At 41.2% G+C, this 72,089-nt stretch overlaps 2 long non-coding RNA genes across 2 annotated transcripts; both read right to left on the bottom strand.

The window, feature by feature from the left end:
• Positions 1–18,920: 18,920 nt before the first annotated feature.
• Positions 18,921–24,603, bottom strand: LOC147650777 (uncharacterized). The gene is made up of 2 exons (XR_015275262.1): positions 24,470–24,603; positions 18,921–22,141 (listed from the first exon to the last, which is right to left on the bottom strand). It is a non-coding gene; the product is annotated as an uncharacterized LOC147650777 (long non-coding RNA).
• Positions 24,604–28,024: 3,421 nt separating this feature from the next.
• Positions 28,025–47,388, bottom strand: LOC147650776 (uncharacterized). The gene is made up of 2 exons (XR_015275325.1): positions 30,976–47,388; positions 28,025–28,218 (listed from the first exon to the last, which is right to left on the bottom strand). It is a non-coding gene; the product is annotated as an uncharacterized LOC147650776 (long non-coding RNA).
• Between the last annotated feature and the right edge of the window lie 24,701 nt (positions 47,389–72,089).

Genomic DNA, 72,089 nt, shown 5'->3' with positions numbered 1-72,089 from the left:
ACTTTGCTGTTCCGCTTCTTAGAAATCAACACATGTGCTCAAAGAATGAGCATTTTAAGATCAAAAAAAAATCTGTTCTCTTGGAAAAATCTCTAACCAGTCCTACTGAAAACAGTTTTAAGAGCAGAGCATAATTTCCCTGTACATCTGTCAGAAAACAGGTTTTACTCTAATGGTTCATCAGGTAATTGTCTTTTTCCGAGAGCTCAACTGACAAAAACATGGACTTGAGTTCATGTTTTGTGTGAGAAACCATGCTGTATGCATCTGATAGAAATTCTGTAAGTGCTGATCAGATGTTATCCTAAACATGATTATTATTGTTATAAATGCAACGGCAGATTAAAGATTAACAAAGATTAATTTATTATAAATTAATAAAGAAACAAACAGCGAGGAAAAAACCACAATAAATGGACAGCGCAGCGCTGGGTGGACAGGGTCTATACGCAAGGTATAGGTGTTCCCAAATCCACGTCTGAGGGTTCTCTGGCCTGGGTTTTTATAGGGATTTTATGTCCCCAGGCTAGAATTCCAACCAGTTTCCATTCACCAAATGTCCCTGATTGTCTGGTGAATGGATTTCCTGGCCTAGAACATTGAGTCAGTAAGTATCCGGGCAGAGTCTCCTCAAATGCAAAGTGAGTCTGTATGTATTTTAACATATTTCATCACAGCAGAATCGAGGGATCCGGGCTAGCGCCGATGGATATCTCGGAGGAGTAGTCTCTTCTTTGTCTTTCTTGATTGAGTTTCTGTAGTATGGGTTTGGCGGGTGTGGTGTTCGATTCTGGCAACGACCATCTTCCTGAGGCTCATCCCTTTTGTCTTGCTTGATGGTCTCCGGCCGAAATCGGCCGGGCGTTGCCTTTCTCTGGAGGTAGACTTTTAGGCTGGTTCTTTTGTTTCTATGATGGCCTGTGTCCTGTCCTTTCCTCCGAGTTGATGAGTCTGCTGAAACCTGTTATCTGGGGGGGGTTCTTTTGCAATTCGTGATTTTTGGAAAAGGAATTCTACCTTGACCTGGAGGAGAATTCCTTATTCCATACTTTCATTTAGTTATAATTATACATACTTTATTTAAACTTCTTATTCCGAATTTTTATTTACCCAATTTTTTATTACAGTCCCCCACCTAATAATTTGAACACATTAAAAATTCGTGTTTTCATACTTTTTCAGAGGAATATCAGGTTAAATAATGTCGTTTTCCTCTTGGTCTAACTCTTCTATATTTTCTGTGGACAACATATGTTTATTTTCAAATTCCCTCAATGCCTTAACCGCATTTCTATTCTCTTTTTCTTCTTCTAACTTCATGATTTTTGAAAGAAGGGTAGTGTTTCCTTGTGCCTTTTCTGGGTCTATTGGGAGAGAGGCAATCTGCATTCCTTAAACGACAGAATGTATCAGTCTGATCAGACAAGGAATTAGGCAGGGTAGGAAGATGACTCCGGCAATAGAACATCCTATAAAGAATACTAGCTTTTTCCACCATGCCCCTTGCCCAAAAATTTGATCCCACCAAGAGGCTTGTAAAATCGAATTCCATTTCTGGACGGGTACATGGGCTACTTTCTTTATTTCAGCGGCTAGACCCTTTATAGTTTCTCCGAAGTCATCTATCTCCATGCAACACTCTGACTCGTTATATCTGCCACACACTCCTCCCTCCTCAGCTAGCAAATAGTCGAGAGCGAGTCTGTTTTGGTAGACAAAGGCTCTCATCTGAGAATGTTGTTTTGCTAGGAGTTCCAGGGCTTCTGAAGTGTGGTTTGAAACAACTTCTACCACAGCCTGTAACCTAATGAGCCGATTGAGGAGGTAGATTGGGGTCCTGTAACCCCAACTGCCATCATTTGCCCATGTTGCCGGTCCATAATATTGTATGATTCTTTCGGCGGGCCATTCCTCCCCCTTCCACTGGTGGTTACCTCCGGCTATTGGTAGTTCCCGTTTCAATTCCCTCTTTTGTCGGGCTAGGGTTTCAAAGACGGGAGCACCTAAAGACCTGCTTTCATCTTTAGGTAATGTAAAGAAGAAAGGCCTAATTATTCCGAGTGTGCATGACCCTTTCCAATTTCTGGGCAATTCACTGTATGCTTTCTTTCCGCATATCCAGTAAATCCCATCCGGTGCCTTCCAATCTCTGTTAAGTTTTGCCGGGTCCTCCCAATATTCCCTCAGTCCGAGAAATGCATGGAAGGGATTCGCCCCGTCCTGTTTGTTCCAACATAAACCAATTAGGTCTATCCATTCGCAATTATTTTCCCGAGATTGGCTCCAATAGCCCTCGGGTGATTCCGGCTGCCAAATTTTTGTCTTTTTATCTGAATTTACCGAGAGAGTTTTTACACACGGGGTGTAACCAACTAGCTCGGTGAATTCCCTTCCTTCCCGACTGACACAAAAAGTTCCAATGATTCTTTTATCAATCACCCACCCCTCTGGTCGCCGGGTTGTTTTGGATAATTTTAATCCTGTCCACTTAAGTAATTGTTCTGGGGTTAATCCTTCTCCCTTCCATGGCCATCTTTCGGCTGATTTCAGGCCACCACATATCCAACAATTAGTCAATCCTAATTCGGTAGCTATTTCCTGCATCAGATCTATGAATAGATTCTGATTAGGGCTAGGTAGCTTCCAATTATCGTATTGTTTTTCTAATTGTTCGTATTGCTCACTGAGAGAGTTTAACCTCTCTTGTTCGAGTCTTTTTTTCTTATTTTCCATTTCCTGCCTTTTTAGTTCAAGGGTTAATTGTTTTATTTTATTTTCAGGGTCTGAACCATCCTCGTCTTTTGCGAAACAGATCACTTGATCAAACTGCAGACACACTCTATCATCGTCATTTTTCAGTAAATCCAAAACTATCGGTTCATTACTGAATGACACTTTTGTTTCGTGTTTCAGGTTCCTCCCTTCCCAGTACAACTTCCCCCCCATGGTACAATATTTTAAGTTTGCTTTATTGTAACACAAGGGGTTGACTCTGTGATACGCAATGAACGTCGACTGTTTCTTTCCTCCAATCCAGACAGTTTTATTACACTGCCCGCAGACCGAGATTGGGGAAACCCCTCCTATGTCTCTCTTATTTCGTAGATGGGTCGCTTGGACCTCTTTTTCCCCTGTGTTATGGGGTTGCCTTTTTCCAGTACCTATCCCCGGGATGGAGCACCAAATTTTTCCTTCCAGCTTACACAGGTCCATTTGGGTACCGTTTGCCCAACATTCTCCTGCGTGCAATTCCGGAGGGCAGGTGATCCATGGCTCGGTTCGCATGGCAGTCTGGCACTGCTCACACTTCCCCAGGGAGGTCGTCCCTGGAGGCGCCTCGGGGCCCATTCTCTCGGTCCAGCACATGGCTAGGTTCAGGATCGTCAGGATTCCCCACAATCGCATCCCTCTGCCATTCCCTCCGCCCGTACAAGAACATACGGCGGGGATAACCATCTTCTCGGCAGCAAGGACTGTCTTCAGGGGCCCTTGACGTTCTGATGGCAAACCTCCTTTTAAAGGTTGCCCACCGAGATGCCTTGATCGTGCCGCTCCTGCACGGTACCTTTACGTTTCGGCGGCACTCTATTATTAGAGGTTCCGCTTTACAATCCAAATGGCCTCGTAATCCTTTTTGAAAAAATCGGAACCACTCAGGAGAGTCGAGTTCCAAGATACCCACCCGGGTAGCAAGTGCTAGAAAAAGGTTGGTCTGTTCTAATTCCTCTTTGTAACACGCGGCACACAACCCTCCCGGTTTTTGCCCTCCCAAACAATGAGTCACCCACGTTTGTTTACAATATGCACACTTAAAATGTACAAAAGGAAAACAATAACATTCAAAATTGGTGCAACTTATCCTGTCTTCGTTGCTCATTTGTTGTTCCGCTGAAGCCTGATTTTCAATTCTCCCGGAGGGGTTACAATTTTCCACTCGGGGGAGTCGCGAACCGAAACTTTCTTCACTCAGGAAGAGTGTGTCCAGCCCTTTTCAGCCGTACGAACCGCGGTGTCTGTAGTCAGGAGGACGAGGAATGGTCCTTCCCAGTGAGGACTGAGGGGTTGCTCTTTCCACACTTTGATCAGTACCTTGTCCCCTGGTTGAATTTGGTGGATCGGAAATCCCAATGTGCTGCTTTGAGGAATCAATCCTCTTCTCCTTAACTCCTGTAAGTTTTTATTTATAGAAATGAGATAAGGTTGGAGTTGAACATCCTCTGTTTGAGGATGTTCAACCGGCATACCATGCATGTATGGCATTCCATACAACATTTCAAAGGGGGACAGCCCTGTTTCTGAGTTCGGCATGGTTCTTATATTCAATAATGCCAAGGGGAGACATTTGACCCAGGACATTTTTGTTTCAATCGTCAATTTGGATATTTGTGATTTTAATGTCTGATTCATCCTTTCCACTTGCCCCGAGCTCTGAGGGTGCCAAGGAGTATGATATTGCCATCTGATCCCTAATGCATCGGACAACTGTTTGATAATTTTTGAGGTGAAATGTGTACCCTGGTCCGAATCAATATGGTCTATAATACCATATCTAGGAATTATTTCCTCCAGTAGAATTTTAGACACTGTTTGAGCCGTGGCCTTAGCTCTGGGAAAAGCCTCTACCCAATGTGTCAATTTATCTACTATGACTAACAAATATTTATTTCTGCCAATTTTCGGTAATTCTGTGAAATCCACTTGGATTCTTTCAAATGGTCGGTATGAGATTGGCCGACCTCCCCAATTGGTTTGCCGAAAATTCGCTCTGTTTACCTTTTGGCATATCACACATCCCTGTACCTCTTGTTTTGCAAGCTCGAAGATTCCCTTACACCCGAAGAATTTTAAAAATTGTTCAGCTAATGCCCTGGTTCCCCAATGGGTTTGTGCATGTAGTCTTTTGAGTATTCCTTTTGCTATCCCCTTCGGGACCAACTCCCTCCCGTCGGGTAACCACCATTTACCCTCTTTGAAATGTCCCCCTACCTTTTTGAAGTCTTCCTGCTCCTTTTCTGAAGGAAGCACTGAAACCTCTGGGGGTTCCCTTGGGACTAGCTCAGAAATACTTACGGTCAACAATGCCGCTCTTTTCGCCTCTTTATCTGCTAAATTGTTTCCCCTTGTATGGAATTGTCGTCCGGTCTGGTGTCCTTTTACATGAACCACAGATATCTCCTGTGGCTCTCTGACCGCTTCTAAAATTTGTCTAATTATTTCCTCATGTACCAATCCTTTTCCTTTAGTGTTGATCAGACCCCTTTCTTCCCAAATTTTCCCGAAGGTATGCACTATCCCAAATGCATATCTTGAATCGGTATAGATGGTTCCCCTTTTTCCCTTCAAGCCTTTTAGGGCTTTTAGGAGAGCAAAGAGTTCACAAGCCTGTGCTGACCAATTTGCTTTTAGGGGACCCGATTCTACAGTCTGTCCTGTTATACCATTTATGATGGCATAACCCGATTTACGTTTTCCCTCCATCATTCTCGAGGAACCATCGATAAACCATTTTTCTCCTCCTTCCAATTCCTGATCCTCCAGATCGGGTCTTACTTTAGTCTGTAATTCCACTGCTTCAATACAATTATGTAGTAGCTTTCCCGTTGGTTCCCCGTACAAAAATTGCGCAGGGTTTTGTGCAGAGGTTGTCCTTAATTCCAATCCTGGCGAACTGATTAACATGGCTTCATATTTCAGAAGCCTTGAATCGGTCAACCATTTCTCTGCTTTTTGTTTTAAGATATTTCTTACATCATGTGGAGTATAAACTATCAGGGGAGCTCCAAACGTTACCTTTTTGGCTTCCCCAACCAACAGTGCTACTGCCACAATTGCTTGCAGACACGTAGGCCAGCCCTGACTGACTGGATCTAGGATTTTGGACAAAAACCCTATGGGTTTCTTCTTTTCTGCCCATTCCTGGGTCAAAACTCCCTGTGCTGTTTGTCCACTTATGTCGACAAACAGTTGAAACTCTTTTCTGATGTCTGGTACTGTTAGAACTGGAGCAGTGACAAGGGCATTCTTTAGTTCTTGAAATTTAATTTCGTCTTGCCCTGTCCATTTTAATCGATCTGTATTTAGCCTTTCATACAGAAATTTCACCTTTTCACTGTATCCCTCAATCCACTGTCTGCAATATCCCATGAGCCCTAAAAATTGCCTAATTTGTCTCTTGGTTTGTGGGGCAGGAAGTTCAAGGATTCCCACCACCCTCTCGGGATCTAATTTCTTTTTCCCTTGTGATATCCAATGTCCAAGATATTTTACTTCGGGCTCTGTGAATTGCAACTTGGATTTTGATACTTTCAACCCCTTTTGTCCCAGAAAATTCAGCAGGGAAATGGTACATTTCTTCACCTGCTCTTCCGTGATTCCGGCGATTAGCAAATCGTCTACATATTGTAATAGTTTTGTCCCCTCCTCTGGAGTGAATTGAGTGAGTAGCTGCTCTAAGGCTTGTCCGAACAAGTTCGGAGATTCAACGAATCCTTGTGGAAGGACCGTCCACCGCAATTGCTGATTTCGATTGGTATCTGGGTCCTCCCACTGGAAAGCGAAAAAATTCCTACTCCCTTCATCCAGAGGACATGTCCAGAAAGCATCTTTTAAATCTATACCATACACTATACCATACATCCTCTGGTGAGAGTCTGTTTAGTAAAGTGTAAGGATTTGCTACCACCGGAAACCTGGTTCGGGTTCTAGCATTTACAGCTCTCAAGTCCTGAACCAATCGGAAGTTCCCATCGGCTTTCTTTACTGCCAGGATGGGGGTGTTATGTGGGGACATGCAGGGCTCGAGCGTGCCTCCTTTAAGCAGCTCATCAATTATTAATTTCAAACCCTTCCTCCCTTCGGCTGGGATGGGGTATTGTCGGATCCTTATCGGATTCTCTGGATTTTCAATTTCAATTTTGATGGGAGCAATATCTAATTTTCCCACTTCCCCCTTTGAGTGCCATACTCGGGGGTCAATTTCCTTTTCATCTTTTGAAGTTAAATGCAACACCTTCACTACTAATTCTGAATTTTTCACAATGATATTTATTCCTAAAGCTATGATCATATCTCTTCCCAATAGATTGTAGTCTGCTTCTTCTACAAGCAACAAATTTCCTAAACATATCTTATTTTCTGACTCGATTTCCACCTCCTTGATTACCGAGACTTTAAATGGATCTCCTTTTGCGCCAATTACAATTACTTTTTCTTTACTCGTTTCACACCCTATAGGCAACTTCTGCAGGGTGCTTCTCTCAGCCCCGGTATCAACCAGGAAACTCATTTCCTGGCGGTGGGCACCTACCTTCAATTTTATCAAGGGCTCTTTTGCTGTTACTGTCCCCATTTGAAAGAGCCCAAGACTTCCCTAATCTTCTTTAAATATTTGTTCATCTTTTATTCGTTTCCTTCAATCCTTTTTCATGTGTCCTACTTTTTTACAGTAGAAACACTCAGGAAGATCCTTTCGAGGAGGAGTTTCCTCCTTTTGAGATCCTTTTTGTTTTTTAGGTATCTGTTTACCCTGTTTCTGTTCGTGTTTTTGAACTTCTTTTACTGCAGCCACTAATATTTTGGCTTGAAGTTTCTGTTTTTCGTCTTCTCTCCTCATATAAACCTTCTGAGCTTCCCTTAGAAGCTCTTGGAGACTCTTCTCCTGCCATCCATCAATTTTCTCAAGTTTCTTCCTAATGTCCTCCCATGATTTAGCCACAAACTGCGTTTTAAGCAGGACCTCCCCCACCGGAGAACTGGGATCAGTCCCGGAGTAAATCTGCAGACTTCTCCGCAACCTTTCTACCCATTCGGTAGGGGATTCCTCTTTTCCCTGACATTCCCCAAATACTTTGCTAATGTTCTGTCCTCTGGGGACCGCCTCTCTTATTCCTTGCACGATGATATTCCTCAAATCCATCATGCTTCTTCTCCCTTCTTCGGTCTGGGCGCTCCAACTCAGGCTCATACTCGGCCACTTTTGGTCACCGGGTGTTCCCTGCGGGTGCCGCCTTTCCCAATCCCTGATGCCCGCCTGTTTAATCATTTCTCTCTCCTCCTGGCTAAACAGGGATCTCAGGATGGCCATGAGATCTTCGTAGGTGTAAATACTACTTCCTAGAAAATCGTCTAATTTTTCGGCCACCCCAAATGGGTCATCTAGCAGTTGCCCCATTTCCTTTTTGAATGCTCGTACATCCCCTGAGTTAAGGGGCACGTTTACAAATCCAATTACTCCGGGGGTGGTTGGCACTTCCCTGAGAGGGAACATTCGATGCCCATTTTCTGTCTCTCCCCATTCTCCATTCCCTATTTTTGATTTCCACCGAGTCCTGCTTGCAGGAGGGGAACTGGAGTTTGCGGGAGGGTTTCCCCTCATTGCTGGCGGGATGTCTGCCGCAGCTAAGTGACTCAGAGGGTTCCCTTCTGATACTTTCGGTGGTCCCAGCTGTGGTGGCCGGACCGGGATTTGTGGAGGAGGTAAGCCCCATCCTTGCGCCAACACCGACTCCAAAGAGGGTGCGGTGACTGGGTTTTCTGCAGGTGGGGGGGTAGTGAGGGTTTCTGGCACTACTCCCGGTGGTTGAGGGGAGCATGCTTCTGCTAGTTGCCCCATGGAACCCTCGGGTGCTGATGGTACTACTTGGTCCATCACCGGAGGCTCTACTGGCCCGCGGTATGGAGGGGGTAAGTGATCCAGGGGTTCCCAGGTCTCTGTCTTATGTTCGTTTTTCTGTTTCACTGGAAACAGCCGCACTCTGGTATTTAACCAGAGTTTGGCATATTCTTTCTCCTCGGCGTCTGACGAGACCTTTTTCTCTACGTGTGCGAGTAATTCTCTGCACGTCCATTTATCAAATGTCCCCAATACTGGCCAAGTGAGACAGTTTCTCAATTCCTGTCCTCCCCAGATCTCGGCACAGTAATAAATCATTTTTGCCTTAGATTTTCCTCGTTTCTCTGGACAAATTTCCCAATTTCTCAACATCCACCCTAAAGGACTCTCTGGTGGGATGTCTAGCATTTGTTTTGATTCCTCTGATGGGCTTTTCTCGTTATCTAGTTTCTGCGTTCTACTTTTTCTCTGTCCCATTTTCTTACGATTCTTACCTGCTCTGCGTTGTGTTCGTCTTTCTTTTTCTTCGTCTGAAAGTCCTAGATCGCACCAATACTTACCTCTCGGTTAGCTGTACCGGGGTTTTCTCGATGTTCCGACTTTCTAAATCTTTTGGCTGAGAGAGTTTACCAGTTCCAGAGCTCGACTGGACGTCCCTTCCTCTCTCAGCCCCCTTTGATCGGTCCCCTGAGACTCCCTTTAGCCTCAGGCTTTACGAGTAAGGAAAGAGAGACCCTTTCACACAGAATCGCTTCCTTCGCGGCCGGCCAATTCCCTCGCGGGAGGATGGAAACGCGGCCTTGAAGTCCACACTCGCTTCGTGACCAGGTCACGTCTCTCACAAACTCGCCCGATCACCCGCTCAACCTCACAGTACTTACAGCAATTTTCCTGCGAGGGCGTCTTCGTGCACGTATGACTTTTTATGAGCTACCAAGCCGCGGCTTTCCCGAAGGCTCCCGCCTTCCCGAGCTCTCTGGATCCGTTTCCCTTTTTATTATGGTTTTTCCTCAGCCTAAATTTGGTTCGGCAATCGGAGCGAACTGCGGAGCGTCTCTGCTCCCCAGGCCGCTGAAATCAGCGGGGGTACCCCCCTGGACAGCGAGATTCTCCCACAGTTTCTTCCGATCCGAGTCACGGCACCAATCTGTTATAAATGCAACGGCAGATTAAAGATTAACAAAGATTAATTTATTATAAATTAATAAAGAAACAAACAGCGAGGAAAAAACCACAATAAATGGACAGCGCAGCGCTGGGTGGACAGGGTCTATACGCAAGGTATAGGTGTTCCCAAATCCACGTCTGAGGGTTCTCTGGCCTGGGTTTTTATAGGGATTTTATGTCCCCAGGCTAGAATTCCAACCAGTTTCCATTCACCAAATGTCCCTGATTGTCTGGTGAATGGATTTCCTGGCCTAGAACATTGAGTCAGTAAGTATCCGGGCAGAGTCTCCTCAAATGCAAAGTGAGTCTGTATGTATTTTAACATATTTCATCACAGCAGGATCGAGAGATCCGGGCTAGCGCCGATGGATATCTCGGAGGAGTAGTCTCTTCTTTGTCTTTCTTGATTGAGTTTCTGTAGTATGGGTTTGGCGGGTGTGGTGTTCGATTCTGGCAACGACCATCTTCCTGAGGCTCATCCCTTTTGTCTTGCTTGATGGTCTCCGGCCGAAATCGGCCGGGCATTGCCTTTCTCTGGAGGTAGACTTTTAGGCTGGTTCTTTTGTTTCTATGATGGCCTGTGTCCTGTCCTTTCCTCCGAGTTGATGAGTCTGCTGAAACCTGTTATCTGGGGGGGGTTCTTTTGCAATTCGTGATTTTTGGAAAAGGAATTCTACCTCGACCTGGAGGAGAATTCCTTATTCCATACTTTCATTTAGTTATAATTATACATACTTTATTTAAACTTCTTATTCCGAATTTTTATTTACCCAATTTTTTATTACAATTATGTTGAAATTTCAGAGTCGTAAAAATGTGTTCATCTTCCTGAGATTCCTCTGAAAATCTGAATTCTGCCTGAAGCTGAGAATGTTCAGCTTGGTTAGGGCAGCTGGGTGTTCCAGATCATATCCATAAGAAGGATAAAGTAAGATGCACAGTTTATGAAGACATTGTATTTAAAAATAATCTTATCTTAGAATTCCAACAGAATACACCAAACTTCAGAAGAATTTGTGAAAGCTCTGGAGAAAAATCATCACTGACCACTCATTTGAAGTTAGAATGCTGTTGCAGCATTGCTGTTACTTTTAGAAGCAATTTTAGTTTTGCAAGCATGAACCAATTTTATGCAAATACCTCACAAAATATAGCAAATTATAGCCAAAACACTACTAATACCAGATCAAGTAATTATCTGAGTTGCAACTAATGTGAATCATTATTCAGTGTTTGTTTATGCCTTTTACTATCAGTCTTTAGTAACTCACTCAAAAGGTTTAAAAGACTGTTCTCTTCACCATTTTCTTACATATTTAAAGAACAGTAACTCTAAATGTAATTCCTCCTACATTTAAAACATGAAGATAGAAACAGAAATTCAGACCAAAATACTTTAAATTCTGAAAATTAAATAAGGCCTCTATGACAGAGCAATACAGTAGTGAGCAGGGCAAGAAAAGAGGCGAGAGAATGAAGAGGAAAATAGGAATGAAATTTTCAGTGCTACCGGCCTGGAGATGATACAGGAGTTGTAAAATCACAGGGCTCCGTGCTGTTGGTATGAATCATTTACTCTGATCCATAGGTTACACCAAATAAAAATTTAATTGAATTACAGAATGTTCCTTCCATTTGGAGGGTCTGAGTAGTATTCAAGACACTCAAACTTTGCTTACTGGTTTATGAAATCACCAAATCCTTTTACTGGCATTATAGACTCATAGCTCACAGCTGCCTGCTATTTATTCTGAGTACAATCTCCCTATTTTCAGGAACTTATAAAGTGCCTATGAAAGGTTCTCTAGGGGACAAAACACAATATAAAAAAACCCTCAAGCCTTGAGTGATTTATTTCACAAAATTATTTATAAAATAAAAAAAAAATCACTGCTGCTAGTCTTGGCCTTGTTCAAACTGTAATAGAGCCAAAGCATGAATAGTTAATAGCAGTTCTCTAAATATTTGGATTATTGGAAATTGAACAAGAGTAAATACCCCACACATATATTGGTCATCCCAAAAGGATCCAAAAGTCCTTTCAGAAACTTAAGGTCTAAATTCTCCTCCTAAAGTGAGAGACATATCCTTTATGGAAACATGTGTGTTGGGGGTTAGGTGTCCTTTTTTTGTTGTTCTGGCTTGCCCGTGGAATTTTTACCCATTAGTTGCGGGGGGAGCGGGGGGGGGGACGACACACAACCTAACTGTGGGTACAAAGGAGGGTGGGGACAGTTTTTGGCTGGCTTTTCTTCGGCTTTGGGGGAAAGACATTTCGTTTTCTGGGTCGCGGAGCTGCTGCGGGAAAGAGGGGAATTTCACCATCACCCAGATGGAGCTGCTGCTTCTTCTCCTTCTTCCCTCTTTGTTGGTGGCCTCTCACCCCCTGTCCTGCCGGGACGTGTGGCAGTGCCAGGCACTGCCGCAGAGCTACTGATCCACCTCAGCCACCGGCCCAGGATCTCAGCTCATCCCTGCTGATCCACCTCAGCCACCGGCCCAGGATCTCAGCTCATCCCTGCTGATCCACCTCAGCCACCAGCCCAGGATCTCAGCTCATCCCTGCTGATCCACCTCAGCCACCGGCCCAGGATCTCAGCTCATCCCTGCTGTTCCAGATGAGTGTTCCTCAGAGCCCTGCAGGAGCACCAGGACTGCCCTCCCGAGGGGGTTTGTGAAGCAAAGCCTCTCCTCCATCCCTTCCCGTCTCAGCAGAGAAAGCTGTCACGGGGCCCCTGGTTCTGTTTTGTTGTTAACACTGTAGCTATTGTTGTTTGTTTGCCTGGTTATACTAGTAAAGAACTGTTACTCCTATTCCAAGATCTCTGCCTAAAGGCCCCTTGATTTCAAAATTATAATAATTTGGAGGGAGGGGGTCCCTTTTTCTCTCTGGGAGCGGCTTTTGATGAGTGTAAGAGAGAGGTTTGTCCACAGAGAGAGAATGGAAGAGCACTATCATAGAAGGGGCTGGAAAACCATTGAGGAAGGGATTCAACAGCTGAGAGAAGTGGCAATATTAGAGGTCCTTTTTGGGAGGGGTGGACAGCGTGATAATGACCCCGACAAAGTCAGGTGCACTGGGCAGATGTTGTGGAGTCTGGCAAATCTAGGGCCACGTGAATACACCACCTATATTGCAACGATTAATGCCGATAACAGCTGAGAGAAGGTGAGTTCTGTCGCCACCAGAGTTCATGGTTTGAACCATGGCTTAGACATTTCGACAGTACGGTCCATGGCCCGCAGCAGGCTCAGATTTCCACTGTGATTAAGGAACTCAAAGAGGAGATGAGGGAAATGAAGGAAGAGATGAGGAAAAGCAGTTCCCATATGGCACCAGTGCAGGTCACAAGCCCAAAACTCCAAGCCCCACGTACCGCAGCTAGAGAGAGAGGGTACACCTCACGAACTGAGCTGTGGTTCTTTCTACGTGACCATGGGGAAGACATGGGAAAGTGGAATGGGAAACCCGCTTCTGCCCTGGCAGCACGAGTGCGTCAACTCAGGCAGGGAACCATTAACCAGAAAGGTTCCACTAAAGTGAAGGTAGCCTCAACCTCCCGTGACCAAACTGCCAGAAATTACAGAAAAGAGGATGATCCCCTTGAAGGAACCTCTAGCATGTATGCCCAAGGAGGAGAGGAGGACCAGTGCTAGAGGAGCCCTGCCTCTAGCCAGGAAGAGGCACGGGAAAACCGTGTCTTTTGGATGGTGTGGATCCGATGGCCTGGCACATCAGAGCCACAAAAATACAAAGCTTTAGTTGATACTGGTGCACAGTGTACCCTAATGCCATCAGGACATGTGGGGGCAGAACCTATTTCCATTGCTGGGGTGATGGGGGGATCGCAGCAGTTGACTCTGTTGGAAGCCAAGGTGAGCCTGACTGGGAAAGACTGGCAGAAACATCCCATTGTGACTGGCCCAGAGGCCCCGTGTATTCTGGGCATGGACTTCCTTCGGAATGGCTATTACAAAGACCCAAAGGGACTCAGGTGGGCTTTTGGAATAGCTGCTGTGGAGGCAGAGGACATTGAGCAATTGAACACCTTGCCTAGACTATCAGAGAACCCATCTGCAGTAGGACTCCTGAAAGTGGAAGAACAGCGAGTACCAATCGCCACCTCGACGGTGCACCGCTGGCAGTATAGGACAAATTGAAATGCTGTGATCCCCATCCACAAGATGATCCGAGAACTGGAGAGCCAAGGGGTGGTCAGCAAAACCCACTCACCCTTCAACAGCCCCATCTGGCCTGTGCACAAGTCTGACAGAGAATGGAGATTGACTGCGGACTATCGTGCATTGAATGAAGTGACTCCACCGCTGAGCGCTGCTGTGCCAGATATGTTAGAGCTCCAGTACGAGCTGGAGTCCAAAGCAGCGAAGTGGTACGCCACTATTGACATTGCCAATGCATTTTTCTCCATCCCCCTGGCAGCAGAATGCAGGCCTCAGTTTGCCTTCACGTGGAGGGGAGTGCAGTACACCTGGAACCGACTGCCCCAGGGGTGGAAGCACAGCCCCACCATCTGACATGGACTGATCCAGGCTGCCCTGGAAAAGGGTGAGGCTCCAGAACATCTGCAGTACATTGATGCAGTACATTGTGTGGGGGAACATGGCAGTGGAAGTATTTGAGAAAGGAGAAAAGATCATCCAGATTCTGCTAGAAGCCGGCTTTGCCATCAAGAAGAACAAAGTCAAAGGACCTGCTCGAGAGATCCAGTTCCTGGGAGTAAAGTGGCAAGATGGACGGCGTCAGATTCCCACTGAGGTCGTCAGTAAGATCACTGCAATGTCTCCATCCACCAGCAAGAAGGAAACACAAGCTTTCCTAGGTGCCATAGGTTTTTGAAGGATGCACATTCCTGAGTACAACCAGATCGTGAGCCCTCTCTACATGGTTACCCGAAAAAAGAACACTTTCCAGTGGGGCCCTGAACAGCAACAAGCCTTTGCTCAGATCAAACAGGAGATCGCTCATGCAGTAGCTCTTGGCCCAGACGTGGACCAGAACAGGACCAGACGTGAAGAACGTGCTCTACTCTGCAGCCGGGAACAATGGCTTGTCCTGGAGCCTTTGGCAGAAAGTGCCTGGGGAAACTCGAGGCCGACCACTGGGATTCTGGAGCCAAAGCTACAGAGGGTCCAAAGCCAACTACACTCCCACAGAGAAGGAAATCTTAGCTGCCTATGAAGGAGTTCAAGCCGCCTCAGAAGTGATTGGCACAGAAGCACAACTCCTCCTGGCACCCCGACTACCAGTGCTGGGGTGGATGTTTAAAGGAAAGGTTCCTGCTACTCACCACACCACCGACGCTACATGGAGCAAGTGGATCGCCCTCATCACGCAGCGCGCCCGTATTGGAAACCCGAATCGCCCTGAGATTTTGGAGATAATTACAAACTGGCCGGAAAGTGAAAACTTTGGTCTCACTGATGAAGAGGAGCAGAAACAAGTGACACGGGCTGAAGAAGCTCCATCGTACAACCAACTGCCAGCAGAAGAAACCTGCTATGCTCTGTTCACTGATGGTTCCTGTTGCATCGTAGGGATGAACCGGAAGTGGAAAGCAGACGTATGGAGCCCCACACGACAGGTTGCAGAGGCCACTGAAGGAGAAGGTAGATCAAGCCAACTTGCTGAACTCAAAGCTGTTCAACTGGCCCTGGACACATTGCTGAAAGAGAGAAGTGGCCAAAGCTCTACCTCTACACTGATTCATGGATGGTGGCCAATGCTCTGTGGGGATGGCTGGAAAGGTGGAAAAGGGCCAATTGGCAGTGTAGGGGAAAACCAATCTGGGCTGCTGATGAGTGGAAAGACATCGCCACCAGGGTAGAGAAACTGTCTGTGAGGGTCCGTCATGTAGATGCCCATGTCCCCAAGAGTAGGGCTAATGAAGAGCACCGAAACAATGAGCAGGTGGATCAGGCTGCAAAGATAGAGGTGTCAAAGACAGACTTAGATTGGCAACACAAGGGAGAGTTGTTCCTAGCTCGATGAGCCCATGACGCCTCAGGTCATCAGGGTAGAGATGCCACCTATAAGTGGGCACAAGACCGAGGGGTGGATCTAACCATGGGCAGTATTTCCCAGGTTATCCGTGACTGTGAGACGTGTGCCACGATCAAGCAGGTCAAGCGGTTGAAGCCCCTCTGGTACGGTGGGCAGTGGTCCAGATACAAGTATGGGGAATCCTGGCAGATTGACTACATCACACTGCCCCAAACCCGCCAAAGCAAGCGCTACGTGCTCACAATGGCAGAAGCCACCACAAGATGGTTGGAAACCTACCCTGTGCCTAATGCCACTGCCCGTAACACCATCCTGGGACTTGAAAAGCAGGTCCTTTGGAGGCATGGTACCTCTGAGAGGATTGAGTCAGACAATGGGACTTATTTCAAGAATAGCCTTATAAACCCCTGGGCTAGGAAACATGGCACTGAGTGGGTGTACCATATCCCCTACCATGCACCCGCTGCTGGAAAAGTTGAACAGTGCAATGGCCTGCTTAAAAACAGCTTGAAGGCACTGGGTGGGGGAACTTTCAAGAACTGTGAGATTAATTTAGCAAAAGCCACATGGTTGGTGAACACCCGAGGTTCCACTAACCGAGCAGGCCCTGCACAATCTGAGCCCTTTAGAACGAAAGAAGGAGATAAGGTTCCAGTGGTACATATGAGAGGTATGCTGGGAAAAACTGTTTGGGTTAATTCTGCCTCCAGCAAAGACAGTCCAATCCATGGGGTTGTCTTTGCTTAAGGACCGGGTTGCACTTGATGGGTGATGCAAAAAGATGGAGAGACCCAGTGCATACCCCAAGGGGACCTTGTTGTAGGGTGAACTACCCATGACACTGTGCTTGTATCTGTATCTGTATGTACATATGTATATAGTTAAAGTAGTGTGTGCTTGTGTATAATTTAAAGGTTTAATATTTGATGTAACATTTTGGTATGAGAAAAAATTCGGGGTGGATAGTGTTGGGGGTTAGGTGTCCTTTTTTTTGTTGTTCTGGCTTGCCCGTGGAATTTTTACCCATTAGTTGCAGGAACAACTTAACTGTGGGTACTTAGTGAGTGCTTAACAAAAGACAGAGTGGCCTGGCCCAGGGGGGAAAGGGGGAAGGAAAGGAGGGTGGAGACAGTTTTGGTGGGCTTTCTTCGGCTTTGGGGGAAAGACATTCTTTTTCTGGGGCGTGGAGCTGCTGCAGTGGAGAGAAGGGAATTTCGCCCTCACCCAGACGGAGCTGCTGCTTCTTCTCCTTCTTCCCTCTTTGTTGCTGGCCTCTCACCCCCTGCCCTGCCGGGACATGGCAGTGCCAGGCACCGCTGCGGAGCTGCTGATACACCTCATCCACCGGCCCAGGATCTCAGCTCATCCCTGCTGATCCACCTCAGCCACCGGCCCAGGATCTCAGCTCATCCCTGCTGTTCCAGATGAGTGTTCCTCAGAGCCCTGCAGGAGCACCAGGACTGCCCTCCCGAGGGGGTTTGTGAAGCAAAGCCCCTCCTCCATCCCTTCCCGTCTCAGCAGAGAAAGCTGTCATGGGGTCCCTGGTTCTGTTTTCTTGTTAATGCTGTAGTTATTGTTGTTTGTTTGCCTGGTTATACTAGTAAAGAACTGTTATTCCTATCCCCAGATCTCTGCCTAAAGGCCCCTTGATTTCAAAATTATAATAATTCGGAGGGAGGAGGGGTCTACATTCTTTCATCCCAAGGGAGGCTTCTGCCCTCCCTAGCAGACACCTGTCTTCAAGAACCGAGACAATGTGTTAAAACATTTTAGAAATAATAACATAAATTAGATCATTATTCCTAATGGGAATCTGTTTTGTCTGTGTTAATAAATTTTGTCTGTGTTAATTACTTTTATTTTAAAAATTTTTTTTTACAACTCACAAAATGCAAAGCATTCATTTGCTTAGTATATTCTCTGCTTTATAACAGTTTTTGACAAGTATCTTCAGGAAGGGCACTGAGCAGGGCTCAGGCTCTGCTCCAGGCTCAGCAATGGCACCAGAATCACAGAGAGGGACTGAGCCCAGCCCCTGCCCTGCACAGGAGGCAGAACTTGTGCCCTGGGCAGTGCCCAGCCCTGAGCAGATTGTGCAGAGAGGCTGTGCAGTCTTCTCTCTGGGGATATTGCAGAGCCACATGGACACACTGCTGTGCCCTGGGCTCTGGGATGGCCCTGCTGGAGCAGGGAGGTGGCACCAGAGGAGCCCCTTTGGGCCCCACCCATCCTGGGATTCTTCACAGCAGATAATGAAGTAAATTCAGAATTATGCCTCCACACAGATCATTATAAATTCAGTGCTCTGCCCAGCAGGGGCTCTTGGGAAGCGTAAATGTGCACTTTTCTAACAACTCGCCCAAATAAAGGGCTTCTGGAAACACCCACAATATGAACTATGCTGGTAAATGAACTCTCTGTGCTTGAACCCCAGTGAAAAAATATGCTCAACTGTTAACTGTATTGAAAAGCAAATGAGAAGAGGAAGACCTTTAGTCCTCAAAGAGAAGAGCTAAAAGTTTATAAATCACAAAGCTAGAGAGACAGAATCTGATTCTGTATGATCAGACCAAGTTTATTCCAGCAGCCTTGCCTTCTTTAAGGGGAATTCTCTTTGGGTAAGGAGGGTTGCTTGCATTAGGCTGACTTTTCAAAGGAGCCTAAATAAGGCAGCTATGATTCGCATGTAAATTAATGTTCCTTCCTTCTCAAGGAAAGTCAGTAGTAATTTAGTGTAAATAAAAACAAAATCCTTAAGGTTCCAGTGGGACAAAAAATAGCTCCGCTTCTTTTGAAAATCCAAGCTTAAACTCTCAAGAGGAGAATGCAGAATAAATAATATCAAGTTTCTGTATCAGAGCTCTTTCATCCATCAAACACCTGGAATCCTACACCATGCAGAGGTACCAAACAAGAGGGTTCACACTTCAGGGTTTGAATAATGCAGGCACATTTTTTACAGCCAGCCAGAAATCCCATTAATAACATTTTCCTAAGAATGGATTTGTCTGTGTTTCTTGCTCAGGTAAATGTGCTTAGTTCATGTGATTACCACAGATCTCCACTACACATCTATATATTGAGAAACAGCTCAGACTGTTCACTGAGTCTTCACAGAAGTAGAGCGAATGTCATTTATTTCTATCTTTAGCACGCTTTTATAGGGTCTGACAGGGTCTGTGGGCTAAGCAAGTTACTAGTGGCTAATACATGTTGTTTTACATTTTTTCTCCTGTACACAAGGCTATTGTTTTTCTTTCATTCTCGCTGCTTCAGAAGAGTTTCAAGAACACTACCTTTAATATCATCGCTTATACCAAAGGCTGGCTTGTGCAGAAAGGCTTTTACTAAAATCTCATGCTTTTACTTTGTTAAAATATTTTACTACAATTCCCTTTTTCTCTTTTTGCACAAGCCAGGCTTTAGAAGCAATTCATTTTATAGCTCTATGGAGACAAGATAACATACAACTTAAAACCACTATCCCAATTAACACTATAAGTAAAATCCGTCCCCCTTCTAGCACAAGAGACTTCAACCACCCAGTAATGCCCCAGTTGGCTAACCAACTTCCAATGGGGTCACTATCTTCTTTCAAGGCATGGAACCCATTCTGCAGCTGTCTGAGTTGTTTGTGGATTGAAACTGAATGGTCAGTAAGATTCAAACAGCCTTCAAAGTCCTCACAACCATGTCCTTGTGCCAAGAGCAAGAAATTAATTGCAGCTTGATTTTGCAATACGGCGTGACGTACACTACTTACATCACCTGAAAGTTCACTTCACATTGTTGATGTTAAATCCAGCTCTTTCTTGGTTCAAGAAGTTAGCCTTTTTAGAGTTTACAAGTCTTTAGCAGCAGCTGCTCCTGGAGTAAAAAAGGAGGCTAGCCATATTATACCATAACCCCAAAAGTCTGGGTCTCTAACATCATCACATTGTAATTAATTCAGGCTTTGCTTTGACTGTTTGATGTTTTTTATTTTATCAGCTATATTCAACAATTTGTGTAAGTTTGGATGGAACAAAGTAAGTTTCCCAAGGTAACAGAGTTCTCCATGTGGACTAGCAGGAATCCCATTCCATGCTCTATCTCCACAGATAAAGAATACTGAACTAGGTAATCACCTTGGTGATCATCCTGTGAGACTGTACCGTGAATATAAAGCTTTATTTTTGGTGTTAGTAATGAGATCAACTATAGGGTTAACTGTATCTCATTGTTGCATCACTTTGTTGGAGTGGCTTTTTGTCGGGGGCTCAAACATTATCCATCCACCTGAGGTACTGGTGGAACCTAACAAATCCAATTCTTCTGGGGGCTCTATGGTAACATTGAGAACTTTGATAATTTTTGCTTGCCAGCAGGCTTCAAGTTGTCTTGATGTGAAGCCACCAGTGCGATTGCACTCTCATAACATTGCCAATTGATTCAATTGAATTTCATTGCTAACTAAACTTTTAAATGTTTGAGGATCCCATTCAGGAACTCCTATGAGACAGGTGTGAAAAGGATCTCCAGGTGCGGCTAGGCTTAGACACATTGATTTTAGGCCTGTTAAGCGTGCTAGAGTGACCCATATGTTCTGTCACTTTTGGATGTTAGTTAGCAGACAGTTGGTTGGGACTATATACAACACAATTGCCAAAAACAGTTGGTTCCATGCAAATGACACCATGCTTGCAGAATCACAGCTAAGGCTTTAAAGTTAAATGAACTTTCGACTATGCTCACATTCACTCTTGAAGGGGGAATACTTACACTTTATACTTATGTCTTTACTAAACTTATCAATAACCTACAAATAACAATTACCACGCAAACAAAAACTCTTTATCTTCAACTATTATCTACTTTTAACACAGGTGCTCTGGTATTTATGCAATCTAAGCATGAAAGCAATATGCTTAAAGGGTAAGAACATGGCTACAATTTGCTTTTATATACAGTTAGATGGAGTCTCTATACTCTTTTAAATCTTCTACAAAATTCTTCTTACGAACAGACTATGATTTAACGTGATTCAGTCTTGGAACATCCGCTGCTCCTGTGATCAACTGGCAGTTGATCGGTGACTGACTGAGGGCATCAATGTTCAGGTTGTTCTTCACATCCTTTTAAATCTTGAAACAGAAGATAACTGAAAAAAAATTGGTACAGACACAACATCATAATAACAACATAAAATTTTTGTTGGCAAAAATTTGTAGTTTTCAGACAAAACTGTGTCCTGACAGCTCCACTTCTGATCTTGTCTGGAGTACCAAGGTTGTGTGGTGACGTCTGTGTTTACTGGATCTCATGTGTTCAGAGGCAGACAGTCTGGTCAGATGAACAGGTGACCTTTTTTGAACCTGTCAACAAAACACAGGCACTTCTCCCCTTGAAGTTAATAAATTATTTTGACTTAGCTATGGTACACTTAATTGTAAATTAAGCTTATATGATCTTTCTAAATTTTGATGTAAATATTTAATTCTTGCAGTCCAAATTTTTAATACACATATTGCACTAATCAAATGCTTTTAGGGCATCAATTCACCCCATTTAAAAAAAAAAAATAAAATGAGATGTACTTCCATCATGTACATCAACATTAACAAAAAATCATATACACAATAAATAAAAACCTACAGCACTTAAAAATCAATAAAATCATAAACATTATTAATAACATATGTAATATAAAACTACATTAACCAATAAAACACTGCACCAGCATCTCATAGTCTGCAAACAAACAAAAAAACCAGTGAAGGATTGGATAACCACCTCCGGAAATGATTCTCCAAGCTCACTTCAAAATTGATCCAGCTGTCATATTAATAGGGTCAAATTGCCGAGTCAAAAAGTGACTCAAATACTGATTTGGTACAGAAATCATCTGGATCTGTTGGTAAACATTCTGTCCAGGTAAAGTCAAGGCTTGGCCAGGGCCTTAGGCTTTAAACTGGAAAGATGCCTCTTAACTCATTTCTAAAACAAGGTTCTCAACAGTAGCTGCTATGAGATGCTTACAGCACAGCAAACTGTTAAAATGCATTTGTACAAAGCAAATGATCAGAAGCCTTAGGTACCAGACCAATTAAACCATTCAGCTGTTGGCTCAATCTGAAGCCTCTCCCATGGCAGCTGACCCTCAGCAATGATACATTTCCTTGGAATTCTGAAAACACTGAAAAATAATAAAGCTATAAAAAACAAAAACTGCATAGATTGCAACAAACAATAGAACTCCTGATGAAATCAAGGGTGTCACAGACTGCATTCACTTTTATCCACAAGCAGGTGTTCATCAGTGTTCTATCACAGCTGTTTCAGTTGTAGTCATCTTCATCTCTCTTAAAAATACCAAACCATACAGTTTAAACAAATATCTTTAACAAAACATAAAACAATTCAAATTAAACAATATTTAAACCTGATAAAAATTAATTATAAAAAAATGAAATAATAAAACTTAACTTTAAAGGAATATCAAAGTTACAGAACTTAACTTAAAAACATTCAAACTTAAACATAATAAAACTTAACTGTGCTTAATTCTATTAACACTTAATCTATATCAAATAAAAGCATAACTTAATATTACTCTATTATTTCAAAAAGGCAACTGAAGTTTTGATACATACCTTTTAAACACGATATAACAGTAACATGGATTCATTATAAAGATTATAAAAATGTAACAAATATGTCACAATTCCATGTCATTTGGCTTTAAAAATAACTCATAATAATTGCACATGTTACTAAAATACTTATTCATAACAGGAATTTGCCTAGTATATGCTTAAATTGGTTAGGATTTTAAAGTGCAGTTTTACTAGAGAAAAACCACAACACCACAGGATTAGGCAAGTTGCCATTGAGATTTGTAGCACTTTTCAAAAACATCAAGTCTAACTTTTAATTAAAACCCAAAGTCCAAATTAGTATATATATTGTTATATATGTTTTTTATAACAAAAGGACTCACATTAAAATTACCTTATTAAAATTGTGGAAAAACCAAGCAAATGGGTAATATATGCCTTAACTTTGTCTTGTACAGTAAAATTCTCCTAGCTAATTATTTTTAAACCATAAATCTTTTTGTACATAACATTAATTGGAAAGTTGTTTTCTTAGCAGCTATAAATCATTCAATATTTTAACATTAGGCTTTAAAACTAATTATTGCAAGGTAACTTTTACTTCTGTTAATATTCACCTTAAACACTTTTTTTGAAAAGGGCTTTTTAAACTTTCAAAGAATCACAATAATTTGTCTAGTAAAACTAAAAGACTGCAACAGCATAAACTCATTATTACTTAAAACACAAAATTAACTCTAAAAGGTTATATAAAAACATTTTAAAAAAACAATGAATCATGACTTTTTAACAAATCAGGTACTATCCTGGAAGAGCAAGCAGGGCGGGGGGGCGTGAACTGCCCGCTCTGCTGCTGCTGCTGTTCTGCTGTTGTCTCTAAAAGGACATCATCCCCCACATACACTTACAGAGGGGAAAAACAGAGAGGAAAAAAAAACAACCCTCACAAAGTTAACTTTAACTAACACAGTTCTTTCTCTCAACATTTCTCTCGTTGTTCACAGATAGACGGAAAAGGGCACAATTTTACAAAAACAGGCTATGTTACACAAAAAGCCTCTCATGGCCAGGTGGTAACAATAGTGATCATCACAAATTATAAACTTTTAATTACAGTAATGAATTTAGAACTAGGTACCATATAGTTAGCAATTCTTTGGCTATTTTGTCTCTCTTTGAAGCTGTCTGAGCCACCAGTTTCTGCTCAACTGTTTCTGTAATTGGTGTTATTTGTCCAGCATGGCCTTGGAACTTCTTCTGCACTGCCTCTGCCATGGGCGTGCCTTTGTTCTCTGCGCACACCTCAGTGCTTTCCCCCTATGCCTCCCTGGTTTGGGTAGAAACCAATCTAAATTTGGCTTCTCCATAGTAAAGCGTAGTAAAGTTAGAACTTAGATAAGATTGTGGTGTTAAAAGTGTCTCCAAAAGTGGAGCAAATAGTTCAGGATGTGTCACATCCTGCCATTGCTGAACAGATTCCATTTTTTGTTTTGGAATTGTTGTGGAGTTTGTTCCTCCTTATTTTCTTCTCTCTGACTATCCCTCCCTCTCTCCAAGGGCAGCATAGGCAGGAATGCTCGCCCAGCAGTGGGATGTAGAAACAGCTGCTGTGACGCAGGTAGAATTATGGCACTCGCAGCCTGAGCATATCTCGCTTTCCTGTTCTTTAAGGTATTAATTACAATCTGTCAAGTTGGACCAAGAGACAGAGTGTCCTTGCTTTTCCCTGTAATCGTTTTCTTCCACAACAAATCTCCTATGTCTTTCCATTCTTCCACTGCAAAAGGCAGCAGCGAAACCTGGGGGTGCCCACGCCTATTATCTCTAGCCCATAAAAAGAGCTTTTCAAGGTTCATATCCTTGACTGCTTCATTTCATTTAATGATAATGTTTAGAAGCAGTTTTCATGCTGCCACAAACCCAACTTCAATGTCGGCAGCCCATGGACCGGGGGACAGGAGCGACCCCTCCTCAAGTCCACCGCCCTCGGCTTCCCCCAGCTGCCTGCGTCTGCATCCTCCCGCCCACAGACTAGCCTACCCAGTACCGATCTGCATCCGCACACGGACCTACCAAATCCCTCTGCCAGCAGAGTGTCCCTGTTCGGGCGCCAGATATTGAGAAACAGCTCAGACTATTCACTGAATCTTCACAGAAGTAGAGCAAACGTCGTTTGTTTCTATCTTTAGCACACATTTATAGGGTCTGACAGGGTCCGTGGGCTTAGCAAACTACTATTGGCTAATACATATGGTTTACATTCTTTCCTCAATACACAAGGCTATTGTTTTTCTTTCATTTTCACTGCTTCAGGAGAGTTCCAAGGACACTACCTTTAATATCACTTACACCAAAGGCTGGCTTGTGCAGAAAGGCTTTTACTAAAATCTCATGCTTTTACTCTGTTAAAATGTTTTCCCACATCTATATAATTACACATGTGGATTTGCAGCTTCATGCATACATTTGCTGAATTCTCAGCAAAGAATCGTTTATTCAACAGCTCTTTTAAAATTTACTTTAAAATATAGATTGAAAGAGTGGCTGACATGGTAAGAAACACTTTACATAGTGAAATACAAAGATTTTCTGAAGTATTCTTAATATTTTTTAACCAAATAGCTCTGAAAATCAATTTACTCTTTTTTTTTATTCAGTATAATAATTATGGCTGTGACTCATACAAATCATCCTTTCAGATATCTTGTTGTAAAATAAAGGTCAAGTCTCAGAAAATATTAAAAGAGTTTCTTAAAGAATATAAATGGTAGCTTCCATTAGCTTTACTCTTGAAACACTTAAAACTTACTATTACAGTTAATTTATGATGACTGCTTTTGAAACTTCAACCTTAATGGAGCTGTAATACATGTCTCCTTCCAGCTCCACACAGGTCTTTACGACACACTTTAATATGCAGTGTTATTATATATATATGTCTGTGTGTGTGTATGCCTCTATATTGGCACTACTACTATTACTACTACTACTACTACTACTATTATTATTATTATTATTATTATTATTATTATTATTATTATGGCACTGCTAGAATTTCATCAGACTTATCAATCAGTGTTGTAAGAAAAGGGCTGCAGTGTTCACCACCCTTTCACGGTGCTGCCTCCTCCTACTTGGAATGACTCTGATCTTAATCAAAATGAGAGAGCATGCAGAAAGTGTCATGCAATCCAACTTTAATAATCTGTTCATCATCAATCAGCCTTGAGAATAAATTACTTTCCTAACCAAGAAATTACCATACAAAGCTGCACAGTCTCTGGCACTAGAAATCTTTATCATATAATTATGAGGAAATATTGTGTTTAATTAGCCTCAATTTAGATGGTTTTTCCAGAGTTCAAATAAAAATAGGCAAATAAATGTTGATAAGTCCATCTGCTACCACAGCTTTTTGAATCTTCCAGGTTTTGCTTCCTATTTCAGTTCAAAAGGAGTGGCATAATACAAGTGGAGCTCTAGGAAGAACTGGTAAATAAAGCCAAACAATTCAGTCTAAAAACTATTCAGTGCATGAGGTTTGACACAAAGGCCTAAACAGAGGCAGCAAATATACCACTGTCATCTCTATATTCCCATCAGATTACTGTGACAATAGACTTTTATTACCTTTATTTTAGTATTTTAGGGATTATAATTTAAATGAGTACCTGCAACCAAATTAACCCTTATTTATCTGCTGCAATTTCCTCATAGGTTTTTAATATGTATATGAACACATATCAAAGTGTCAAGCGAACTTTTTTAATCAGGTTAATTTAAGTAAACTTAATGTATTTTGAAAAGTAACCCTTATTTGAAGATGTCTGGCAAAAGAAAGGTGTGGAGATAAACCCAGAGGCAGATGAAAGGTATCATTTCCCCTCCCTCAGTGACAAAGGATTCACTTTTTCCATCTAGATGAAGGTGATCTCAACTACTACTCAGTATGCTTGGACTTGATCTTAAGAGTCTCTTCCAACCTCATGATTCCATGATTCTGTGATTGTAAAGTGGAACAGTTAATTTTGGAGGGTTGAAAGGGATGGAAGTGTGGATACAGATATCTGGATCAAGAATCACGTACAGATTTCTACATGTTCTTGGCAAGTATTTCTAGTAGCTCACAGAAATCAGAACGCACACTGCTGTGGTGAGACTCCACCTGCAGAGCTGCCCCAGCCTGGGCCCAGCACAGCAAGGAGCTGGAGCTGCTGCAGAGAGCCCAGAGGAGGCTTCAGGATGAGCAGAGGGATGGAGCAGCTCTGCTGGGAGGAAAGGCTGCCACGGCTGGGATGGTTCAGCCTGGAGAGGAGAAGTTTTGGGCTGAGCTCAGGGTGGCCTTGCAGGGCCTGAAGGAGCTGCAGGAAAGATGGAGAGAGACAATTGCCAAGGGCTGGAGGGACAGGACACAGGGAATGGCTCCCAGTGCCAGAGGGCAGGGAGAGATGGGATATTGGGCAGGAATTGTTCCCTGGCAGGGTGGGCAGGCCCTGGCACAGGGTGCCCAGAGCAGCTGGGGCTGCCCCTGGATCCCTGGCAGTGCCCAAGGCCAGCTTGGACATTGGGGCTGGAGCAGCCTGGGATGGTGGGAGGTGTCCCTGGGCATGGCAGGGTGTGAAGTGGGACTGGATGAATTTTAAGATCCCTTCCAACCCAACCCATACTAGGAAGATTCACATATAAATTAATAACTCTGGGAGAGGGTAAGGAGTTCACAATCATAGAGACATTTTCAAGTGGAAGAGACAAGTCCCAGGAGAACCCTGACTGGAGGATTACGTTTGTGTTTCTTACACAGAGACTGAGTACATAACTGAATTTAATATTTTGCCCCCACTGAATACCCAGTAGGGTCAGGATTTGCTCAGTTATGGGATATATGTGTCTTCATTATAACAACTTCTGAAGCTGTGTTGAATTAAGTACTTAATAATGGCATATGCAACACATCCCAAGCCTGTGAGGATTCATTTCAAGCAGCCCCATGCTGGCCTCCAGATGGGCAGAATTCCCACCTGTGGCTGAGGCAATGATGCCTACCTGTTGCTATCCTCTGCATGGGCAGAGCTGGTAGTCTCCCAGTAAAGTCCATTTTGTTATTTCAATTAGATTTTATTTCTTTCCACAGAAGTCCTGTTTCTTATGCTACTGAATTGTTCTACCTGCTATAAGGCCATCAATCTGTGCAGCACTGGAGCCCAGGTGTACAGAATAATTTACCACTCAGGATTTCATTTGAAATCCAGCTTCCTAACAGGTGCAAGACTACAATTATTCAAAGTAGATTGCATCAGAGATCTCTCCCATTTTACAAATCAGCTGTAAATGTAATCTCTAGCTTTTTTATTTCATTTTACAAGTTAGTGGATAAAATTGACAGCTTAAAGACTGTGTAAAGCCTATACATATTTTTATTTCAGAATAATTACTAATGAATTCTGTACTGTGCGTAGCAACACAAAAAGTGAGAGAAATTAAGATATTATTAGTGCCATGACTATTATTGCACAAGCTTTAGTAAGACTGATACTGGAGGGCATGTTCAGCCTTTTTATGGTGGGAAGTAGTCCAAGCAACATTTATGAGAAGGGATCTAAGTTTCAGTAATTTGTAGCACTCAAACTCTTTATTTTTTTATATAAATCTGCTCTGTGTAATTCAAGAGGGTTCACAGTGTCCTTTTGGAAACAATGCTTCCAGTTTAAGTCAGTCAGAGCCAGCAGTCGGAAGAAATATATGATAACAGGAAAGGTTCCTCATCTCATGGGAAGTCAGACTCTGGAGATGGAATATTCAGCACATATTTCTCTCTGAGATTCCTGGTTAAACAATTACATAAGCAATGTCATTATTGTTATTAGAAATTTAATATGAATTCTCCAAATTAAAAACTATTTCTTTTCCAAGATATTTCCCAGTCAGAAGGATTAAAGGTTCCTCTGTCACTAGGAAGTTTTAAAGGGATAACCTTGTTCAGCTCAGGCATACGAGTCATATATTTGATTTTCAGCACCTTGGTCTTTCAAAAGTAGGTAAAGTTCTTTAGGAATTTTAAGCATCAAGTTGAAACTTGTATTCAAAGAAGAAGCAATATGTAATCTCTTTTTGAGGAGACATGAGATATTTGGGGTTGCATTCATTAGTGCAGTGGCTAAAAAGACAGGCATGGCAATGCCATGGGATCTTCTTCGTGACCTGATTTCATACCTACTTTCATAGAATCAAATAATTTTGTTTGGAAAATATCCTTAAGGTCATCAAGATCAACCATTTCCCCAGCACTGCCAAGGCCAGCACTAACCCATTTCTCCCATCCACAGGAATTTTCAATCCCTGCAGGGATGAAGACTCCACCCCTGCCCTGGGCAGCTGTGTCAGGGCTTCCTCCCAGTGATTTTTTCCCCCCCTAATAGAGAATCTAAACCTCCTGTGGCACAAATTTTTATATTGAAAGAACTTGGGATGTCTTCAGACACTTGTCTGTGTCTACTCAAAGTCAATGCAAGTAAGTATGGTGATGTTCCTGATAACACCAGACATCTTCATTAAAAACTTGCTGCAACTGAGTCATGAATTTTAAAAGAATTAAGAATTCTAGAAAAGTTAAAGATCTTAGCTAGAGAAAGACTTTGCTGGAATTAGAGTTAGTGATTAGGTTAGAAGCAGGATTTGAGATAATGAATCTCAGATTTAGGTAATGAATTACTTGTCATTGTATGTTTGTTTAGCTGTGCTTATAATGAGAAAAAGAAACTGATAAATAGGCTTAGAAAGAACACAGAGCTTACATCTCGAAAACCATTTAAAAGTCACGAAGGGAGAAAATTTGAGTTCTACCAAGTGTAATTTGTAACGTGAACCACTGTAAAGGTAGGAAGGTCAGAGTGAGGAAGTGTGATTTTCCTTCATCTTTTGACAACCACTCCTCATTAAAAATGACCGCCCCCTCAATTTAGGGAACCAACCACGCAGGTGTAACAATCTTTTAAACTTATTACCATGTATTTTAATATGAGGTGAGGAATGGGAGGTGTTAGCACTATGAATATGTATTAGTATTTTGGATATTCAATTAGCATTTTGGATATTCAATTAGCATTTTGGATATTCAAGACTTTTGTAAATAAACAGACACTGGAATCTTTTGTCAACTTGCAGTGCGTATTAAGGGGACTACCCCCGCACTAATCCGGTGCTGAATAAATATACATTCTCTAACTTTAAACCATTAGACGGTCTTTTGTCCATCAAGAGATTGATATTGGTACTAGATCAATATCAATATTTTGGAAAATTGCAACGAGCTATGAATAAATTTGCTTGGAGGCCAGGATTTCACCCCTAACTGAAAGATGAATTTCTGTTCACTCTTGTATCCAGCTCAAATGTTCTGTCATCAGAAATGGCCACATTCTCAGCTTTTCAGCCAAAAGGAGGAATCAGTTATGCAATCTCCTGTTTTCCTGTACTCTTCAGTACTATATATTATAAACTTTGTTCATTAGTAGCAATGAACATTTCTAGCCCTTTCATATCAATGTTTAAAATCATATATATGAAGAAAAACTTAAAAGAATTATGAAATCAGTAACATATGGGTAATAAACTGTATGAATAGAACTCGTTGGGGCTGGCAATGAACTGGCTTTGGGCATTGACCTAAGGCCGTGGAAAAATCAGTAGTTTGGGTAAGAAGAAAGTGACGATGGAAAAAGTTATGTTAATGTTACCATTCCTTAAAAGGTTACATTTCTGGTTCCCTGTTCTAATTGGTTAATCCTGGCTTACATATATGGTCATGATTGGAATTCCCATTTCTGATTGGAACCCGTACCCTACATAAGTTCTCGTTCACCTCATTTCTTTGTCTTTGAGGTTCCACCCCATACAGTGCACACCTTCTGTCTTGTTGTTTTATTTGTTATACATGACCCTTGTCATTCCTATCCCTATTTTATTTTGCCATGCAGTCCCTAGCTAGATCAGTCTCGGTGTTGCAGAACCTAACACAACAAGTGGCACCCAAACAGGGACCCTAATATTTAGGGTATTTCTGGGATCGGTTCAACTGGGGAGTGCTGACCAGTAGGCCATCCCTTTCTGAGGAAGACTTCAGATTTATGACAGGCCTGTCAATGATTCGGAGGTTTTGGGTGACAAGTGAAGTTGACCTGGGGATACCTGTGGCAGAGGCAAGTGAGCGGAAAGGAGGGACATCCACCCATCATTCTACTCTAACTGGGAGGGCATATCCCATCCCAATCCAAGTCCTTCAGATCAGCTCAGGAATGTCCCAAATGCAGAGGGTCGTATATGGATGGTTAAAGTTAATTTTGGCAGCTCATGGGAAGGAAATAGGGAAGCATGGACTAAAAAACATTCTAAAATGGGTCTTCAGTAACAACCCCAATGTATCAATGACCAACATTTATATGGGAGACTTTTGTGACCTGGTGTGGGTAAAGTTACATGATTTAATAACTAAGAAGACTTCTGCAGTGCCCTGCATGCTCCCCACCTTCCGCACAATACTAGAAGCCCTAAAACTTGACCCAGCTCCACTACCATTTCCCTACCTGTGACTGCTCCTCGCCCCTCTGAGATACGGGAGGGAATCCATCTTCCTGTGTGGATGAGTTATGATGACTCTGTTAGCATTCAGGAACACATAATCACGGAATGATTATATGAAGGTGTTTTATTAAGAGCTCTGGGTGTCAGGGGTACACAGACCCAAATCTGACCCCACTTGGTTTTGAGCTGAACATGTTTTATACTCTATCGTTATATAACTTACATATTAATTATTAAACTTACATTGTTCTATTGTATGCATTGATTTTACCCAAGCATGGGTTTCTCATGATCCCACTCAAACCCCTAACATAGCTTCTCATGGTTCTTTAAACAATAATTAAATCTAATTGCATCTAACAATTATATCATTTATCATATACTGACTACACAGGTGCAGTTTCACATGATTTTAGCAAGCACGAGGCCTAACATTTCCCAGGGCCTACTTTTCCCAGGGCTTGCCAAGCCTAACTTTCTTTCTAACTCCCCAAATTTTCTATGATTTTAAAATCTTTTGCTATCAACTCTGCCATTCCGTGTCCTCCTTCTTCTCACCCCTCGGACTGCCCTGGGGTGGGATACAGGGCAGATTGCCACCACACACAGACAAGGCCTTGGTTCTACTGGTTATTCCGTTACCTTGTGTCTCCCTCCACCTGCTCCAGCTGAGGACCAAGATGACAATGGCACCACCATCTTGGATCCTTCCTGCTCCATCCTTCCTTTGCCCATGCTTTCTCCTGAACCTCCCTCTTTCTCTGCCAGACATCCTGCAATACCATCCACTAACCACCATCTTGCCACATCCTCCACTTGGGCTGCCATTTTACATCAAGGCTCCTACCTCAGCTCCACTCCTTTCATCTCAGGCTCCACTCCCTCCTCTCTGGACCACACCCCTCCTGCTACAGGCCACACCCCTTTCAGGGGAAACAGAACCACTTCCACCATGGTTCTGGATGCACCGCCTTCCAACAATGGAGGCACCCATGTGGCCCTTATCAAGGCTATTGCCGGAGCTCAAGCACCACCTCCCTAATAACAATAAAAAGATTGTGCCTGTGTCTGGTTATTCTTCTCCGTCCTCCTCCTCCTGAGAAGATCTGAGCCATTCCAGATCCAGTGACTCCATCAATCCCTGGGAGAAGACCCAGAAAACAGCATTAAAAGAGGGGCACTGGGAGATGGTTTCCAAATTTACTGTCGCTCCGGTACAGTACAGAAGGGGAGGTGCAAATCTGAGACAGGAGTCACTAACATACGGGGAAGCAAAGGAACTGTGCAAAGCTGCTAAGGACTATGGCAGGGATTCTCCTTTTTTTAAAACTTAGTACAGGCTACCTTCACCACACATGTGGTGTGGAAATCCCTCATGATTTAAAGCATATAATGACTGTGCTGCTGCCCCAATGGAATACACAGTCTGGGAAGGGGGGTGGAAGAGACTTTTAAACCACCTGCTCCAAGATTATGCTGGTGACCTAGCAAGGGCAGCATTAACAATTGAATGCCTTGCAGGTGAAGGGGCACATAGCCAGAGGACCAGGTCACACACTTCTTAGACCTGTGCTGGACAGTATCAAAAATGTGGCTAGAAAGGCGCTCAGTTTCCTGATGGCAGTACACCAATTTTAGATTTTGTGGATATCAGACAAGAGACTAGTGAGCCCTACATGAAATTCATTGACCAACTTAAACATGCCCTCAAGAAACAGGACACTTAAGAAAGGGCAAAGGACAAATGTTTTTAAGAAAACTAGCAGTGTCAAGTGCAAATCCAGAATGAAAAAAGTATTGCGTTCTCTCCCACCCAATCCTGAGCCAACTTTTACTCAGATGATGGAGGCTTTGGGTGCGGCAAACAGGGACTTTTCAAGAAAGACTGCCCCCAGTGAGGAGCAAAGCCTGTTCCTAGGACCTGTGGGTGCAGAAAAGACCACCAACAAACCAGGAGAGTCCTACACAGGAGAGTTGAAGTAGGCGCTGTCAGGAAACTCACAGCAGAGCGCAGGATGGCCCCATGTGAGGACATAAATGTTCCAGCCGACCATGTCCACCATCACAGAAGGATGAGTGGCCCAGAACTGCAACATCTCTTCACAGGGCTTCCAACAACCCTACCTTCAGGGGAGCTGGCAAGTTCCAGGTCAGTGATGTTAACCAATTACTCAGCACACACCATCTCTACAGGACAGCTAGGGCCCAAAGATCAGCCCTGGGAGCTACTAATTCTGGCAAATTGCAGGTCCAATACTGAAAGATTTTTTGTCCTCCTCTATGTTGTCAGTTACATCGCAGCAGAAGATCATGGTATTGGCCACGTGTCCTGATCCCTCTTGTTTTATCCCTCAAGAAATGATAATTGCCCAGGCAATTTTGCTCTCTGAGTATGATGCCATGGAGTCCCTGGTGATGTGGACTGAAATAATTAGTAAAAATCTGCCTAAATTAACATGCACACTTGAACTGAACACCAAAAGGATCACTCTTACAGGACTCGTAGACACAGGCAGGGACATGACAGTCATCTCACAGACCAAGTGGCCTTCCAACTAGATGCTAACACCTGCTCCAGGAACACTATCAGGGATCAGAGGCAACAGTGACAGGCTGAGCAGCGTTCAGTTCATCAAACTTAAGGGACCCAAAGGCTGTATCACCACCAACAGACCCTTTGTGATAAGAGCTCCCATAATGTTATGGGGAAGAGACATTCTATCACAGTGGGGGATGAGGCTAGAGACAGTTTTTTTTTACTGGGGCCATTGAACAGCACGACACCCTTAAATTAGCCTGAAGAATTGATACACCTGTGTGGGCAGGTCAGTGGCCTCTCTCTGAAGAAAAGCTTGTCGCACTCGGATCTCTAGTCCAAGAACAATTCCAAAAAGGACACATAACACCCACTACTAGCCCATGGCACACACCTGTCTTTGCAGTCCAAAAGTGTAACAGTGACAGGTGGCATCTTTTATAAGACTTACAAAAGATCAATGACATCATAGGGGACATAGGCACATTGCAACCTGGCTTACTGTCACCTGTGATGATTCCCAAAGAATGGAAATTGACTGTTATTGATTTAAAGGATTGCTTCTTTGTTCTCCATCCCAACGACACTCCGCGATATGTGTTCTCCATTCCCAGTATCAACCAGCAAGCTCCACTTCAGTGATATCACTGGACCGTGTTGCCACACGGCATGAAAAATTCTCCAACCATCTGTCAGTGGTTCGTAGACAAAGTGTTAACGCCTGTCTGCAAAGAACATCAATAGGCCATAATTTACCACTACATGGACAACATCCTCATCACTGTGGAAACCAACTCAGCCCTAGATGTCACACTGCAGGCCACCGTCACAGCTGTCCAACAAATGGGGCTTACCACTGCCAAGCAGAAAATACAACAAACATCGCCCTGGAAGTACTTGGGATTTAATATCCTGTCCCAGACCATACAGCCACAACTAGTACAAGTAGATGATAATCTGGAGATGTTGCATGACCTACAAAAGTTGTTAGGAACTATCAACTGGATCAGACCTCTGCTCAACATCAGCAATGATGATCTATCTCCAGTATTTGAATTATTAAGAGGAGATTCTGTGCTGGATTCACCAAGACCATTGACTAGTGAAGCAAGGAATGTGCTGGGTAATGTGTTCAAGCCATCCAAGAATGCCAGGTGCACAGAGCGGATCCAGCCTTGCCATTTTCATTAGCCATTTTGGGAACTGGACCTCAACTTTATGCATTAATTTTTCAGTAAGACCCTAAAATATTAGATCCCTTGTTAATTTTAATATGGGTCTTTTACTGCACCAACCAGAAAAAACTGTTACCGCTAAACCAGAAATGATGGCTCAACTCGTTTTAAGGGCAAGGTCACATCTAATTTCCCATGCCAGAAAGAACTTCTTTACTATATTTTTGTCAATAACCACAACATATTTAGATTGGTTACCACATCAGGATGTTTACAACTTGCACTCAAAAATTTTACTGGACAAATTTCAATTCATTTTCCCAAACATGAATTATTATGTTCTTCTTTTAATTTAATTCCCAGACCCCTTGTAACACACCCCTTGATGGATTAACTATTTTCACAGATGGTTCAGGACAATCCTGCAAATCAGTAATAGTTTGGCAAGACCCTAACATTCATGAATAGAATTCAAACATTGAAACAGTGGAGGATTCTCCTCAAATAATTGAGATAGCAGCTGTTTTTGGAGTTTTTTCTAAGTTTACTTGTCGTTTTAATTAGTAACTGATTCTGCTTACGTTGCAAGTATTGTGGAAAGAGCTGAGAATTCATTTTTAAAAGCAATTACTAATGATCAGTTATATACCTTACTTAAAACTTTAATTTTTATTCTTTCCCAGAGACATCACCCTTATTTCTTTATGCACATATATTCTCATACTTCTCTTCCAGAATTCCTAGCAGAGGTTAATAGGCAAACTGACACCCTTGCTATGACTGCACAGCCCACACTACCAAATATCTTTGAACAAGCATGCCTGAGTCACTCCCTCTTCCATCAAAATTCCCTTGCACTAATTCATATGTTCAACATCACTCCTGATCAGGCCAGAGTAATCGTTACAATGTGCTCCAATTGCCAGAAGTATTTGTTACCTTCTATTGGGGCTGGAGTGAACCCTAGAGGACTTAATAGCTTATAAATCTGGCAGAGCAACGTAACCCATTATGCCTCTCTTGGCAGGTTCAAGTATCTTCACATCTCTATATTACTCAGGACCAATTTTTGCCTCCACACACGTTGGAGAAGTGGCCGAAGATACTATTAAACATTTCTTACAAACCTCTGCAACCTTGGGCATCCCTCAGGAAATACAAACAGACAATGGTCCAGCCTACACCTCACTAAAAGTGCGCCAGTTCTTTAGCCTGTGAGGAATCACTCACACCACTGGCATTCCTCACGTCCCTACAAGACAATCAATTGTAGAAAGTGTCCATGGGTCTTTCAAAAGAATTTTGGAACAACAAAAAGGGGAGTAAAGACCCAATGTAGAAAGAGGAAATAGAATAGGAACTAGATACCCAGTGTAGAAATTTATCCAATATACAAAGGCTCACTAAGGCTGCATACGTATTTAATTTTTTAAACAATTTAGATTCATTTATGGAGCCTAATACCCCAATCATTAGACATTTCTCAAATATAATACAGACTTTCATTCTTGATTAAAGATCCAGAGACAAGCCAAATTTTGGGACCATTCCTGCTAATTACCTGAGGAAGAGGATATGCTAATGTCTCTATGGGTAAAGGACCTCGGTGGATATTGGCCAAGAACATCAAGCTGTATCTACAGCTGCTGCAAGACCATCAGCAAGAGGAATTCTCAAGAGAAGAGGTGCCTGGGGAGAGACCTGCGAACAGCAAATCTTAATCATTTGCCTGTTGATATATTTTATATATTAGTAAAGGCCTGTCTGCACAAACCAGTCTTTAAAATAAGTCGTGATATTAAAGGCTAAAGTCCTTGAAACTTTCCTGCAGAAGAGAGAGTAAAGCAAAACAATATCCTTGTGTACAGGAGAAAAAATGTAAACCTATGTGCATTAGCCAATAGTAACTTGCTTAGCCCACGGACCCTGTAAAACCCTATATAAGTGTGCTAAAGATAGAAATAAATGGCATTCATGTTTACTTCTGTGAAGAGTGGTGAATAAGCTGGCGGTCTCTCAATATATGCCTACTGTTCCAAAGTTTTCTCTTACAGATCTATGGACCACTCCACCAGATACAACTTTTAAAGGACTCCTACTCCTCAACTTCAGCATGGTCGAGATCTTGCTCCCCGCCCACAGCTGGATAGTCCCACAGCCACAACAAAATGTCTGTGTAACGCTAGCTATTATCACACAGCAGGAAACCCTATGCCGCTCAACAGCCACCCCTGACAATCCCTTCTCCACATGCCTGGTGGGATTACCAAGAGATGTGTGGCCAATAACTGAGGATGCCATCAGTACTATGTGAGGAAATAGTCCCAATGATAAATGGATCTACAACCCTATAGATGCCTGGGACTACTGGACCTTTTGACTTCCACATGCACCACTCAAACCCCAAGAATTAGAGATCCTTGGTTCCATTAAAATGGATTTTTGTGTTAAGTTCTATTACAATAAAAAATCCCAGTTAAAGAAAAAAGATGGTAGGAAACCTCAGCTTAAGGAGGATGAAATAACCAGGTGGGATGTTTTCCCCCATCACCCCATCTAAAGGAACAAGACCTCTTGGTGCAATTATACCTTGTCTAAGAATGCTCACTTAAGTGATCATCCCCATCAACTCCTGCCAGGCATATTTCTCATCTGTGAAGTTTGGGCATGGCCAGCAATACCATCACACATGAAGGGTGGACCATGTAGCCTGGGGAGGCTTACTTTGCTAATACCCAATATTACAACGATTCATAACAAAAAAGTACAACAATTGGCATGCAAAAAATGATTTCTTCATCAATTTTAATTAGATTGCAAAGATGAGATTGCCTTTTGGAACAAGGGAAAAAGAACAGCAGCATCCATACTGGCCCCTTAGGTTGCTGCAGCAAAAGCATGAACACAATTGGATAGTTTAGGGTGTTGGCTAAGGAAGCAAACCAATGCTACATCTATAGCTCTGAGCGAGCTGTTGACAGATGTCGACAGCATAAGACATACGACACTGCAAAACAGAGCTGCAATAGTTTTCCTGCTGCTAGCCCAAGGACATGGCTGCAAGGACTTTGAAGGATTGTTGTATGGGCTTATCAGACCATAGTGAGTCCATACATACAAACATCCAGCTGCTGAGGGAAGGAGTCAGGAGGCTGCAAGTAGAAGACAACAAAGACTGGTTTAAAGGACTATTCAAAAATGGAATTTATCAAGTTGGGTTTTATCTTTAGTTAAAATGAGTTTGTTAGTTCTTGTTGTTGTTCTATTGTTCTCACTGTTTGTTGAGAGTTTTCGAGAGATCTTTACAAGAAATTTTAGTTGTTCAACAGAAAGGAGGAGATGTGAGATAGAACTGTTGGAGCTGACAAAGAACTGGCCTTGGGCATTGACCTAAGGCTGTGGGAAAAATTAGTACAGTTAGGGTGAGAAGAAAGTTATGATGGGAAAAGTTTTGTTAATGTTACCATTCCTTATAAGGTTACATTTCTGGTTCCCTGTTCTAATTGGTTAACCCCAGTTAACATATATGGCCATGTTTTGAGTTCCCACTTCTGACTGGACCCTGTACTCTATAAAGTTCTAATTCACCCTATTTCTTTGTCTTTGAAGTTCCTCCCCATAGAGTATACGCTTTCTGTCCTGTTGTTTCCTTCATTATTAAAGTTCTTTGTTTTTTGTAGACCCTCATCGTTCCTGCCCCTATTTCCCGCAACCCCTGGCTGGACCAGTCTCGGTGTCATGGAGCTGAATGCAACAATAAACCCTGAGAAGAAAGGGTGTCTCTTGCTCAGTTTTTCTCTAGGAAGACAAAATCAGCCAAGGCATGGACTAAAACAGCTTAAAGGATAAATAATATTGACTTTCTGGTTTTTTGTCCTTCTAAACAATGAAAACACAGAAAGTGTTACAAGTAAGCTAAAGGAAATTAATTTATAACTATGTGGGAAAAGAATTATCAGAGATAATCCATGGTAAAGGAAAAGGGAAAAAATATTTCCTTTAAACTAGAAATGAATATAGTCATGTAAATACAGATCAATACTTAGGTTTTGGGAGAAATCAGTTTGCCTATAGATGCTTCTATAAACAATTCTGAATATTGATTTTCTAAATCAAGCCATTTAGAGGTGGAATTTAATAGTGATTTTTTTACATATTATTGAAAATTTGAATACATACACATACCATGATTTGTTTTTTATAGTCTCCTATTGAGAGAATAGAGGGTTATTTTCCTATCTAAATGTTGATTGAAAAATTACAATTTTTTTCTAAATACACCACAAAGGACAGAAAATGTTAAACAAATGTAGAACAAATTAAATAATTAACTTAAGCCAAACTTTCTTATGGTTTAAAATCTACTCCTGATGTTTTCATATTCCTTCTGTCAAGATAGTCAAGTCACACTGCATCCAGTTGAAGAAGCTTAGCATAAGAAAGAGAAGCTTCAGGTGTAAAAAACTGTTATCATGATAAGCAAGGCTGGGATGGAGCCAAACTATACTTGGTGATTTTGTCCACTGACAGGACAGCAGGCACATGGACACAAACAGAAAGTAAGGAAATTCCACTTAAATGAAGAAAAAACATTTTACTGTAGGCATGGTCAAACCTTGGAAGAGGTTTCCCAGAAAAGCTGTGGAATCTCCATCTTTAAATGTCCTAAAGATTCATTCAGATGCTAAAGATGCACTGTTCTGGAATTTTTTACTTCAACTGCATTTTCACTTCCAGTGAAACAGAAGCATTCTTCACCTACCCAAAATATATATAAGTTATCACAGAGAGATTTGGGCAGGAAAGGATTTTAAAGATCATTTAATTCCACCCCCTGCCATGGGCAGGGTCACCTTCCATTGTCCCAAGCTGCTCCAAGTCCCCTCCAATCCCCTCCAACCTGGCCTTGGGCACTGCCAGGGATCCAGGGGCAGCCCCAGCTGCTCTGGGCACCCTGTGCCAGGGCCTGCCCACCCTGCCAGGGAACAATTCCTGCCCAATATCCCATCTCTCCCTGCCCTCTGGCACTGGGAGCCATTCCCTGTGTCCTGTCCCTCCAGCCCTTGGCAATTGTGTCTCTCCAACTTTCCTGCAGCTCCTTCAGGCCCTGCAAGGCCACCCTGAGCTCAGCCCAAAGCTTCTCCACTCCAGGCTGAACCATCCCAGCTGTGGCAGCCTTTCCTCCCAGCAGAGCTGCTCCATCCCTCTGCTCATCCTGAAGCCTCCTCTGGGCTCTCTCCAGCAGCTCCAGCTCCTTGCTGTGCTGGGGCAGATCTGCAGGTGGGGGATATTTATAAATAGAAATAAACCCATAAACAGAAAGTTGAATCATGATGAAGGATTTGGAACACTTTTTTCTTCTCTGATAAAACATGGTCTTTAATGGGGAAGGCCCATTTTGGCTTTACAACATTCTGGGTTTTTTTCCTCAAGCAGTAAGATTTCCAAAGTCAGCAGCTGAAGTTTCTGATGTCAAGCAGACAAAGTTGTAGCTGCATTCAAAAATGTGGGCACACAGTTGGAATTCAAATTGATTATATAAAGAGAATGTTCTTTAAATGTCTGGTATTTATTTTCTTGTTCTGTCCTTTCACTTGTATGAAATATTGCTGGGACTTTATGTTCCTTGAAAATATAAATACATAGCAAGTATCTTCAGAAAAAAAGTCCTTAAAATATATGCAAATGTAAGTATGTACCCTTGCAGCTACCATGTGGATTGTAAAGAGCTTTCAGCAGGGGTAGGAATCAGTTCTACTTTCTTGTCTGGCTTGGATAAATTAGATACCTACATGGATTCTTTGGATAAAAACCCTGAAACTCATTCTGTGCCACAGCCTTGGGCTCTCCACAACAGGGACTTTTATTAAAATTGCATGTAACATAGGCCTGACATTACCACTCTTATTTCATGAAATCCCCCATTTCCAGCTCATCTAGCTATTGCAAGGGCTCTTTGCTTTCTCTTTTTCATTTCCAGATAAGATTACACCTGAAAACTTCTTTAAAGGTCTCCAGATTCTTACTCTAGTGCCCAGAAATATTTTTTTTTCTTTCTGGTACTATAGGCTCTATTCTTTGATTTGTTAAAGACCTCTGTACTTGAAAGAAATGATCAAACACATAAATTTGACAAATAAATGGCTGCCATTGCATTTCTTCCTGTTTATGTTCAATGTCTTCACTGTTCCTTTCAGTGTTCAGAACAGTAGAGCTAAAATAAGCTAGCAAATGAATATTAATAGAACACCTGACATGTTTCTGGTCCTGCATTGCATATCCCACTTATTTTAGATTTTAATAGAACTGAACAAAACAGGATATAAAATAGATGGAGAGGGTTAGACTGTCAGCAGACTCAAGCATGAGGCAGACAGCAAAATTCCTGGACTATAAGAGGCAGGATAGTGCAATCCCAACCAAATCTTCCCTCTCTTAAAGAGCCAAAGAGAGAATTTAGATGTACTTCATAGAATCCCAGAGTGGGTTGGGCTGGAAGGGACCTTGAAGCCCATGCAGTGCCACCTCCTGCCATTGGCAGGTACACCTCCCACTGTCCCAGGCTGCTCCAGCCCCAATGTCCAAGCTGGCCTTGGGCACTGCCAGGGATCCAGGGGCAGCCCCAGCTGCTCTGGGCACCCTGTGCCAGGGCCTGCCCACCCTGCCAGGGAGGAAATATTTCCTGATGTTTGCCATGAGGTAGTAAATGCTCTGGTGCATGGAGAACATCTCATAAACAACAAAAGCTCCAAACCAAAATCAGCAACCTGTTTAGTTTGGATATGAAGCTGGGGACACAAACATCAGGGAATATTTCTCAACAGGAACAGAATGGTGGCACTAATGTGCATCTCTTCACAGTTCATTTCATCAGCAGTTTTCCAAGCAGTCCAAAGAATACAAAATATCAGAATCACAATTTTATTACTAGTGAGGCTGAGTCAGAGAGAAGCAATGATTTTCATCGAAGACTTGAGAAATCTGGGGTATAAATGGAAACAAAACTCAGCTCCTAAGGGCCCTGGCTCACTGCTTCCCTCCTCAAAGGTAAGGCTATTCTTTAAAACCAGCATGCCCTAAAGAGCACAAGGGGTGAATTTACCAGAATAAAACAACAGCCTGGCTTTACCCATGCATATTGTAGCCCACTGTAATATTTCAGCCAAAATATTAGAGAAATAAAATAAATAAAATAAACAAAGGAAAAATACAGTTGGTATTGAATGTCAATACTTAGGCCATTCTATTGAGGTCAGGAGAATTGTTACTATTTCTGACTTGAATTTCCTACATTTATTCTACAACTTTCTTTGTCCCAGCCCTGGAGATGTCCAAGGAAGGCCTGGACATGGCATTCAGTGCTCTTGGCTGGATGACAAGGTGGGGATCAGTCACAGTCTGGACTCGATGGTTTTGGAGTTCTTTGCCAACCTTAATGATTCTGTAATTTTTAGATTATTCTCCTTTTGGTAAATTATATTATTTCAAATGTATAGTCAATACTGAATGCCTTGATGTTGGAGTCTGATACAGAGTGTGTGCCCTTGTTTCTAATACTTAGTTCTAGGACTCAAAGAAACACTGTATTTCATATAATACGAAATTCATGAGCATGTTTTCATGGTGATACATGAAAACAAATGTTAAAGTTAGATGGAAAAATAAGTGTGTAGATTAGAAAGTTTCTTAAATCACTGGGTGAAAAAGTAGTTTAGAGAACAGGAGACAAAATGGAGGATTTAGGGTGTTGTCTCTTGTCCTTCTTTCTTTTTCATGTTCTTCTCCTAGAGGTTTTTGGGTAGTAGTAAGTGATTGGATAGAAAATACCATAGTGCAGCACACAGGTGTTGGGTCATTGGGTCACTAAGAAAAATAATTTAGTTGGCATCTGTTAATTGGGTAAATGGACATATAAAAGACTTTGAACAGGATCTTTGTTAGCCATTTTACCCCTTCTCTATCATAGTGCACATAGCTCCTTGTACCTTGTAATGCTGATAATGTAATACTGAGACCGAACAAGAGAAAATAGCCTCCCTCTCGTCAATCTTCAGTTCAAAGGGAAAAAGAACCCAAATCCAAAAGTCCCTAACGAGACACCTTGATATGAAGGTTTCACCCAGAATTCGATGTCTCTCACATCCAGATTCCTGGTGTTTCAAGCACACCACTGAATAAATGCAAAAGGAGAGACAGCTAATCCATAGGGGTGTGCTCATGCAAGGTTTGCTCAGTGCTTACTGACCTCAGGCACTCAGGTGCTTCAGTGTCCTTAGGTGTTGATATTTCTGTCAGCAATGTGTGCAAAGACCTTGCCAAACTTCTGAGGTGAACCTGCTCAGTACCAGAGATATGTAAAGGAAGCCTCAAACCACTTGAATCACACCTGATTTTAGATCTCATTTTATAATCCAAATCAGAAGTGAAGTTCTGGAATCCTCTGCTGAACACCAGCTTCATGTGAAACTTTTTACCTCTGCCATAAAGTAGAGGGAAAGTTTAATTTTGAAATTAATTCTACAATGTTGTTAAAGCTAGAATGTAAAGGTATGCATTGTACAAACTTAGCAATATTGTTAAACTATTTCTACAGGAAGCTTGCCTTGATAGAATTTTAGAACATGGGATAACTCAATCTGAAGGAAACCACTTGCAAATCTTACATGTCACTACATTCTAAATTAATTATAAGCTTTCACAGAAAATTACCTGAGTAGTTTTATCAATGATTATTCCCCAAGAAAATAAATATTTAAAATATTTGAACACAAGTAAAACACCAAAAGTCATATTCAGGTATTATTATTTCCTATTCAAAAAAGATGTATCAAAATCATTACAGTTACCAATGGACTTATATTATATTACATTGCATTACATTAATTATGTTATGTTATGTTATGTTATGTTATGTTATATTATATTATATTATCCTTAAATAATATAACTACATATTTTTAGGCTGTTAGAACTTTCCCATAAGAGGTGACATGAAAGTTTCAACTCTTTAGTTTACATAAAACAGAATCAAATGCTGTTGTAAGCATATTTAAAACAAGTTATTCAGAATATAGCTGATACTCTTATGTAATCTGCTTTATCTTAGACTTGTATCTCTATTATTTTTCTAATCATGCATAATACATAAAGGCCTTGTGTCCTTTAAACCACTCCGATTTCAAAGATTCAGGTCGAAATGGAGTAGTTTTACATGTTATAAAGTATTTTTAAGTTTTACAAGGTTCAAGTTTTGCAGCATATCAGAGTGGCATTATTCTACCAGTGAATATAAGCAGACTTATAAAGACTCACACACATCTATTGATGGACCCATACTTCAGTCTCAGACTGCCTGCACAGGGGTTATAATGGAATATTCTCTATAGAAAAACTGTTTATTATGGAACAGCAAAAATATTTGGGGTTACACACCGTGGTGTTGTCTGTTCTATTTATCAGCTTCAATGTGACAATTTTTATGCTTAGAATTGAGGTGCAATTTTTATGCACCCCAAATCTACAAAATCTTACAATTAGCTGGCTTTGCAACCAGTGTCTGTATTAGTTATGCAAACTGAACTGAGATTTCAGTGGAACTCTGGCAGGCTCCAAAGATTTAAATAAGGAAGAGAAAATCTCTGAATTGTTTTTATAAAGTAACACAGTTCACAGTCAAATCTGAAGTTCCAAGCTGGAAGGGTCTCAGTGATTTCATCTGAACAGGTCATCAGGACTGAAAATTCTTCATTTCTACCTGTACCTCCTCAGGTAATGCAATATTGATGAACTTAGTCCCAAGAGGCATGGATGGTGTAAGTGATAAGGTAAAAAGAGCCCAGTTAGTAACACCTGACTCTAGAGTCAGAGCTGCTCACAGAACCAATCAGCAGATCAATGGACAGCTCAGTCTCAAATTCCCTCATCTTTTTAGCTACCAGTGGCTTCTCCCTCTTGCTTTCAGTTTATATTATTAGTATTAGTATTAGTATTAGTATTAGTATTAGTATTAGTATTAGTATTGAATTAACACCTCTCAGCTAAGTGTGAAGCAGGAAAAGCAAACCCACATGATGCTATCTAAAAATCCCAAATGACGGGCACTCCCAGGTGGGCTTGGAACTGTTCCTCCAGGATGTTTGGAGAAGAAAGGGAGAGGCCGGGGTGGCATAGCAGGAGGGCAGCACTGGCTTTGCAAGTCATGTACAGCTGTGAAATGAGGTGATCCTGCACACACAGAGTTCAGGAAAGGATGTGAATGAGCTGGGAAAAAAACCCAAAAAGCTGGCAAGCAGCAAGGTAGTTTGGGAATGCTCAGTTCAAGCTGAGAGGCCAGAGGCAAAGCAATCACGTATTAACTATTTATTGCAGACTGAGGGAAATTTCCAGGTGAATTGGGCTGCAGACATCTGTCCTGTTCTGGCTACAAACATGCTGTTGAGGACAATATTGTCCCCAGCTCCTTGTTATCCCTGCTGGAATTTACTGCCTTCACATTACTGGCAGCCAAACTCCTCATTATTCCCTCCCTTGACACATGGTTTTAATCAACCCACTCTGATAAAACTGATAAGAATCGGCAGGTGCCCACAAAGCAGCCCAGGCAGCCTATTTGGAACCCCAGATATCATGAAAACAGGAGATTTACACTTACAATAGTCCTGAGATTATTAGATATTGGTTTGCTTACCCTGAAGATATTAAATCTCTAACAAACAAAAATATATTTTAAGTAGATACTCAAAATATTTAACAAGTTATTACTGATTTCAAAACAGCCACATTCCAATTATCCTTATTTTAAAAGGCAAAAAAGATCCTTAAATACTGGGAGATAAGAAAATTATTGGGGTTTTTTTTCCCTGAGGATGGTGAAAGGAAAACAAAATAGTTTTGTTAGCAGTAGGGTGGATTTTAATTATTTCTTGCACAGTACTGCATGATTGGCCTTATATTCCTTTAATTTTATTATAGTTTTTTGAGAATTGAAACTTGCAACTTAAAAATAGTCTATTTTTTTCATAATTTTGAATTCTTAGACTCTGCCTTTGTTTTTATATTTATTTACATAGCTACATGTTGCACTGAAAAATATTACATAAAATACTGATATAAATTGGAAGAATTTGCTGATTTTTTTCTTAAATTCCTTGTAAGTCTGGGAAACTCCTTGATGTAAATTCTACTATTGCTTTCTCCTGCCCATAACTTGCTTTGGGCATCACAAATGATAAATGTTGCATTCTTTATGAGTTTAGTGTACAAAAATATACTGTAGGTCTGGCACTCTTAACTTCAGCTTATTTTCTTCAATTTTTTGTTGTTGTTTCCCATTTTTACATTTTTTGTAGCATGTCTACTCCATATAAGGTAAAAACATTGAGAATCCTGAAGAAATAATTCCTCTTGGTAACTGTAATTTCCACTAAATGGAAGACTATTTTATTGATTACTTTGCAATAAATTTAATCAGAATCCTTCACTCTTGTCATGGAGTTACTTTACCTTTAAGGGATTTGGAGTTGCTGGGAACTGCTTGGAGTCTTTTCTCCTGACCAATTATCGGTCATTGCTGGGAATTGACAGCAGTTTAGGCCACTGAAAAGTGGGATCAACTTGTGAACCCTACCTTAAAGTGTAAAAGCAGAGCTCTCTGGGTTCTCTTTGTTTCCTGGCTGTGAAGGGTGGCAGAGCTCCACGCCTCCCGTCCCTGCCCAGGCCATGCGGCCGGGCGGGGATGGGGCCGGGCCTGCCCCGTCTCCCGGCCGGGAGATGGGGGGGCCTGGGGAAGGTTTTCCTCAGGCCCGGGCCGGGCCAGGCTGATCTCTGGCTCGGCTGCAGGTTTTGCTGTAACTAAATTCACTAGAAACTGCCCAGTGAAGAAAGAGAGAGGCCCTGGACGTGCAGCAAGCAGAGACAGTGACCACACTCTCCATAGCAGCTATGAAGAGCTTGCCATCGCAGACGGCTCCAGCTCCTGTTCGACAGAGATCACCGAACCATCTACAAAAGCCTGGGCAAGATGTTAACTCTTTCATTACCCAGATGAGACTTGCGGATTAATCTTTTTATCCAGAGAGAGAAAAAGAGAGTGATCAACATGAAAAGAGACTTTATAAACTACCAGTGACAGGAAAGAAAAGAAGCTTCAGAAGAGGTAGAAAAGTAAGAAGATGCTTTAATTAAGCTGAAATATCTTTCTGTTAAAACTATAGAGATGGACAATGAAGTCCTGAAAAGAATTCCTTTAATTCATGATACAGTATCTAGAGAGGAATAAAGTGTTCAAAGTGTAAATTTGAGTAAAAAGTAGAGTAATTATGGTATAGTGAAGTGCTGAAAGATTTGAAGCCTTGAGAGGCAATGAGAAAACTGTTTTCTGGTGAAGCTCACAGAAACAGATGAAGAAGACTTTTTTGCCTTTGAATAACTTATCCTTAAAAATGCTATCTCTAGACTCATGGCCCATACACACTTCAGACTGATGTGAAAATGGGAGGAGTGAACTCTAATAATAGCAGCTCTGAGCAGCTAACATTAGGGCAATAGAAAACTATAATAAAAATAGTTTTCTTGTGAGAAACTCCATAAATTAACAGGAAGAAACTTCTGTTTCTCTACAAAGACTGGTGAAAAGACTAGCAAGAATTGGGACTGTTTTAACCATCAAAGTTCCAAAGTTTTTGTCTCTGTTGTTATGTGAACAAGGGAATAGTGGGTAGATAGGGCATGAAAAGGTTTTTCTGGAAGTTTATTCTGGTGTTCTTATTGTTGTAGTTTGTCAATAAACTTTCTTTTTTTTTTTCCCTTTTAAGTTGTATGCCTGTTTTGCTCTTGTTCTAATCCGTATCTCACAGCAAGAAATAAGTAATTTTCTTAGTTATTGGTATAAAACCACGACACCTCTATAATTTCTTTGGCTGCAGGAGTTGCTTTGTTTTATTTAGAACTACCATCTCAAGAGCCCTTTCCATGGAATTTCAGTGGTTTACTTTTACAAACAGCTTGGTTCTAATACATATAAAATCACACCAATCTGATGACTGAAGATAAGAAAATTACTAGAAAATCTTCATTGAGGTTCAGAAATTGCCTGGCAAGGACGAGTGAGCTGCCAGGGTTTTCAGATGATAGGGGCACAATAAACAATATTAAAAAAATGAACAATATAAAAAAAAATATTTTGAAAGGATCATGGGGAAAGGATGAACAAATAGAATTACATCAGCAATGGAAGACAAAATTAAACACAGAGGGGAATAATTTAAATTCCCTTCCCCTTCAGAGCTGCAGAACTCTACATCACAAAATGTGGATTATATTTATGTCACCTGAAAAAGGGATTTGGTTGAACTAGAAATACCTCGAAAAAGGACAAGAATCATCAGAGCTATAGCAGGGCTTTCATGCAAGGAGAGATGAGTTGTGTAAAGCATCTTCAACCTGGAAAATAAATGACTGAAAGAGGGGAAGAAAATGGCCTATAAAGAATTAGTGGGATATAAAAATCTGAAGATTATTTACAATTTCTTATACTGTATGAGCTGGAAATCAACAAATAAAATAGGGCAGTGTAATTTCAGAAGAACCTGAGGTTTTCTTTTTTTCTTCCTAAATCTGGGGGATCGTGTTACAAGAAGCAATACATACTCATAGAAAGGGATGGAAAAAGGTGTTCAATATACATGCACTGATGGCTCCCATGCCATGTCCCTCAGCTGAGTCTCTTTATTGCCAAGTTTTAGAATCTGGTGTGTTTAACAGAAATGAAACTTACTCCATGTCTTTTATTGTTTCACTCAAAAATTTTTGCTCTCCCCTGTTGGTATGGCCCATCTTCAGCTCTCAGGAGATTCAATTTGCCCCTCTGTGGAGTTGTTTTTATAGAGCTCATGGCCGCTTTTGTGCATGCTAAAAACACACTCCTTGTCTTTCTATATATAGCAACTCCTGAAATGTTAAAGATTTGAGTTCTAGTTTTGCAAGCAGAGATACCTGTCATTTTAAATGGACACAGAGCAGCAGTGGCAGTCAGAAGTTCCCTTGTCTGTGATAAAAAAGACTTTCAGCTCCAGGAACAGCAGAGCCAGAGCACTCAGTGCAGCTGTGCTGCAGCAACGTGTCATGAAAAGTAAGATCAAACATTTCCATCTGAGAAAGAAATTTAGAGAATTTATACTTTGCTTCAATCCAAGATCCAGAATTTACAACAAATCTAAACAAAAATTGTTCAATATTTCTGCAGTGATACCACCAGAAAAAGCAGAGCCCTACAAGCATCTTCAATGCCAGTGGCAAGCTCAACCTTGATACATGTTTGTTTAAGTCTGGAAGGAACACTGATGCTAATGTGAGCATATAGGCATCGCTCATTAAAGCCAATCCATGGCTTACCTCCTTGTGTCTGTCACTGCCAGCTCACCACTTTGCAAGGTTCCGTATCTGTAAGGTCACTGAAGCAGATAAAAAGAGAAAGGGAGCAAGAAAATGCAGGGATATTTCTCTACGTAATGGAAAGCCTAAGTACCAGCCTACGTCTGGAAAAAAATATGTACTGCAATTTCCTACCAGCTGGATGTGAAAAAAAATCAGTCAGCTTGTCACAGCTAAGTAGAGCTGTTAATTTTATTATCATAATTATTTCTTTTATATTGTAACAGCACCTAGATGACTGGCTGGGAGCTGAAGGCCCCACTGTGGCATGAATTGAACACACAGAACACAAATACAGCCCCTGCCTCAAATCACTCACCTGTAGATGTCTACAGGGAATTGAAATGCAACATGGTTTTAAGGGAGATTTTAGTGTAGAATTTGGTGCAAAATGGCATATGATATTCTAAAATAAATACCCATGTACAATATGCATTTGTATCAAACCTTCTTGCTCTTCACAGAACAGTCCTTGTTTTTTCTGTTTTTCTCCACTGACTAAATAAAGCCCAGCCCAATAGCAGAACAAACAGTGTGTTTTCTAAATGTGCAATGCATTGTTAAACACTGTGTCAGGAAAAATGCCTGCATTTGATAAATATCAGGTGTCACAACTATTCAATAAAATAAGTGGCATTAGCAACCTCTCTATTTTCTAGTAACCTCTCACTAGATTCCAGCAGCAAGGCTGTTTGGCTGAAATTTTGTTCACTTTGCTGGCATTCACCCTCATTATGAAGAATATTTTATTTTTAAGAAAGATTCCAAACATCCAGCTGCCATTTCTAGAAACTCTTGTGAACACTAGAGTCACAGAACCACTGTATTATGTGGGCTGGAAAAGTTCCCCAAACTCAGGTTCAGCCTTTGATCCATCACACCCATGCCCACTAAACCATATCAAGAAGTTCCACATCTGCTCATTTTTTTGAACACTTCCAGGGATGGTGACTCCACCATTTCCATGGGAGGCCCATTCCAATGCTCGGCCACCCTTTCAGAGCATAAAGTCCTAGCACTTGTTAACAGGGATTGCCCTATGGAACCACATTCCCTTGCAGAATTAATGGAACAGTTTCTTTAACTCAAGAAAAACTCACAGTAAAATGGTAGTTTTGGTTGCAGAATCTCAGTTCTCCAGTACAAACCAGGGAAAAACTGATCCCAGTTCATCAATTGTTCACCTGGTGCTGGGTAGGCGGAAACCTCACACCACCTCTTACCTGAACAGACAGCTTAGAGGTGTCTTGACTGATTCCTAGTAGTGAATGTCCATGTGACACCTGCAAATCTGCTTCAACACCTTGTCCCTGGTGTCAGCCCCTGCTGCAGCCCTGTAAATTATGCAGGGCTTGCAACATGAGCTCTGTTCAGGAATTCACTGGTAAATTATTAATTATGCTCAGGCTACTGTAAGGCAGACTGAGACATTACTAAAATTCTGCCTCAAACAATGATAAGGACCAGATGCTTCAGAGAACAAATCATGCAACATTGATCTATAAAAATCTGCTTCTCAGCCCCACAAATTCTTTTCAATGGTGGCTTTCATGTGTTAATTACATCCTGCTAAAACTAAATAATGCAGCTCATATGTCTGCTGCAAGGTCTGCTGTGCTTGTCACTAGGACTTCTGATTTATTTCTCAGAGTCCTGCATCAATGTTCACCTTACCTGATAACATCTCCTTTACTAGGTCCACCCAGGCATGGCCATTCATTGATGTTTCTGACAGTGACACTCAATTATTTTTTATTAAAGTGCAGCAGTTGGACTGTGGAACGTCTAACAGGTGTATTTTCTAGAAGTGAAATCAACTATTTTAAGGTTTTGATTTTCACTTATCACACAGATATTAAAATGGAATATGGAGACAACTGGAGTCTAATTTGGGTTGTTATAGTAATGTGCACAGAATCTCCAAAACAGTCAGGCTGTTTTCATGTAAGACTGAAAATCTGGTGTATTTACATCGAAGGAGCTAGGAAATCTTATTAAAAAGTTGCAAAAATGGTATCTATGGATGCTGAATGCAAGAAAGAAGGCAGGGAGCACAGTGTCTGTGGGTAAAGTCACATAATTTTCTCAGACTGGCCTGAGAAGTGTGACCTAGGAAATCAGAAGGAGGAATCAAAACAGTTCTTGGAGACAGAAGACAAGCTTTGCAGGTATTGTTGTTTTCTTGCAAGAGAAGGTCAAGGGGTGGTGTACCCAACTGACCAATGATGATGATGTGCTGGTTTGATGACCAATGAGAGGCTTACCTTTCTGGACCTTGTTAGACCTGTCTATAAGAGAAGATCTGGAATAATAAAACTTCTCTCTTGTGCAACCCAGGAGAGAGTCGGTGTCGTGCTCTGTCGTTCCCAATATAGTGCGATAGGTATCTACAAAACACCAACATGTTTCATCTGATTTGACCCTTCCTTTGGCATTTGCATCTTGCAGAACTTAAATTAGTGAAAGATGCAGATAAAGATGCCTCCTAGGACAGTAATGTTAAAAGTTAAATAAACACAGTTAGCACTCAACCTTCATGAAAGTCATTGGGAAGCAAAAATATCCCATAAAAAGCTGACTAAATAACCCTCCATTGGCTCCTGTGCTTGGCTGATGTAAAAGGCTGGGCTGCTGTGCCAGATAATGTATTTATAAATCAATGTAACACTCTGGCCCAGCTGACAGCAGTGCAGCTCCATCCAAATAGCTCCAGCTGTATCCAGGCAACAGCAGAGGCTCCCTCACAAAGAGCAGGTGAGAAATTTGTTTACCTGCAAGAGGAAGACACCCCAAAGTGTCCAAAGTTGTCATAAAACCAAACCAAAACATATTAGCATTAGATTACCTTCAGGAAATAAACTTCAAGGCTGTTGCTATTTGTTAAGTAAAAACTGGAAATGGTTATGATTATTTAAAACAGGGATATGACATATGGTATGTGCTACAATAAAGAATTTTCAGTTGATTTTGTTATATCATTTACAAACCAGAACAGCTAGATTTACAAATACCAGCTTACTTCCCTGTGTTGACACATCTGTGACCATTACAGCATAATAAAACTGGGAAGTTTTAATGCAAGCTGATCCTGAAATAAGCCATTTTTAGCACACTGATAGTAGAGAAATGATACAAAGCCACAAAAAACACACTGGTATTTATTATTGGTTATATTCAATCACTCTTTATTTGTCTTCATCGTCTATTTGAGTTTGACAAAATATAAACAGAAAAAGTTTCCTCTCTTTCCCCCAAGGAAAACTGTTCGTTTTTCTCCCAGGTGATGGGAGGAAAAGTTCTCTGGGTCTACAAACTTTTACAAGGGTATAAAAAAGGTTTATGGAAGAAGTTTGGCATCTGGACTCTCATCTGAGGAGTTGGAGGGACGGAATGTGCTCTAGATTATAAAAACCCAAGTCCAGAGTAACTGCTAAAATCCATATCTCTGAGTAGATTGCAAATAAGGTAATTTATAAGGGTGTATTTCCCTGCATCAATGTAAGATTGTAGTCATTTAAGACTGCAGCAGGAAAATTTCCATACAGAAATAAAAATAGCGAGTAATAAACTAACTCAGAAGTATGTATGTACGTATGTATGTATGTATTGATTGATTGATTGACTGATTGATTGATTGTAAGTTTGACTGTACATTTTAAGGTTTTTTTTAGGTATAGTGACTCCAACACCCAGAGTGGCCCGGCTAGCTCAGTGATGAGGTTTCTCTTCACTCTGGTTTCGAGCCAGCATATGTTTGTGGGATTCACTGATTTTCTTCAGGAATTCAAGTCTATCAAGTGAGTAAAGAAATCAGGGGTGGACTCTCCTCGGGGTTGCTTTCCACAGTTTATTTCTGTGAAGAGGAATCCAAAGGGTGAAAGACAAAGGATTTGGGGTCTGGGGGATCTCTTTTTAACAGGGTTTCTCGGAGGGAGGGAACATCAGAGAGAGTGCCAATTATTTTTATCAGTTAATCCATTTTACAAACTTTCTACAAATCAAGGTTACACACACCAAGATAAGAAACAACAGACACCAACTTCTTCAAATGCCCACAGAGGTGTAGGAGTATTCTCCACAGAGGGGCAGAGGGGGAGAGAGGGGGGGCTTGGTTTCCTGGCAACACGGGGGGAAGGAAAGGGAAGGTAAGAATGCCCTCTCAGCTTCCACAGCTCAGAGGCATTCTGGGACAAGAAAAACAGAGTTACAAACTTCCGTGTTGGAAAGAATTAGGTTCTACCAACCCTGCGCTTTCCTGGGCTGAAAAAATTTCAAGCAGCTGGAAATGCCAGCAGGGTCCTCCCTCCACTCCATCCGGCCTCTCACAGTGGAGCTGAAGAGAAAAACTTCAGTAACCATGGGAACCTGACTTCAGGTAAACAGTAAGTGAAAAAGAAGCGGGGGGGGAGGGGGGGGGGGGGCGGAGATCACAACTAGAAGAGTGGAAAAGATATATATTTCAAGCTATCAACTACTAACATAAACTAACTTAACATTCTAACAACCACAACAACGTAGCACGAACGATTTTTAAACTCACAGGTGCTGTCTCATATAAAGTAATTTTAATATAATTATAGTTTAAAAATGAGTGGTTTAGATTAATTAATTTGTATGGGGTTTTTTTTGGATTTGGCTTTTTGTTTGGGTTTTGGAGTTTTGGAGGGTTTTGGTTGTGAGTTTTTTGGTTTGTTTTCTTGGTTTTTTTGTTTGTTTGTCTGTTTGGGAGGGTTTTTTGTTATTTTTTTGGTTTGGAGGTTATTTTCTCCCTTACACAATGATAAACATCAAGTCTTAAAAAAGTAACAGCTTTAGCCATAAAATGCCCAACTGCACACTCAGACGAGAATGCAGCTTTTATGGTGACTGTTCCACTTCAAATTTACCATACTGCGTCTTAAAGGTACATTTTAGAAAATGAATGCCCAAACACTACCTATGGCTATTTGGAATGCACATCAAATATTTAATAGATGCATAAAACTGCAGGTTGTAGACCAAGTACATTTGAAAGCAAGGAATCATTGGGTCAGCAATCAAACCACAAATCAAAGATCAAGAACCTTTTGCTGAAGGTGTAAGAATGGATAATCAAACAATACCTCTAATATTTGTATCTTATTTTGAAATATTTACTTCTGAAGTAATGTGCAGTTATATCATGTTTAAGGCAATGTCTGTGGGGAGGTTCATTACCAAGGTTTTTCATTACCCATTAGAGAAGGTTTTATTTTATGCTTACACTGGGCACGGCTGTATCTTTCTTTGAGAAAGCACTACAAGATTTTCTTTAAAATACCATGTTAGATTTTACAAGTACCGAATCTTGATTGTTACCAGGTGTTGGCCGGGCCCAGGGGGGAAAGGGGGCAGGAAAAGGGGAGGTTTGGGACAGTTTTGGCGGCTTCTTCAACTTCGGAGAAGAACACTTTGGGCGCAGAGCTGTTGCAGTGGGGAGAAGGGAATTCTCCACCACCCAGACGGAGCTGCTGCTTCTCCTTCTTCCCTCTTCATTGGTGACCTCGCACCCCCTGTCCTGCCGGGACGTGTGGCACTGCCAGCCACCACCGTGGAGCTGCTGATCCACCTGAGCCACCGGCCCAGGATCTCAGCTCATCCCTGCTGTTCCAGCTGAGTGTTCCTCAGAGCCCTGCAGGAGCACCAGGACTGCCCTCCCGAGGGGGTTTGTGAAGCAAAGCCTCTCCTCCATCCCTTCCCGTCTCAGCAGAGAAAGCTGTCACGGGGCCCCTGGTTCTGTTTTGTTGTTAACGCTGTAGCTATTGTTGTTTGTGTGCCTCATTATACACACTAGTAAAGAACTGTTATTCCTATTCCAAGATCTTTGCCTGAGAGCCCCTTGATTTCAGAAATATAGTAATTCGGGGGGGGGGGGGGTCTACATTTTTTTCATTCCAAGGGAGGCTCCTGCCCTCCTCCCTAGCAGACACTTGTCTTCTAAAACCAAAACACTAGGACACTAAAAAAGAAGGTATTTGTATAAACTAGAAGCAGAACAACTCCAGGTACCAGTCTCTTTATTGTTACACGTGGCTATCCCAGCCCTTATGTAACGTTGCAAAGGCAAAACACTTGAGATCTGTGGGTTTACTGCAGAAACTCTATTTTCACCTTTAGAAACTTCAGGAGTTACAAGAACAGAGAGAAGGGAAAGGACTTCTCTGTGCAGCACCTCACAGAAAGGGCTGGAATGCTGATGGGGTCCCTGTTTATTTGTCTGGTGATGAAATCACCCCCAGAAGTGGCACACTTTGCTTTGGCTTAGCCAAGAGGCAGCTCTATCCCTTCGATCTGTGCAAAAGCAACAATTACCCAAGAGGCACTGTCTCAACTCTCAATGTAAGGCAGCAAGAGCCCTCTGCTTCTGCCAGTGCCACGCGAGAGGAGATTTTAGCTTTAATTTCATGCCCTTTTCGTAGCTTCCTTCTCTCAACTCTGTTTTCTCAGTGGGTTTTCATGTAAAAAGACAATTTGGAAACTACAGATTAGGCCCACAGACACAGTCCTGGCAGGCTGGGCTATTGGAGCCACTGGTTTTGTCTGTGGCACACATTGGCTGCAGGCTTCACTCACAGCCCCTATTCCCGTCCCCTTTGTAACTCAGCTTTGCTGAGAGCAGCATTTCCTTCCCTGCAGAGCTCTGAGAGCCTCAGCAAAGCCTGTGGGGATCACTGATTAAGAGGCATTAAAGGAGTGTTTTCCTCATCCTCTTCACATTCCCCTCTTTTCTCACTAACCCAGCTTGTTTTCCTCACTTTAACTCTCACTCAGTAAAACAGCTTGCCTCTCTCTGCTCAGATTCAGAACTTCTTCCAAAAGGATCTGAGACATGCAGGCACTAGAGAGAGCTGCCTATGACTGAAGAGAAATTAATGAAAATACTGCACATGGTGCTCTGCCAGTGTTAGCACAATTGCATTGGAGGAGAGGACCTGACAGTTTTCTGTGCTGTTGCCTGGAGCATCACTGAACACAAAAACCTGTGAAGAACAGCCCACCTGTACCCACTCTGAAAGTGTGTATCACCTAATATTCACATATTCTTTCATCTCTCCTGTCCTGAATGGTTCAGTCAGGGACTTGCTAATGAAAAAAAATTAATTGGGAGGAAATAAGAAAAAGTATGCAAGTAATAACGCACCTGAAAGAGGATAAATGAGTGAAAGGTTTATTCTGTAATGTTTTCCCCACGAAAACACTATGGTAATACTATGATATCATGATCAACAAGGTGGGATTTGCAATGTGGTTCTTTTATTCGATCTTAGAGTACAGAAGATTATCAGCAAACCAGAGACTCAAACAGCAAAACACACTTTATTAAGTGCTCATCAGCATTAATACACAATAGAGGGAAAAGAAGAGAAAGCAAAGCATAAGGAAAAGAGAGTAAGTGGATTATAGCTACCAACGTCAAAGTCCACTCAGCTGTCCAGCAACGCAGACTCTTCTGTCCATTGGGGAGATCTCAAAGGAAGATAAATTTGGGGTGTGATTTTATAGTCTTTTACAAAGCGAAGGGTGCAAGGCCAAAACCAGAGGAGATTGATTATCAGTGTGATGAATTCCATTGTGCAGGGGGCAGGTGTAAGGTACAGAGCAAACCACATTTTGCAAGTCTTTGGTCACCAGCAGGAACGAGGGCAATGTGTCGTGGAAACACGTTGAGCAGGTTACCACGAATGAGCCTCTGCTCACCAGCAGGAATGAGGGCAGTGTACCGTGCAACCACCTACAAATAATCACTTAGCAAACATCCACCTCAGCTAGGCCCAAACCCCCAAACCAAGTCCCTTGTGATATTCAGGGTCTCAGTCTCTGTTCTTGAGATGGTTGTGATACAGATGTGAGAATCTTCAGACCACCTCTTACATATGATGACAAATTTCAAGGGATCAGTGAAATAGGTAACTCCTTTACAGGTGAATACTTGTGAAAAAACAACTAGATATTAATATAGGCTGACGCTGCTCTTGGCCACATCAGAGCTCCAGGCTAGCTCTATGGTGCCGCTCCAGCACGGGCAGTCGCCTGGAGTGGGGAACTGCAGGGGAAAGGCGATCCCACTGCAGAACCTTTAGAGCGCAGAATCCTGCCGGGCTTTGCCAAATGAGATGGCAAAAGGAAGGAGGAGACTCACTTGGCTGTCATTCCCAGGAACAGGTTTATTCAGGAGAGGGGATGAGCACAAGGGCCTGAACTGGGAGAAATCAGGACCAGATTGAGCCCAGAGCACCTCTGTGCACTGGGCATTACCTCAGGGGCAGACACAGTCCAGGGTCCAATGGGAGCTCACAGAGGGAGGGGTAAGGGGAGGAGGTTACAATGTCAGGGACCAATGGGGATACAAAGAAGGCGGGAACATAACATAACAACCAATAACGTGTCAAGGAAGGGATGATATACATGGAAGGAGCTGGAAGGAGAGGTGGGGTTTACGATGATGGATGGGGAGATGGGGCAGGGTAAAGGTGATTGATGAGGAACATTCAGGAAAACTGGGAGGGGTTTACATAACAGACAAATGGAACCAACCAAAGCAGTAAATGGGGGAGAACCAGGAATATACCAGACAAAACACTAACAATTTTAACAGTACTGAATAAACATACTACAACAATAGGCCTATGAAAAATTAAGTCCATTAAAGTGCAATTGAAAAGGAAAAGTGAAAAGGAGGCTCATTGGGAACCTTCTGGCTCTGCACAACTCCCTGACAGGAGGGGGCAGCTGTGGGGGGCAGGCTCTGCTCCCAGGGAACAGGGACAGGAGGAGAGGGAACGGCCTCAGGCTGAGCCAGGGGAGGCTCAGGGTGGACAGCAGCAGGAATTTCATCATGGAAAGGGTGGTCAGGCCTTGGCAGGGGCTGCCAAGGGAGGTTTGGAGTGCCCATCCCTGGAGGTGTCCCAGGAAGGGCTGGAGGTGGCACTCAGAGCTCTGGGCTGGGAACAGGGTGGGAACTGGGCACATCTGGGATTCCATGGCCTTGGAGGGTTTTTCGAGCCTTAATTCCTTGTTTGAATGTCATAGATGGGAGACCACACTGATCCAGAGCAAACAGGTCATACAATGAGACCAGAACTGTAGAGTGATACTCAGCACCTGCCAAGTGCACAATGCCTTTTGATGACAAAAGGTGGGCAACAATATAGTAATGTAGGAATCCTAAAAGGCTCAATGGCAAAGAGTGGGTGCAGGAAAAACCTGGAAAAGGAACAACAGGAAAACGGACTTTTTTGCACATGTTTTGAATGAAACCTTCAGGGGTGCTAGCTCTGAATATTCCTCCCAAGAGGATATATCAGAAAGACGGCATTGCTTTAAACTTTTACAACAAAAGGCACATAAAAGATAAATCTGAAAAGAACTAGTTCACTAGATACTCCCCAAATTAATATTATTGTGGCTCAATAATAAAAATCAATATCCATGGCTTTTTGCACTAAACCATTTGGGAAAGGCAGGTAGCTTTGCCTAATATCACTGTTACAACAACAGTGCAATTTCTAATGTCTGTATTTTAAAAGATCACATGGAAAGAACAGTAAAAATAAATAAACTGGAGACAAAAAATGTCTTAATAGTGATGGCTTCTACAGGTCTCTGAATTGAACTTACACTGAAAAGATCAAAGGTGATTTGGTTGCACTAATTCAATTGTTTCCCTTCCCAGAGAAAAGATTGTTACCAAGGACTTTCCAATCAGCAGTGAAAATACACCACATTTGCTACTGGTTGTTGTGCATGTAAGAAATCAGGGAAATTTTTAATTATTAGTGCAAGTCACCAAGATGGATCACCTACACCTTCCTGCTGGTTTGAATTCCATATGGTGGTTAGGGTTTTTTTGATCTATATCTAGTCTAGATTAAACACCAATAAACTTTGGATTTTGAGGATACAGCAGAGTGTGCTTGGCCTATTCTGCCCTCTGTGGGAATGCAGAATATTTAGTCCCCTAAGCAAAGACTACTACTTTCCAAATTAGGGCCCTTGATTAAAGAGTTCTCTGTGTTACTTTTCCCTGCTTCCCATCTGGTATTATGGAATGAGAAACCAACCTTGGATCTCTACCTCATGAAAATGTTAAGAGCAAAAGTTATTTTTCAGGACTTTGAGAGATATACAACCAGTTTTTCTTTTGTGAAAACACTGCAAGAAAGTGCTGTCATACAGCATTTCAGAAATGGTCTATAACTCAAGGGCAGGCAGGGGGAAGCCATTAGGGATTGCAAAGAGGTGGGTCAGAACAGATGGGAAAGAAATATGTGTTTCAGCAGCAGATTAAAAACTAAAAAAGGCTGAAAACTTCTAAAGCTATTATCTAAAAAAAAAAAGTTCAAATTGTTCAAAAAGGTTCCTTGATATACTGAAATTTGAATTAAGCATCAGCAATTCCAACATTTTCATAAACAAGACTTCATAGTGATGCTAAAGATTTCATATGTTTTTCAGTACACCTATTTTAAGTTATTAATTGATGTTTAGATCCAAGGTTTTTATCCATGACTCAAAATTAAATGTTTTCTAATAAAAATGAAAGGGGATTGAAAGAGTGAAAAAAAAGTGAAAAATCAAGACAATTTTCTCCTACCATACCTCAGACAGACCGAAAAGGTTGCAAATACTCTACTGCAATGTGAAAAAATTTCTCTGGCTGTGGCTGAAAGAATGAAAAAGTTTCTCCACACATTTACAGGTAACAAAGGATAAAACACCTGAAGAGCCTCAAGTGAACAGAGATGCAGTGAAGAGACAAAGACAAAGTTAATATGCGGGAAAAGTTCAGCAGGAATGTAGGGAAATCCATTCCAGGATTTCTGACTGGAATGTATCCTGGAGGACAGCAAGGCCATTTATCACTGCAACAACCAGACTGCCATCCCAAGTGATGCCTCAGTGGAACTTATTCCACTTGTGATGGGGTCCAGACTTTGGAAAACCTCTGAGGCTACTTTACAGCAAGTTCTTTAGTGTTATTCTGTACCCTTCTAGCACTCTCTTTATCCTGTACACACTGGATTATCAGGAAGCTTGTACGCACACAGGCCACAGAGAAAATTTAAAGAAATTCCCCTTTGTGAACATTGGGAGCAGCAAAAATCCCAGTATTATAAATGCATATTTTGATGTTGGCCGTTTTGCAAGTATTAAGATAAATATTATATATATAATGTTAGAGTGGCTTTTGCTGTGTGAATGTAGTTTTCTGCTTTTTCTCCTGCTATTAGCAAGAATTTAGGTGTAGGTCAGAAGAATTTAGGAGTTAGGTTCAGGTCCTGCCTGAACAGGCAAGATAACCTCCAGTGAAAAAATGATGGGGCCCAGGCTGCTATCAACACTCACTGCCTGTGGAAGAAGGAGCCAAAGCCCAAATCAAAAGATGATAAGAAAGGAATTAAAACCACAAAGCCAAGAAATGTGCATGCTCTAAGTAAGCAGACCCAAGGAGTGGCCATGCAAAACAGTTGCTGGAAAAGTTTAAATATGCATGAAGTCCATGCAGTAGAAATTATATATAAAGGGTGTTCCCAAGACACCAGGTGTGTTCTCGGCAGAGTGACAAGCACCCAGCCATTTTAACCCTTTGCTTTATTTTCTTTGTCTCCTATTGTCTTTTTCTTTTTATTAAACCTTTTCAATTTTATCAGGAGAGTGAACCTCGTTTTTCACACCAGTGAACTTGTGTCTTTTCTTGAGCACAGGGTTAGTCCAAGATCTTGCAGCAATTATCATCAAATCATTCTGCCTTCATTCCAATAAAAGGAGATTTTTATGTATGTTTATAATACATTATTTTTATGTATGTTTATAATACATTGGGATGAGAAGAACAACTGCTTACCCTTATCACAGAGAAAAATAACTGGTACATCACATAAATACTGCTGATGCCAATCAAGTCTTGCCTATAAAAATCTCATAACATGTCCTGTCTAAAAAAGAGTTAGTCCAGATTAATGAAAATCATGTTTTGAATATATTTTTAACTGGAACACACCATGATTTCTTCTCTGTTTAACTAAATGTATTTTAAACAAATTGGTTTCTGAGCAATTTAGAAATTTGTAAGAATTTGTAGTTTGTATAAACACCAGCTCTTATCATCACAGATACTTATACTGCAAATACAATTTATGAACTAATGAATGAAGTAAAAATGAGACACATGCTGCTAATCCTTTTATTCTTCCTCAATTACTGAGATTAATCAAACATAATCTCTATTGCTCTAAGCTAGCCTATGTGCATGGAGCAGCTAGCAGGATGTAAATGTATTATCTGAAAGAAAGAAAAAGAAAAGGCATTTTTGTTCTTGATATATTTGTTGTCAATGATGGAGGCTAAAAGATTATTAAAACAGTAGCATTGATTCTATACTCTGTAAAGTTTCTTGGATCTAGCAGATATTAGTCCCATCTTACCCCTCTACTTCAGATTTTCTTCTGTGATGTCTGAGACCCAGTTCTAGCCTACCTGGATTTAGTAACATGAAAGACAAGTTAATTATTTCTATATTTTTATGTATCATAAGAATATAAAAAATCATGGGTCTTTCCCTGACACAATTTTATAATTTTTTTTTAATAGGACTACGTTATTACTATTTTTTTTTACTGTTGCCATTTGGATGTCTCCTACAGTTCAGCGCTGAAAACAAAATCACCATTTCCACATGTTATAAATGAAATTAGAATATTGACAACTAGGTCTCTGGAATTAATAACAGTTTAATTAAAAATGAATACAATTTAGTGAATTGAATTGTAATTTGGTATAAAAAAATTACAGTTTATAAAAGAATACAATTTAGTAAAAATTACAGTTTATATATATAATTTGCCAGTAATTAAGTATGATTAAAGCATAAGCAAAACCAACTGGGGAACGGGGAGGACTTTTCACCCCACTTCACGTACAAAACTGAGTGGGGTACAGAGGGGGCTTCCCACCCTGCCTCACGTACAAACCAAAGCACTTAAACTTATATACTGTATGCTTGTACACCTTCATTAATGTTTCTCGTGAGTTTCCTCCTATTTCCGATTTTTCTGACTTTAAGTCACTTTTCTTTGTGGCACATGCCTCACTTCTTGCTAAGGGGCCTCCAGTCTTCTTTTCGGGATCTTCTGTCAAAGGCTTCTCCTCTTCCTCATTGTCCTTTGGATAACCTTACAGGTTTACACGTGCGTACTAAGTGTTGTGTTATGTAAGTCTACTAATTAGTCTTATATTTAATGAATTTTAGACCCAATGCCTAAAGTCATCCCAATTTTGTCCATCTCAAGGCCGTTTTCATCTTGGGACATCACTTATCCTCCAGACTACATCCTGTACCTCAATTTTAACATGTAACATCTGTAAAGTCGTGCATCTGCCTTGTAATTCTCTGATTCTTTTGATTGCTTCTAATAACTTTCCAAATAGTTAAAATTTAGTTAGCACAAATCAATTCCATTTATTACACTTCAAAGCTCTGTTTGTTCCTGCCAAGGCATCTTGGTATCAGATCTATTATGCTAGTCAAGTCCAAGGTACTTTCCAATTTCACTGTAGACAGTCACTACATTGCAGGAAAAAATAAACCCCTGATATAAAATAATGACTGTTCTAGGTAGTGCAAACAGACCCCATGGTGGTCTCTCACACAAACTGTTGCATGGGGATGCTGATAAAGTCTTCCTATAGATTTCATGAGTGAGGATACCTGTCGATTTTTATCATAACACATGAAACTTTCAATATAATTTTTAGATTTGCCTTGAAACATTCAAAGACCATCCCACACTTTCAAGCTGGTTTAAGAAATTATTTATCCTTCACAAATCTGAGTGCTCTCACTTATAATAGTGGAAGTTCTGGTGAAGTCTTCCTTCAATTTCTAGCAATGCTTTGAAATTACAGATTTGTAAATCTCCCTATTCTTTCTACTTTTACTCCTCTGTGATACAAGTCACAACATGCCAAACCATTATATTCAGCTTTATTGTAATTACTAATTTGGTGTTTACTACATTTATCCTCTCCATTTACTATGTTCATTTATCCCCGTCCCTTGTCATACATTTGGTGTTGACCAGTAAGTTTTAAAATCTGTTCTGTTTAAATGGTGAAATGAATGCTGCCTTCCACAACAGAGAGTAGCAACATTCCTCCTTCTCTAGACATCCTTCAATAAAAATAGCCTCAAGTTTAACATCAAAATACAAAGAAAAGTGTTAATCAGCTGTGCTACTTAATTTTAGTGATTTCTTAAAGTTCTTTGGGTGCATCTGTGGATTAGTTTGAAACAAGGTCATCAAGCCCCTGATCAGTTAGAGCTCAATTGATTTTTTCTGCAATTCAAAAGCAGTTTTCAAATTTGTTCCCTAAAAATTTTGCTTTATTTTCTCACTGAAAGTAAATAAGCCAGTTTCATGTTTTTCTTTGCCATGACATTCAGATGTAATAGCCTAAAGAATGGCCTGGAAAAGTGCTGCTTGATCACTTCTTTCCAAGATCAAATTTATTTTAATGCAAGTTTTACAGAAATTGTACATATTTCCAGCATAATAAAATGCATTTCTATGAAGTGCAAAATGTCACTACAACCTATGATTTCTCTCTTCATTATTCCCATTTAGATTTGCATCACTGAAGAATTCCCCATCCCTTTTTATATTATTGATCAGCCAATAACACACAAGGGCAGGTTAGTTAATCCAAAGAAAGGCACAAAAGGTTGAGATGAGTTTAGATTCCCTAATTCAAGCCCAAATGCAGCATCTAGACCTGGCTACGGTAATTTCTTCAGCCAAACATCATTTCTCACACTTGAATGCTTGAGTAAATAAAAAGGAGAGCTCAAGTGGTTTTATAAAACCCAAGTCACTCATAGGCAATTCTGCATCCTGAATAAATATATCAGGAAAGGAGATTAAGAGAACAGTATCCATATAATAATTTTTAGGCATGTGATCCATTTTCGGAAATCACCCCACATATGTCTGCAGAAGGAGAAGAAATAAAGAGAAATTCTAATATTAATTCAGATTCCGACAACTTCAGAGATCTTGGCCTGTTCCACCAGCTGGAATATGTTCCACTGTCCCACTATTCTGCTGCTCTTCAGAATATATCCCAAGTTCCATGGCCTGGTACTCAGTAAGCCCAGTCTTTAGGGCTCTGGGTTGGAGAGTTGCTCAGAAATGAGCCTCAGTCCCCCCAAGCTCCTCATTAATCAAAGCTATTGTTCCTTGTGTGACAATTTGTGGACAGTTACACCAAACCTCACCACCCTCACTGTCAAACCGGCTGTAAGGTACACTTGCAAATGCAGCGCATTATTTATAAATACATGTGATTAAGAGAAAAACATTAACATCCATTGAACTACCTCTTGCCTGTTTAGAGCTGAAGTGAAGCTGTCTAAACTTTCCTCATTTGTGTTTACTCTTTTTCATCATTTTCCAATCACAAATGATGTTAGAAGCTTGATGAAGATTTTTCACTCTTATAGCCTTTCCTAAACAAAGAAGCAATAATTTCAAACACTCTCCCTCTCCCTTGCTTTTATGAGCAGTAAGTTATTAATGGCTGAACATTAATCCAATGTCCTCTTTTTGTCTACCCAAAAAAGAACTTCCACACTGCCAGGTGTTCCTGCTCCACACTCAAGTATCTACTCTTGGTGCTTGAAGATTCTTAATATTACAATTTTATTTCACATCAGTTGGGTTTTGTACAAGCTTCCACGATTTTGGATGGGGTATTTTTGCCATTCCTCTATTTAGCTCCTCTTACAGCCAGAACCACTCATCACAGCCTGACCACAGTAGCAATTTGGTTGAAATCAGACCTTTATTGAACAAATACATCTAGACCTTTCTTTGGTATTTACACAAAAAAAGGAACCTCTACCGTGAATATTTTCATAAATATTTTAAATCCACATTTTCATGTGGATTTACAAAGCACTAATACTACAGATTCAAGCTGAACTGAGGCTGCTTCCAACTGATTAAGGCAAAACTTTTTGGAACACTTACTATTCAGACTATTTCTTCCACTCACTAAATAGATGCTATTGAGAAAAGCTGACAAAAAAACCCAACAAAAAAAATCAATGTTTCAGTTGTTCTAAAAGAGCCTTTTGCTTTAGACAAGAGCAAATTTTAATCCATTTCCATGTGGTCTTTGTAAAATATCATAAACCCTCAGTGATTTGAGAAGATGACAGTGGAGCTAAAGGTCTATCTTTACTTGTTCCTCCTTGAAAAGGTGGTATTGAACGATTACATTTGAATGCTCCTTTTTTATACGTTATCTAGGTAAAAATTCAGCCCCCTTGAACCCCTATGAACCCACTTAGAACCCCTTTGGACCCTTTGGATCCTCTTTGAGCTTCCTCTGAGTCCCCTTAAGCCTTCCAGGCAGAGAGTTGGGGTGGACCCTTCCATACCAACTTTCCTGTCCTAACACAATGTTTGGGATAAAATGTGGTTACACTTCATCCTCCACAATGACCTACTTCAGACTTAAACAGGGTGAGACTTCCATGAGAAGCCAAAACTAGAATGTCATGAAATCAAGACACCTTCTGGAATACTCTTTTAAAGCTTGGTACAGGAATTCAGAAACCTGAACCACAGATTTCTTCAGGGGAGACACAGAAAATGGGAAAATGCTTCAAGCCTAAAGTTTAGACAAACTGACACATCACAGCCACACATTGAGTGCACTAGAGTGAAATCTTTCCTGCAAAGGCTCATGTCAACTTTTTTTTTGTAGAGCCTGGGATGCCATTTCACTTTCTGCTGTAGGAATTTCAATTTCTTTCAATTTCTGTAGGAAATGCTCACACCAGGCCTGGAATTCACTGGCTGCTTACTGCACCTTCTTTTAATCTCCCTTATCTAAATACATCTACCTTTGTATTTGAAACTTTACATAACATGAAAGTTTAAAAATACTTTAAAAAGCAAGGATTTGTCTTCACTTAAAAGCCACAGATGAAAACATAGCAGATACCAAAATTCAAATAACTGTGATTTATGAGTTTCTACAATTTTTTATATCACTAAAAGCAATCAAAATCTTCTTCTACATGGCTATCATTGCTCTCATGCTAATGATACCTTGACAAGTCAGGAGGAAAATGGAAAACACTGATTTCTGAAGGACTTTGCTGAATCTGCTGTCAAATAGCACTAGAATAGATTAACTTCTAATATTTTAATAAAGTGAAATAATTTGTGATTTTTTTTCTCAACAGCTCATGACTCATCTCATGCAAGAGTTCAAGAGCACACAGATTAACCACTACTTCTCAATATGTTGCTTTAATCTGTTTTTATTCACTAAAAAATGCTTAGATGATGCAATTTACCAAGTGCAGAAGAAGCCTTTCATGAGATACAAAACATGCTTAAAGTAGACATTCCCTTAGGCCACCTTTAACATTCCTTTAAGTGCAATTCTTCAACTGAAAATTAGGCATCTTAAAACTGGCATCACTAGATAATTTGGGGTTTTTTTGTCTCATCATGAATCATAAATATTTTCAATTTTCAAGCTCCAAGGATAATGGGAAAAGTCTTCAATTATAATGGCTACAAAACAAATGAAACTGTATCAAGAATAAATTTTACTTAAAGAATACTTAGAGCTAAGACATTCTAGATCAGAAGGAAGAAAAATAAAATAGCTATACAAAAATTCTGCTCTACTTTATATACCTTTAGAAGCAGTAAATGCCTTTTGAGATTAAATACTACTTTGAAAGAAAAGAATGTCATGGTTGCAGCTGGCCTGTAGCTGCCAGATAAATTTGAACATATCGAAACCCCAACCTTGACCAACCTAGAAGAAAAACAAGCCCCCGGGTATGGTAAGGATAGGCTGGATTCAAACCTACACAGGGGACCCTTAGCCTATCCCATCTGATCATGATTGCAGGATCAAATGCATATCACTGTCCAGAGAGCTGGGGCAGTGCAGAAACTCCAACCAATGGGCTGTCTAAGCTTGGGAAATTCAAACCCCCTTTAAAAAGAAGTTCCAAACAATGAAACACACTGTTTGTTGATGACCTTTGGCAAATACTATAGTTTCTGTATCCAACCAACAACTCCATGTAACAAAAAAACCCCATAAAAAATCCTGTAGATTCTGGATTTCCTGCAGGAATCCTGATTTTTTTACTTTTTTAGCTTTTTTAAAATTACATTTTCAGTAACTCTTGTCAGTTTTAAAGCATTGTACTGTAATTCTATTAAATGCCATTGGCACATAAGTATTAAAGACATTTAGAAAATGTCTTTATATCTTCAGATCCTTGGCTGATTTTTAATGAGCTGTAATTATTTCCTCTATGAAAAAAAAAAGGAAACAATAAGCCCTTCTTCTTGCATCGACAAAAGCCTCAGAAATATTCCAAAATGCCTGTTTCTCTTCCTCAGGTATAATGACAATGACAAAAATGAGAGTTAAAGATAACTTATCCTTTGCAGAGCCAGAAAAACGTTGCAAAGAAGCATTCTGATAAGGGAAGGATATTTAGGAATCACCTGTTCAAAATGAAGACAGAGATGCAGAATCCAGATGCAAATTCACCCCTCAGAGAAGGATTTTGTTCTTTATTTTTAATATAAAAAGGAATAAGAAGCAAACAAGGAGATCAAGATCTTAATCTTTATGGCAAAACAGGCACCTTCCAGACACTAAACAAGCCAGGTTTTTATCAGCCCCTTTTAAATATAAATAGTAAACTTCCCTTCTTCCTATATCAGCCAAATATTATCTCATAAATTTGCCATTTTCATTCCTGACCTCATGCTACAGTTTCGGGTTCATGCAGACATGGTTTTGTTGAATCCATTTTCTATTAGGCTTTCCAGTACAATGATTTGGCTGTGTATAATTATACAGCTCTCTACGAGTGCAGAAAATTACCAGTAATTTAGGGAAAAATTCCACAGCAAAGCTGCCAGAATGTGCTCTTCAATTTAAAAAGACATTCCCAGAGCCTGCTTGGCTTTGCTGGTTGTAATCTGTTTGAGTCTACCATAGCCCAGTGTATCATTGTAATAAATATAATTTTATATCTTTGTCATTTTCTTCCTCTCCAGTGAATTTAAATCAACTTGACAAAATCTTGCTCTTGCCACTGAATACATAACCCCACCATTCATTTAATTATACATACAGCAGCAGGAGAGAAAACCAGAGAATATGTTAGTACTGATGCATTGCTGTGTGTGAAACTGAAAAAAATATAAATACATTTATTAAACTGTTCTATTATATAGACACTATTCTGGGCTTGATTCACTGATTTTCTCCAAAACGGGGAGGAAATTATCCTCCTTGGGTGTATTTAAAGATTCTGTTGATATTTTCTTTAAATACATCAACGATCAATGACCAGGAATCATCACTGGAATAGCAAGCAGACTTTCCATACTAAATTCCACTTTAATTGATATTCCATTTTCTTCTCCTTCAGTGCTATTTACACCTAATATTTATTTCAGCTAGTCTACTGTAACTTTCTCATGTAATGTATAGAGAAAATTCTCATTACTTTGGACTGAAATCCACTTTTTGCCCCCCCTTTTTTTAACCAGACACTTTTTATGAAATAGACAAAACACAATGCCATGATCATTCTACAGTCTCCTGTTTGTCAGTCCTGTTTATTATGATACACAAAGGGTGTTAGGGGTCAGGTCACAGCTGAATTAAGACATCAAGGGGCTTATTGCATGCACCTGCACTTCCCTGCTGCTTCCAAATATTTTTGAAGAGTCGCCAGTAGACCAAAGAAATAACCACTGTGTGGTTCAGTCAGGTACAAGTCTGACCTTTCTCTTTCTGTTCATCATCTTTCAAAAACTGTGAATGAAAAATCAAACAACCTTAACTGCATGACTCAATACAAAGTGGGGCTTACACTGTGAAGTTAATAGTTTGATAAACCTGAACGGTTGCAGTAACAGGTGGAGACAGAGCTGCATAACAGGTAGTACAAAATTACTTTCCTCTGGTAACAAAAGGGTACTGTAGGAAAAAGTAAACAGAGAGTTTTGGCACGTGATTTAAGCGAACAATTTCATTTAATTCCATCATTCAAACTAACCAGTGTTTCTGGGCTCACAGCCTGCTGGGCAGGTTGTGAAGATACACCTCCCACCTGTTCTCAGGTAGGACTGTGTGCTCAGAAATGCTTGTTACGCCTCAACAAGGAGCTTTCAAGGAGCTCATTGAGCTCATCAAAGATTCTGCTCCCAGGAACTGGTGCTGGTAACAAGCTCCTTTTTCCAAATGAACAGCCTTGGAAACTTACCTGAGTAACAACCCCAGGGAAACACCCCCGGGGTTGTTACTCAGGCAAGTTTCCAAGGCTGTTTTTGTTATCAGACCTGAAAATAAAATTACCCCCAATTCATGGCCAAGATGGAAAATTACCATGACTAAAGCCCACTCTTTTGTGATCCTGTGAACAGCAGTCCTAAATGAGACTCTGAGCTCTCCTGGACTGCCATGGGCTGTGATCTTTTTCACAGCATAATAAATACAGATACAAAAGACAGGATTATAGCTCTACATTTTACTAGTTGTTGAAGTCAAAATAAAGGGCAAGATTATCAAAGATCCATGAAAATCTAAAAAATTAAGAAGAACCTTAATTCTCAATCCACATGTTCCAAGGACTGACCACCACTCTGAAGGAAAGGGAAAACCTGTGCATTCCCAGATGACCAAGAGACAGAGGAAGAAATGCCTGAAATTCACATTTTGGAAATAATTAATTCGTCAATTAAATAAAAAAAATGGCCACACCAACACCAGACATACTCTATGGAAAGATTAACCTCAGGATGTGTTTTTGTTTGTCTACTTTGCAAGATCTAGATGAAAGTGTAGTAAAGGATATGACATTAAAATACCATATAAACCCCTCAGAAGATCTGTCATGGATAGCACTACTCAAATATTGTAGAGAAAAAGCTAAAGTAATATTTATCCTCGGTGTAAGAAGCACTTGCACAGGAGACTCCCCACTCTGTTCACTCTGGATATGATTGACTCAAATGCTCTTTCCTGCTAGAAGACACAGGGAAGGCAAATAGATAAATAGGGCTGCCTCAAAATGACTGTTCTCTTCCTTAACCTCATTTCCTCCCCTCCACACCCCACAAAATATCTTTGTATATTCTTAGGTGTATTCAGGTATGGTTTGTCATTTGCAGGTGGTTTCGACTCTCAGTCCTTTTCTGCAGCATAAGTGCACAAGCATGGGAAATACTGAAAAATTCACCATTTTGGTGGCCTGGGCTTTCTTTTCTACCCTGGTATTTTGAGGTTAAAGATGGCAATTACAGCAACTTTCCAATGACATAGCAAGGGGACAGTATTTGGCTGCCTGGTGGCAATGGCAGTAAGTCTTGGATGCAGCTTTCAGCTTGTCAGAGTACTTTAGTTCTGCCATGCTAATTTTGCAGTAATGGCTCCGCAGTGCTCTCTGTCATCTACACAGCTAATGACCTCTGGTCAGCACTAAGCACCTTGTTTTGTTTGGGCAGACAGCAAAATTTGCTTCTCTGCTTGTTTCCGTTGACTTTTTTCTAACCATGGTGTCAGATGACTTCCAAAAGTCATCTGGGAAGTCAAAGTGGGATAAGTTGGGATGATAAACTTCCACAACCCTCTGCTCATGCAGTAACTTCTAAAAGACAGTTATTACAGGGAAATCCATTTTTTCTCCCCAGCTCTGAAGCATGAGAAATGACTTCATAAAGCTGCTCACTAGCTGGTGCAGCAGCCTGAATACCCTGTAGTGTGTTCTCTGAGTCATTTGCACACAGAGTTGCCACAACCATTCCCCTTATTTTCTACCTCCGCTTTCTTGCTGGCACCACTTGTGTGAAAAGCACAGAGCTCCTGGCACTTCCATACAAGACTCAGAAAACCAGAGTGGGCCAGGATACTGGGATGCAAATCCCAGGAGATGTGGAATGTTCAACCAGGAGTATGGTACTCTGGTAATGACCATTTCTGAATTCTGGGTGGTCTTCCAGTGTGCTCTGTACCTTCTGTGGTGCTAGGACAGGCTTCTGCAGAGGAGGAAAAGCTCTCTCATACTGTTTGTTCTCCATCCCTCCTTTATTCTGCTTCTTCCTTTAATACAATTTTGGTTTCACAGTCACAATCAGATTTGCTGAGATGACAAGCTATTCCCATTTTTTGGCAAGTTAGTTTACAGCTGTACCAGCTAATGGGTCCAACTTCACCTTTTGCTGCACAACCAGTTAATGAAATGTGGTAGAATTAAGAGATGTCGCGAGAGGTGCACCCCACAGCTATACTGAATAAAGCATAATATGAAACAGAGCTTTTAGGATGCACTCACAATCCACACAAACACTGGCACCTGGGCAACAGGGAGCAAAATAAGTCCCTCTAGCAGTAACTCGGATTTAGACTAAATTATGGCACTCCTGAAACACTGATCACAATCATGAAAGAATGGCAGAGGCCACACAGCTGTCTTTCCATGAAGTGAGAGCTCAGAAACCCAGGATCTAGGTCAGCTCCAGAGATTCCTGATTATGGTGGTGCGTTTTGTTATATTGTGAAGTTTTTCATATGCAAATGGTTTGTTTCATTTCCCCCCATATTGTTAAGTTGTATATTCTCACCGAGAGGTCTATCTTCCCCAGACCCATCCCCTTGTCTAGAAAGTTCCCTGTTTCCCCTTCCATTACCTGTCAATTTCCCTTTATGCCAGCCCTTTGTTCCAGAAAGTCCCCTTATGTACCTGCCCTGACTAGAAATCCCCTAATCTTGGATACTCCATTGGATTGTGTAGACTGTCTCCTCCCACTGTGTTCCCCCATTGGTTTGTGGAATGTAAAACCTGCCTTGTGCTCCTCCCCAGTCTTCCCCTAATTGGTTAAAATTTTGTACCCTCCCC

This window comes from Cyanistes caeruleus, chromosome 12, assembly GCF_971803275.1.
Source record: "Cyanistes caeruleus chromosome 12, bCyaCae1.hap1.1, whole genome shotgun sequence".
In the NCBI taxonomy this organism is placed as follows: Eukaryota; Metazoa; Chordata; class Aves; order Passeriformes; family Paridae; genus Cyanistes; species Cyanistes caeruleus.
This window is presented reverse-complemented; position numbering and strand designations above follow the sequence as displayed.